This window comes from Notamacropus eugenii, chromosome 3 (assembly GCF_028372415.1).
Source record: "Notamacropus eugenii isolate mMacEug1 chromosome 3, mMacEug1.pri_v2, whole genome shotgun sequence".
Lineage (NCBI taxonomy): Eukaryota > Metazoa > Chordata > Mammalia > Diprotodontia > Macropodidae > Notamacropus > Notamacropus eugenii.
Window position 1 is genome coordinate 208,821,281 of NC_092874.1, and position 72,089 is coordinate 208,893,369.

The following is a 72,089-nucleotide window of genomic DNA, read 5'->3' on the forward strand; positions in this document are numbered from 1 at the left end:
TACTATCAGATTAGATGTGCTGACAAGTACTATCAAGATGAACAGGCCTTGTATACAAGCCTAGGAATAGCTATCTTCTGTCTTTTCAAAACCCAGATATCTCCTAAAACTTGTCTAATCCAATTCTCTTAAATTATGCAGATATAAATAACACTGTCAGAAAGAATATAGAGGGAACTAGGTCATAGGATCATAACTTCATAAATTGGGAGGGACCTCAGAGATAACAATGCCCTACATCCTCATTTAACAGGTGCCAAACAAATTAAGGAGATTAAGTTACTTGCTTTGATCTTATAGAAAGTAAACGGCAGAGACAGATAAAGATTATGAGGTATTAGACAAGAAAATGAAAGCTCTTAAGTCAATAAATGTTGCTTTAATCACTGCTACTGGGGGAAGATGAAGGCTGTACAAGAGAGACATGGGAACTGAACAGCCAAAGAGAAGATTTGTGCCTGAAAATAGGATTTGGATTTTTCACTCAAAATACAGGAATGATGGGCTGTTGGCCAGGGATAGTGATCACCTAATAAAGACTAGGAAGAATTCATCGGCTTGGAGTCTTACAAGCTTAATCAAAGAGACTTTCAATAGAAAGGAAGAATAAAACCATTTACATATCGATCTGCCAAGCACAGAATTAGCTAGAATTCAGGAATAAGAGTAAGAGAGGATCCCAGAAATTCACAGGAAGAAAGTCAAGGCATGAGTCAGCAATGAAACCTCTGACCTCCAACATTCATATAGAAAATTATGTTGCTACTTATACCTTACCAAACCCAATTTTGCTTTACTTTCATCCTCCTCCTCCTCTGCTCCACTTACTGCTGAACAGATCCAAAGGAAGTAACACAACAGAAGTGAGCTGACTGGTTCATTGCAAACTTATATTTTCTGAGCTTAACCTCTTTGGTGAGGTTTCTCATCTGTGAAATGGACTAGAGAAGAAAATGTCAAAACCACTCCAATATCTTTACCAAGAATACCCCAAATGGGTTTATGAAGAGTCAGATATGACTAAAAACCTTCAGTATGTGACAGTTTTTTCTCTCCTCCCTGATTTATGCTTTTTCCCACTTCCCAATAAGGTTCTTCCAGATCTTTTCTTCTCTCCTCTAACTAGTTGCTTTTCCCTCTTCCTACATGATCTCAGTTGAGGACCTTGCCTCATACCCCTTGACATCATATCTTGTTCTTTCCTCCTTTACTGCACTCTCTGAATATGAGGTGAATTTTCTCCTCAATAAAGCCATCTGTTCTACAGTTTCCCTTGATTCCAAACTTGCCTTCCCTTGTTTTCTCAGCATAGTTCATTCTCAAGCATTTCTTACCACTCTCACCTTTAATCCCTCTCCACTTACTGGTTTCTTCCTTGTTGCCTGCAAACATGTCCAGGTCTCACCATCTTTAAAAAAGCCTTGACTAGACCCTACCATCACCTCTGACTTTTGCCTGATATTCTACTCCCCTTCACGACCAAATTATCTTTCTTTGCTGGTTTTCACGATACAGGATTCTTCTTGTTTGCTTTCTACCTTTCTGACTACTTCTCAGTCTCCTTTGATACATCATCATCTATATACATTGAGGCTCTATGTTGAGGCCTAATTTTTTCTCTCTATAGTCTTCTCATTTGGTGATCTCATCATCTTGTTCTATTGGCTCTACAGGCCAACTGGAAGAAATGTATGGAAGCTGTGGAAAGAAACACTTTGGACTGATATGAGGAAAAACTTCCTAACAATTGGAAATATGCAAAAGAAGGATGTTTGTCTAAGGAGATAAAAGTGTTTCTCTTCATTGGAGGTCTTCGAGTAAAGGGTAGATGATTACTTCTTGGGAATATTAAGAAGTTTCTTGTTCAGAAGGAAGTCAGGGAAAAAATGAACACTGAGGTTCTTTCCAACGCTGATATTTTGTGCTTGTGGAGTTTGAATACCAAACTAAGGAATTAGGTCTTTTAGCTTGGTAGGAAATAAAGTGTCTGAACAAAGTAAGTTATATAAACATTAATAACTTAAAGATGTATAAAATTTTCAGTGAGTTTGACCCTCCACAGACATAGATCACCTTCTTGCAGAGGTATCATAACAAAAAAGAAATTCCTCACTCTAGAGCCAATCTGATGATAAGCCTCTTTGCATATGAAAAATTAGTTTTCCAGTGGATTGACTGGAACATCTTGGCTGTACAGGAATGATACATTCTTCCTAACTTTGGACCACAAACAAAGAATGTTGTTTATATTATCTGATGCAACTTTTGTGATACTTTATTCTATGTGGCTGATGTTTTTTTTCTTCTAAGAGAAGATTTTATTGGAGGAGTTATTCAGAAGTTATATTGATATATAAAACAAAATATCAACGATTTTTTCAAACAGTCGATTGGTAAAGCAAGGGAGTGTAGGAAAAGAAACTGGCTAAGAGTCATGTAGTAACAAAGTTAAAACAAGAAATTTTAAGACCGGCTTCCTTGTGTATATTTTGAAAATCCATTAATGTTTGACTTAATAGAAAGTAGTTGAATGCTCATATCTACTCCTGCATTCATCTGTTTTGTTATGTTGTTTTGACTAGATATATATGAAGAAAATCCAGCCTAACAAAGATATGTATTTGGAAATGTGAGGAATACTTTAATTGGTAAGTAACATCTTAGTGTTTTTATGAAAATAGTTTTGACCTCTTGGATCTCCTAATAAAGGTTTGTGTACCACAAGTGGACAATGGCTGCTTTACACAAAGAACTAAGTCTTTTCTATAGACTTACCGAACATTTATATCTCCAAGTATAAATTAAGCTCTTTATTTACAGATGGGTAAATTGGAGCCTAGAAAGATAAAGTGATTTATGATGCCACATAATGGAAGATCTAGATTTTGAACTCTGAAGGGAGTAGAAATGGGAAGAAAAGTACGGCCCTGCAGCAGGATAGATGGTAGGATATCCAGGGTGAATAGATGTGAACCATGAGTAGGGGTCATGATATGGAGTAGGTTAAAGAGCTCTGCTCCATAGCAAAACTGTCCAGAATGGAGAGCATTGACTGCTCCTTGTCTCCCCAGGAAAACATGGATTTTAGATGTCTGTTCTGGTAAGTACTATTCCTAAGAGGGAGAATGGTGCACATAAGATTACATATTTAGTATCTACCTCCTGGATGTGATATGTGGAGTCAAATGAGATCACATTGATAAAGTGGTTGGCATATAGTAAGCACTTAATGAATCCTCCATCCCTCCCTCCCTTTTCTTCTTCTTTGCTTCTCCTCCCTCCTTCCTTCTTCACTCTCTTCCTCCCTCCCTCCCTCCCTCCCTCCTTCCTTCCTTCCTTCCTTCCTTCCTTCTTTCCTTCCTTCCTTCCTTCCTTCCTTCCTTCCTTCCTTCCTTCCTTCCTTCCTTCCTTCCTTTCTTTCTTCTTCCTTCTGTATGCTAAATCAATTCTGTGTTTTCTCGTAGGTCATGGAGGATCTGTTGAGTGAGAGGCTAGTGAAAGTTATGTGGGTTTCAATTTTCAACCACAAACAAACTGAGATACTTTTGAACAAGCCTGATTTATGATGGCAGCCAACAAACAACTAGGTGAGTTTGTAAAAGAGTTACAAAATTTGTCAATAGATGAAAATGTCTCTGCAGTTTTAATCCTCCACCAGAATTAACCTTCTCTAGTTGTGCATGACTAACTGTTGGTTACATTAACAGGCAAAAAGACAAGACCTTATTTCCAAGCTTAGCTTACTTGAAGACAGCTGAGACTTCCTCTTGCTATATATCTCCTGTGACATACAGTCTATATTTCAAAAAAGTTACCACTTATGATTATCAATCATTAGCAAGTATTTATTAAGCTTCTCCCATGTGCCATGAGTGTGCTGGAGATACAAATACAGTGAATGAGAAAACCCTTACTGGCTAGGAATTGTATCTCTGCATGGGGAAGAACCAGTGCAAAAAGATGGAAGTGGGGACTGCAGTATCCTCTGTGAGGATCAGCAGCCAGGCCAGTATGACTGGAGAGAATGCATGGGAAGAAGTATTATGTGAAAAAACTAGAAAGATAGGAAGAAGCCAGGTTGTGATGAGCCTTAAATGCCAGAAAGAGATTTGATCCTAGAGGTGATAGGGATCTATAGGAATTTAGACAGGTGTGATGTAGTGATGTAGTCACACCTGTGCTTTCTCTTTGACAGCAGTGTGGATGATAGATTGCAATGGGGAGATGTGAGCTACTGTAACAGTCAAACAAAGAGTAGTGAAGGCCTGAATTTGGATGGTGACTGTGTGAGTACAAATGGAGAGAAGACAACACACATGAGAGATGTTGAGACAGAAATGAGAAAGTTTGACAACAGACTGGATGCAGAATAACCAGAGGAATCTATGACCCCCAGTTTCCCAGGCCTGGTACCTGTTGCATAATGCCAATATGCTTAAGACTTTCATTGTATGCAGTTCTAATTAGAAGTGGTTGCTGAAAGACTCCCTGTAACTTGCTAATGAGTCACAATTATAATTCCACCTCTCTCATTTTTAATAGACATTTTTTGTTAATTTTTAGAGGTCCCTTTCCACTACTGGTCCATGTTCCCTAACTCCATTGCCCCACTGGTGATATGACAGCTACTAATTTTTGTCTCAAAATCTATGTAAACTAGGGACATCAACAACTCTGTGTCTTCAATTGTCAATCCATATCTTATTGTGGATCCAGACCACCACTTTGTCTGTTGTCACATGGCATAGTGCGTAAAAGAGGCTGCGTACAAATCCATCCCTGTCAAAATTGCTATTCTTCTCTTCATACACTACTATGGTGGGCTTGGCCTTGAATATCAATAAATCTAGTGGTTATCAATCCTAGTGTTGCCACATGCCAGCCACCCAAGCTCTGCCCTAATTTTACATGACATATATATTTAGAATGAGGGAAAATGAGAGTCGAGGATGATACTGAAGTTGCTAACATGGGTGACTAGAAGAATTGAAAAGCTAAGAGGGATGACTTTAGGAGGGTGTTTTGTTTTAGATGCATTGAGTTTCAGAAGTCTCTGGGATATTCCATTCAGAAATCCAGTAGAGAGCAGGGGACGTGGGATTACAGTTCAGGAGAGACTAAGGCTGAATAAATATATCTAGAAAACCTCTGCATAGTGATAATAATTTAATCCATGGAAGCTGGTAAAGTCACCAAGTGAAAAAAATATAGAAAGAACAGGACCTGGGGTAGGGGGTGTGAGGGTGGGCACCAATAGTGGGTGTGGAATGGATGAAAATCCAGCAGAAGGGACTAAAGCATAATCAGACTGGCGCATAGGAGGAGAATCAGGAGAGAGTAACATCCTGAATAAACTGAATGGAAAATGGAATCCAGGAGAAGAGTGTAATCCATAGTGGCAAAGATTGCAAAAGGGTCAAGAAGAATGAGGAGGGAGAAGACACCAATGCATTTGGCAATTAAGAGATCACTGGTAAATTGGGAGAAAGCTGTTTCAGTTGAATGATGAGGTCAAGAGCTAGACTGCAGAGGATTTACGAATTAAACAGTGTGGAAGCATTGATTGTCAATGGCATTTTCAAGGTTTTGCTGAGAAAAGACGTACTTATAAGACAATAGGGAACAGGCATCGCAAGATCTAAAGAGGTTTTTTTGTTTGTTTGTTTTTTGTTTTTAGTGAATAGGGAGGCATTAGGAAAGGCACCAGCAAATATGGAAAATCTGACAATTAGAGTGTGGAGGAATGAGGGAGTAATCCAGGGAAGACAGCAAGAGATGGAATAAAGGATATATGTCAAGGGATTGGTCATGTACCTCATTAGATACTAGATGAGATTAAACTAGTCAAATCATTAGAGACTAGAGTGATAAGAAGGATAAGGAATCAACTGAAGAAGAGGAATGGGATGGTCTTGCTGCAGTGAAGTCCCAGTAGAGATTAACTAGCACAAATTTGTTGTGCATCCAGTCTATGCAATTGATTTCTTTCAGTTTCTTTCAGTAGCATGTGAGAAAAACTGAAGGAGGTAGAAGATGAGAGTATACAGGTGGGAGTTTTATAAGACATGATTGGAAATAGGACAAGGTGGCAAGGGATTCAACAAGGTGTCAAGCTTGGGAAGGAGAGAGTGTGTAGCTAGAGCAAGAATGATGCCTTAGAATGGTACTGAGGGATGGGAGTTTTAAAGATTATTGTCAGGATGAATAGTTTTAGGAATAAGACATAGAGAAGACAGAAAGAGAAAAAATTATCACGTGATAAAGGAATTTCAGAATTCTTTAACATGGAAGTGGGAGACTTCTGCTGTGTGTGTGTAACTGAGGCAGAGTTCAGGATTAGGTCATGGCAGTTGAGTAGATTGAAGACCTGGAAAGTTAGGGTATTTAAAGGAACATCAATATTTCCTTGAAGTCCCCTGGAATGAAGGTAGGAATTGAGGTAGCAAGGAAGACTGTGAGACAGGCATGAGCTCATTGAGAAAGGAGGGACATTGTTCTGGTTGTTGGTAGATACCAGGTCATAATTGGTCATAAATCTGAGCTGCACAAACTTCAAAGTAGTGATTGCTGAGGGAGGGTTATAGAGGGAGAGTGGGAGTGACTATGGGAACAAAGAGTATTCTGACTCCTACCATGACCATGATGGAATTTGAAATAAAACACAACCAAGTACTGGAAAGGTTGGTCAGAGATGTAATTTCATCAGCAAAGAGCTGATGTCTCAGTAAATGCCATAAGACAGAAGTAGAAAGGAACTGATATGAGATTAGAAGTTGTTAATTCTGCAGCAGGCATTTTGGAGGCTTCATTGGAAGGGCATAGTGAATCTAGAGTAGGTGACAGGATTATGATGAATGGCAAAGAGGGAGAGGACAGCTAGAGTTGGGAAGGACTATATATTTTTTGGTAGCCAAAGTTTCAGTATGAGTCATTTGGGAATGAGTCCAGGCAGAATAAACCTTGCCAAGAAAACTCTAAATGGGGTCATAAAGAGTCAGACATGACTGAAATCAACTGAACAACAAGGCAGAGAAATAAGTGAGGTATACTGATAAAGACAGGTGCTAAGAAGATTCAAGTCTACTCCTCTAAGGTTGTGGTGCAGTCCTCTACTGCCAGACCTGCTGTCTCTCCTTCCACAGGGATGTCTAAAAGCCCACTTTGAAGCAGCCATAAGAAGGAAGTAGTGTGTTTTCATCCAGAAAGTGCGCTTTGTAGTAATTGTGGTGTCATTGTGACCCTCAGGTTGTAAGAAAGCAAGTAAGAAGGGGGCCGGTGATATATACTATTCGGAAGTTTATTTGAGGAGGCTATAAGTGGTTTGTCCTGTCTAGTCTCATGATACCAAAAGAAGAACGTGGCCCTTTGGGCCAATCTGGAAACTTGGTTAGGAGTCATAAGATTGTTTGTGCTGGTCCTACATTGTCAGCCTCCAGAAAGCATGTCTGACTGGTTGTATCCTTAAGTAGGTACAGAATCCTAGCTAACTTAGCAACCAACAGAAGATAAAAATAGGCAATGCTGGAGAAAACCTCAGAAAGAAAGGCAAATATACTGTTAGTGGAGTTGTGAATTGTTCCAATATTTCTAATAAGGAATTTGGAATTATGCTAAAAAAAAAAAAAGAAGTAATGTAAACATCCACATACTTTGACTCAGAGATCCCCCCCCATTAGGCATCTACATCAAGGAGATCACTTGCAACATGGATCCAATATAGACCAAAGTATTTATAATAGCACTTTATATGTTAGCAAAAAAGGGAAGAACAAAGCAGATGAACATTATTGGGAGGAATGACTAAACAAATCTAATGCATGAATGTAATGGAATATTCTCTGTAAGAAATGATGAGTATAATAAATTGAGAGATGTTTGTAATACTTTATGTACTGATACAGCATGAAGTAAGGAGAACCAAGAAAATAATATATACAATTGTAACAATGTAAAAGAAAAGAAAAAAATTAAACTAGATGCTCTTGAACTGTAATGATAAAACCTAGTCTCAAAGAAGAAGTGAGAAGATGTACCTGTCTTGGTCTGAAATATTGTATCTTCTGTTAGACACAGTCAGTGTTTTGGTCAGTTATTTTGAACCATTTTCCCCTGCCTCCCACTTTTTTAAAGGGATTCGGGGGATGTATATATTCAGAAATAAATATTTTAAAAACAAAAGGCATGAATAAAAATAAGATATAATTCTTTAAAATAATCAAGCCCACACAAAAATATTATTTTTCTGACTTCTCTTTTAATATAAGTTGTGATCTGATTCTGAGAGAGCCACCCATTCCTCACTCAGGAGAAGCTGATGAACTGTTACCATTCAAAAGGTATCTCTGTGACGGCCTATCTCCCACCACAAGGAAAGTCGGCTCTGTTCGTTCATTTCTGCCATCAGGGAGCAGTCAGTCTGTTGAGAGAAATAACATGTATACACCTGAGAAATTACAAATTATATACGAAATAACTTCTACAGGGGTGGGGCACCAGAAATCAGGGTGATCAGGAGTGCTCTGGTGTGGCAGGTGACACAGGAGCCGAGCTTTGAAGGGAACTAGGAATTGTGCAGGCATTAGGAAAGAAAGGAAGATAAAATTTTGAAAAACCATTCATACAAATTTCATCTGTTGTGTAACAGACTTAAAGTCATAGTGATGATATTATTTTCCAAAGAAACACACAAAATGAAAGTTATAACCAATTCATGGTCAAGTTCACCTACAGGTCAAAAAAGCAAGTGAATGAGTTGTGCATTGTTTGGAAGTCAAGCATGCATAGGCTTCATTATATGTGTGTAATGACTTGTTTACAATATGATACTGTACAATTATATGATGCAATAATGAGTCATCAAAATTTCAACTCAGAACCAGAACCCACAAATTTACAATAAGTTATTAAGTTTAAGATGCATCTTTTAAATAAATGTTAAACCGTTAAAGAGGTTTAGATTTCATGGGGCCATGGAATAATTCTTTTTTTGGAAAAAGGGATGGTAGACCAAATAAGTTTGGGAACCCTCTGCACTACACCATGCTTCCTCTCCATAGATGATGTCTAAGGTCTTTTCTCAGCAATAAATTTTATGATATCGTATGGTTCTAAGTGTTTAATTTTGAACTCACAAAGGAACTCACAAACTCCTCAGTCTGAATAGGAATCTTTGATGGGCTAAATTTAGGAATTAGTAAATTTAGCTTGCCTTTCTTCCGCTTTAAACAATGCATGTTCTGTTAATGATAATCATTGGACATGATTGCCTTTCTTCAAAGATGAGAGCTCTTACCCTAGATCCTAAATGACTTGGCAGGCTACTGCTTACTTCATATTCATTTCCATTTTCAGAGAGTAAAATACTAGGGACTACACATGGGGCATTTCCTGCCCAAGTTTTTCATATTATCACCTAGCTTATCACAGGGTTTGGGTGGGGTTGTTGACAGACCTAGATAATAATAACAACAATAATAATAGCTAACATTTATATAACACATACATTGTAACTTGCAATTATCATCTCATTTGATCCTTACAAGAACCCTGGGAGGTAGGTACTGTTATCTTCTTTGGACAGATGGGGAAACAGGCAATCAGATTATGTGACTTGCCCAGGGTCATAAAGCTAAGTATCTGGGGCCAAATTTGAACTTAGGTCTTCCCAACTCCAGGCTCAGTGCTCTATGCACAGTACCAACTGATAAACTGTCCATGGTATCAGTTTTACCCTCTGTGAGATTAGTGTGGTTTTCAGGGGATAGATCTATAGGAAATTTCCCCACCTAGTTTGGGGAATGTCAAAGGTTTTCCACAAGCTGCCACTTTATGTTTATTGTGGATGAATACGTCTTAATACTCCTCTCTGAGTTCATGTGGCAGGTTGCTTTTTTTAAGGTGATTAGTCATGTCCCAGACTGACCCTATTTGGGGTTTTCTTAGTGAAAGAACTGGAATGGTTTGCCATTTTCTTCTCTAGCTCATTTTACAGAAGAGGAAACCAAGGCAAACCGAGTTAAATGGAAGTGTCTGAGGCTAGATTTGAACTCAAGTCCCTCTAATTCCAAGGTCAGTGCTCAATGCACTGCGCCACTGCGTTATGTGGTAGGCAACTACTGTCAAATATATATTTACCATCACATAGGAATTACAGAGTAAAAACCTGTATTTGGGGACGAAGTGACACAGTGGATAGAATCAGGCCCTGGAATCAGGAGGACCTGATTATAAATCTGACCTTAAACAGTTACTAGCTGCGTGACACTAAGAAAGTCCTTAACCCCAATTGCCTCCAAAAAAAACCCCAGAGTCCTAGGTTTTATCATTATGCTGATGCGTGGAATATACCTGAACAATTGTTAAGATTCTAAGTACACTTCTTATAGGCAAATTTAGATCTGAGTAAGAGAGAAATAATTATTTTACAAATTTCAATCAAGCAGTGCTTTGAGGAAGCCCATGTTTCCTTCAAAGTCATAAAAGTTGAACAAACTTAAACAGAGTCTTGATTTCATACATCCCCTAAGGAAAAAAATCTCAGCAAACCAACTCTATAGGTACACTAAACCAGTTTACAGATTAGAGTATTCACAAGCTGAGTGAGGAGGAGAATTTACATGTCACCACAAAGGGTATTGTTGCCTCAGGGAGGCAGTGAGGGAGGACAATATAAAGTCAGTAGCTTCACTTTCTCCTCTGGAGCCATCTGAATCAAGTGGTAATATATAGATCAGGTTGACTGGAGATGACCTTGGAAGCAGTGGCCTTTTCAAACTAAGATCTTTAACATATCTCAGTTTGACTGAGGCAACACTCATTCAGTGACTAAGGCTAGGTTAGAAGGTTTGTTTTTTTCTTTAACAAATCTCAGTTTGCCTCAGACAACACTCATTCAGTGATTAAAACTAACTTGGAAGGTGTTTAACAAATCTTAGTTTGACTGAAGAAACACCCATTCAGTGATTAAGGCTAACTTAAGTCTTTAACAGATTTCATTTTGGACTAGGTAATGCCCAGTCAATGATTAAGACCAGGTAAGAAATTAAAGGCCTCTTTACTAGTAAAAAAAAAAAAAAAATCAGTCTGGGAGAAACCTCTCAGGTTTTCTGGCCAAAATGAAAACCATTGCCATTTACACTCACTTAGCCTATCAGGACCAAACAATCACCAAGTGGGATATGGCCTGAGACCTTTTGTTAGCCAATCAATTTAAGCACAGTTAGATCAGGCCTTCACAACATATTGGACCTGCCAAACGATTTCAGGCAGCCCATTAAAAAAGTAGAGAACATAAAAGAAAGCAAAGATATTTTGTGGGTGTCCCACTTAACTCGCCTTCCACTAGTCTCTATTGTGGCCACCAAATGATTGGGCAGGTGGATTGCCACTGTGTACGCTTTCCTGTTTGTCACGTGACCTGCAGCAACCAACCGTGGTCAGTCTATCTGTATTCTGGGAGGAGCGATTTCATGATAAATAAAAATCCTAACTAATAAATGCAATCTATTGATATTAATTAAAATTTCCCTTTTCTAAAAAATGTTTTATTTATAAAATAGTTTTATATTTAATTATATCTTTACTTGGAGAGTGAGATGCTAAACACTCATCTACATCCCAAAGGAGTTTAACCTATTTTAATTTTGGTACCATAATAATATTTTAGATTTGTTCACTAAATGTATACAATAATGGTAATTTTTCCCTCCTAAACCTACAAAATAAAACTAACAGCTTATATTTATAATATCAAAATTTAACATTTTATTTTTTTAATGTTACCTCTATTTTTAAAGTGATATTATTAAAAATGCTATTTACCTTTTTGGTTTTTAATGTTTATTTATTTTTAATTCTGAACTTTCATTTCCACAAAATTTTGAATTGCAAATTTTCTCCCCATCTCTCTCCTCCCCCCACCCCATAACGCCTTGCATTCTGATTACCCATTCCCTCAATATGCCCTCCCTTCTCTCACACCCCTCCCTTCCCTTATCTCCATCTTCTCTCTTTTCTTGTAGGACAAGATAGATTTCTATACCATATTACATGTATTTATTATTTCCTAATTGCATGTAAAAACAACTCTCAACATTTGTTCCTAATACTTTGAAGTCCAGCTTCTCTCCCTTTCTCCCTCCCCACCCATCCCCATTGAGAAGGTAAGCAATTCAATATAGACTATATACATGTAGTTTTGCAAAAGATTTCCATAATAGTCTTGTTGTGTAAGACTAACTAATTATATTTCCCTCCATCCTATCCTGCCCCACATTTATTCTATTCTCTCTTTTGACTTTGTCCCTCCCCAAAAGTGTTTACTTCTAATTGCTCCCTCCTCCTATGTGCCCTCCTTTCTATCCCTCAGCCCTACTTGTCCCCTTCTCTCCTTCTTTCCTATAGTGTAAGATAGATTTTCATACTACATTTAGTGAGCATGTTATTCCCTCCTTAAGCCAAATGTGAAGCCAGTGAGCTTCACTTTTTCCCTCTCACCTCCTCCCTTTTCTCCTCCATTGAAAAGTCTTTTCTTGCCTCTTTTATGAGAGATAATTTGCCCCATTCCATTTCTTCCTTTCTCCTTTCAATACATTCCTCTCTCAACCCTTATATTTGCTTTTTAGATATCATCCCTTCTTATTCAACTCACCCTGAGCTCTCTGTCTATATGTGTGTGTGTGTGTGTGTGTGTGTGTGTGTGTGTGTGTGTGTGTGTGTATAATCCTTCCAACTACCCAAATTCTGAGAAAAGTCTCAAGAGTTACAAATATTATATTTCCATATAGGAATGTAAACAGTTCAACTTTGGAAAGTCCTTTAAGATTTTTCTTTTCTGTTTGCCTTTTCTTGCTTCCCTTGATTCTTGTGTTTGAAAGTCAGAGTTTCTATTCAGTTCTGGTCTTTTCATCAAGAATGCTTCAAAGTCCTCTATTTCATTGAATGACCATTTTTTCCCCTGAAGTATTATACTCAGTTTTGCTGGGTAAGTAATTCTTGGTTTTAATCCCAGTTTCTTTGACTTCTGGAATATAATATTCCACACCCTTTGATCCCTTAATGTAGAAGCTGCTAGATCTTGTGTTATCTTGATTGTATTTCCATAATACTTGAATTGTTTCTTTCTAACTGCTTGCAATATTTTCTGCTTGACCAGGGAACTCTGGAATTTGGCTACAATATTCCTAGAAGTTTCTCTTTTCAGATCTCTTTCAGGAAGTGATCAATGGATTCTTTCAATATTTGTTTTGCCCTCTGGTTCGAGAATATCAGGGCAATTTTCCTTGAGAATTTCATGAAATTATTCATGATGTCTAGGGTCTTTTTTTGATCATGGCTTTCAGGTAGTCCCATAATTTTTGTTTGTTCAGTGAGATTTTTCACATTATCTTCTATTTTTACATTCTTTTGGTTTTGTTTTGTGACTTCTTGGTTTCTCATAAAATCATTAGCTTCCGTCTGCTCCATTCTAATTTTTAAAGTACTATTTTCTTCACTGAGCTTTTTGAACTTCTTTTTCCATTTGGTTAATTCTTCTTTTAAAAGCATTCTTCTCCTCATTGGCTCTTTGGACCTCTTTTGCCAATTGAGTTAGTCTTTTTTTTAAAGGAGTCATTTTCTTCAGCATCTTTTGGGTCTCCTTTAGCAAGCTGTTGACTCACTTTTCGTTATTTTCTTTAATCATTCTCATTTCTTTTCCCAATTTTGGTTATTTAATCAATGATGTTTAATATGATAATAATCCTTTAATAATCATAATTGGGAAATAATTTCCCAGTTCTTTTAATGGCTTTGCCAAACCTTTTCATCCCTTCTTAAATCTCCTTTGACTCTCACCCACCCTCTCAGTTTAGAACATTGTCTCCTGTTTTGCTGAAAAAATTGAGTTCTATTCCCAAGAGCAGCCTCTGAGATCTTCTGCCACTATTTTTTCCTTTACCCCTACCTCACAAGGAGAGGTTGCTTTTCTCCTTACCAAAGCAAACCCCTTTTTGATTCCATTGCATCTTTCTCTCACTTATCTTCAGTGTCTCCTTGTCTACTAGGTGTTTCCTTACTACCTGTAAACATACTTTAAAAAAAGTCTCACTTGATCTTTTCATCCCTGTTAATTATTCTCTTCTTTCCATCCATAACAGATGTCTATACTTTTTTTCTCAATCTCTTTTTAGTCTTCTACAACTTGGCTTTCTGCTCCATCTTTGAACTGAAACCCTTCTCTCCTAACTTACTATTGTCCTCTTAATTGTCAAATGTAATTGTCTTTTCTCAGTTCTCATTCTTCTTGACATCTCCAGTCTTTGACACTGTCAACCACACTTTTCTCAATGATACTTTCTGCTCTCTAGGTTTCCATGACTCTACTGTCTCCTGGTTTTCTTCCTACCTGTCTGACCTTTCCTCAGTCTCCTTTACTGATCTTCATCTAGGTCATGACACCTACTAACTATGGTTGTCCCCCACATTTCTATCCTGGGTCCTCTTCTCTTCTCCCTCTATATTCTTTCACTTGGTGATCCTATCAGTTACCATGGTTTCAATGATTATATCTATGCTGATGATTCTCAAATCTCCTTATCCAGCCAAATCTCTCAGTTGACCTTCAGTTAGACCTAACTGCATATTAGGCATCTCAAACTGTTCTATATACATCTTAAACTCAACTTCTCCAAAAACTGAACACATTGTCCTTTTCCCTAAAACCTCTCCCCTCCTAACCCTTTCTGTTACTGTTGAGGGTACCACCATCCTCCCTGTCACTCAGACTCATAACCCAGGTGTCATCCTTGACTCTTTACTATGTCTCACTCACCATATGCAATCTGTTGCCAAGGCCTGTTGATTTTACCTTCATAATATCTTTCATATGGCCTAATCTCTTCTCCCACACTGTCACCACCCTGTTAAAGACCTTCATCACTTCATGTCTGGACTGTTGTTTGGACTACTATCTGCTGATTGATCTCCTGGCCTCAACTATCTTTTTACCCTAGTCTATCTTTTACTCAGCAGTCAAATTAATCTTCCCGGAGTATCTGTCTATGTCACACCACTATTTAATCCACTGTGGTGGTTCCATATTACCTTCAGGATCAAATATAAAATCCTCTGAATGCTTTGAAAGCACCTTATAATCTATCCCCCTCCTATATAAAGTATACTTCTTCTACTTTATTTCCTCCCTATTCACCATGGAGGAAACCAGTGGGCTCTTTCCACTGCAATATAACTCTTCAAAGTATTTCTGGTGACACTCTAGATTCCCATGTAGGCTATCTCAAGTTGTTTCACCTTCTTCAGATTCTTGGTCCATGTGACTCCTACATCATTTCTCCTCAGGGGAAAGCTCTCTGACTGGAACATATGAATGGAACCTTCTCTTGTCCTTTTATTTTCCTATGCTCCTATTCCTTTGGGAGTTTGATCACTTCTTACTGTCTTCTTTACCCCTTCTGGCTTTCAGCCTAATTACTCTAGTGATGCTACTCTGTCTAAAGTTATCAACGATCTCTTATTTGCTAAATCCCATGGCTTTTTCTCAATTTTCCTTTTCCTTTTCTTTTGAGACTGTGGTTCACCTTCTTGATACTCTCTTCTCTCCAGGTTTTCAAGACATCACCCTCTCCTGGTTATCCTAAATCTCTGACTGCTCTTTCTCAGTCTCCTTTGCTAGAACCTTAACTAGATCTTGCTCTCTAACCATAGGTATCCCTTAATGTTTTGTCCTGGGTCTTCTTTTCTCCCTCTACACTACTTCATTTAGTAATCTCTTCAGTTATCATGTATTTAAGTATCTCTATACTGATGATTCTCAAATCTTACTTATCCCCAAATTCTCTGTAGCCCTCCAATCTCTTATCTCCAACAGCCTTTCAGGCATCTCAAACTGAATTTCTAGTAGAAACCTTAAACTAAACATTCAAAACAACTCACTATCTTTCCCCTCAAACCATTCCCCTACCCTATCTTCCTTATTACATTGAGGGCAGTGATCATCCCAACTCTGCAAGTTCACACATAACTCTACTTGTCACTACCTCTCACCCCTCCACGTCTTTTCCCAAGACATGTTGATTTTACCTTTACAGTATCTCTCATATGTGGCTCCTTCTCTCCTCTAATTCTGCCATTACTCTAATGAAGGCTCTCACCTCTCATCTGGACTATCATAATGACCTTCTGATGGATCTGTGGGCCACATGTGTTTATTCATTGCAATTCATTCATTTAACCAGTAAAGTCATTTTCCTAAGCTCTGGTCAAACTCCATCACCCCCCTGCTCTATAAACCCTAACAGCTCCTTAATTGCCTCCAGTATCAAATACAAAGTGCTCTGTTTGGCATTCAAAATTCTTCATAATCTAGGTCCCTTGTATCTTTACAATCTTCCAACACCTTACATTGCTCATCTACATGTAACTTTTGATTCCATGATCCTGTCATCTAGACTGTTTCAGGAACCAAATACTCTTCCTTTCAGCTGTGGACTCATTTTCTGATTATCCCCATGCCTGGAATGCTTGCCCTCTTTAACTCTGTATATTTACCTGTCAACTAAAATTCCAACTTTTGTGGGAAGCTTTCCCTAACCCCTTTTAATTCCAGTGCCTTTCCCTCTCTTTAATTATGCCTGTATATTTCTTGTTTGGCATAATGTGTATACATATTATCTCTTTCTTTAGATGCTAGGCTCTTTGAGGGCAGGGACTGTCTTTTGCCTCTTTTGGTACAGGCATATAGTAGGTCCTTAATAAATGTTTATTGACTGATAATGCCCAGGTGTCTTGTTCTGAAGTGTATATATAGCTGGTGGTGTAAGCTTTGATTTGAAATCTGGCTCTGCTAGTCCCCCTGACCTTTAATTCACATTTCTTTTTATTATTTCTCTTTATGTTTTTGACTTATTTCCCTCAATATAAATTTTGTCACTTTTTAAGAATACTTTTATAGAGTAATTCTTCGGTAGTTTAAAAAGTATGACCCTGAATATGTAAAACAATTTTGGTAGTATTGTCATTTCTATTATATTGCTTCATCCTATCCATTAGCAATGGATGTTTTTCCAATTATTTAGGTCAGCCTTTATTCCATTAAACAGTATTTTGATGTTTATTTAGATTATTCTTGTGAAAGTAGAGCCCAAAATATGTTATTTCCATTTTGGCAGTAATTTTGGGTGCATTTTTCCCCCATCACTACCTGCTGGATTTTATTAGTATTATATAATGACAATATGATAGCTAATGATTTCTGTGGATATATTTTATATCCTACAGGTTTGATGAAGTTACCATTTCAATTAATTGAGGTTGTCCTTTAGGGTTAAGTACACTTTTAATATCATCTATAAAAAGTTTTAATTTTGCTTCTTCTCACGTTTATTCCTTAATTTCTTTTTCTTGTCTTAATGCTTTTATAGCCAGCATTTCTAGCACTATGTAAAGTACAATTGGTCCCAACGAATATACTTTTTCCACCTTTGAATTTACAGAATAGAATTCTAGTTTATATCCTTTACAAATAGTGCTATGTCTTAATTTTAGATAGAAAATATTTTTCATTTTATAATATGTAACAGGCCAACTCCCATTTTGTCGTTCTTTGAACCTCGATCAGCTTAGAGTGAATATAAATAACAATTGTTTCTGTTTTGGCCAGAAACCCCGAATGTCTTTCCTTTTTAGACTGATTTTTTTAAACTAAGTAAAGTGGTCATTCTCTGCCTCATTTCTTACCTGGCCTGAAATCACTGAGTGGACATTGCCTCAGTCAAGCTGAAGTCTGTTAAAGACCTTAGCTTAAAAAGGCTATTGTCTCTCACTCATTCTGGGCCATCTCTAGTCATCCTATTCTGTATCTAGCCACTGGACTCAGATGGCACTGGAGTAGAAAGTGAGCCTGGTGACTTTGTATAGCCCTCCCTCACTGAATTCTAATTCACTTACATGTCATGGCATCATCTCCCTGATGTCATGGTCCTCTTGAAGAAGGAAGGACCAACAACAACAACAAACATTTATCATTTTTGTGATAGGTCTGTTTGTTCCTATGTTTTCTAGTGTGTTGTTGTTGTTTAACAGAAATGGATATTCTATTTCATCAAAAAAAAATTTTCTCTTTTTTGGAGCATCCCACAGTGGGAGAATGCCTTTCTCCCCTGCCCCACCTTAACTCCCTGGGAATGGACCTTCCACCACACTTCCAACCAAGACCTCCAGTGACAGAAATCTTTAAGGGACATAGCAAACCTGGTGACCTCAGTGGGAGATACACGAAATGGAGGCTTCTTTCAGTGAGGAGTCTTCAAGGAGATTATTTAGGGTGAGGGCTCAGCAGTGATTGACATGGAAAACATGTCAGGATCTGGCTTTAAAGATGGGCAGAACTTCACAAGCAGTTCCATGAAAATGTGGATGCTGATGCAGCTGCTGCTGAGGAGGAGGATGGAGAATTCTTGGGAATGAAGGGCTTCAGGGGACACCTGAGTCAACAGGTGACTGGTCAAATGTGGCGGCTGGGGAAGACACAGACCTCCAAGGTCTTCAGACTCTATCCAAATATTGAGGTTACAGGTAGATTCTCTGTAACAGTAGTTCTAAACTCTCTGTCTTGCCCTTTTAGGCGATTCCAGAATTTTAGTATAAATGTGTGGTCATGGAAAGTAGATATCAGTTTAATTTTTTATGAATCCATGATTGGTACTAATTTTCTGAAGTTTATCTTTTTTCATTCCACTCCACCCCTAATTCACTAAAAGTCTTCTAAACTTTTCATTGTTGAAAGCTTTTCTCCTTGTTCTTTAAAATGGCTTTGAAACGGGAATTAGTATTGCTCAGTTTTGTGCTATCTTGTACTCTGTCTAGCACTATGTTGTCTTGAAGTAGCTTACAACTCAATTACAACTCAATATACTTAAAACAAACATTTAACTAAACTATGACTGTGGGAGGAGGAAAGGCATGGAATATAACATCAGATCCTAAAACCAAAACCTACAGTCTAAGCCAAAGAACTCAGCTAACCTGGGCAGATGTCTATCTGGAAAAATGTCTAATAATCTCTGTTCCCCAGTAGCCTCATACTTCTTAGAATAACTGAATGGAAAAATAAAGAAACGTCAGAATCTAAAGAAAACAAATGACAAAAGGCAACTGCGTATGGAAGAACTTAAGTAGTACTTGACAAACAAGGAAAAACAGTGTTTTTTGTCCTTTCAGACAAAGTGTCCATTGGGTAATGTGTCTTTATCCAGGTCTTTATCTCTCCCTTTGAATCCATAGACTCCTAAAAGTGAAAGTGAGATGGCCATAAAGATGGCTATTGAAGTGGGCTTCCTCCATATTGATGGGGCTTCTGTATATGAAAATGAAAAAGAAGTTGGACAGGCAATCCAAGCAAAGATTGCAGATGGAACAGTGATGAAAGAGGATATATTTTGCATGAGGAAGGTATGCAAAAAAGTGATTGAATTTTGTGTGAATTTTTTCATGTTAAAAAAATATGATGAACCAAAACCAATATCTTAGGTGAAACAAAGAGGAATCCTTCCAACCAAGGAAATTCAAACAACAAAAATGAATTTTTCTGCATAAAGGAAAAGAGGAAGGCAAGCTAAGGTTGATAATAAAGAATGGAACTTAACTTCCAGTCATTTAATTTAAAAAGTAGAGTGGCCATTCAGTTAAAAAAGAAGTTGTATATTTTTGCAGAGATACTCATTAAAGAACACATGCTGTCTTTGTTCTTCAGAAACTTACACTCTGTAAGGTGGTATAAAATAGTTAAATATTTAATTTTCCCAAATAAATAATTAATAAATCATCTCAGGGACAATAAGAGAAAAAACATGTTCAGGAAAAACTATCAAGGATGTATAGTGACCATATTTTCTGAATGAACAGCTATGAGATGGTTCCTCTTATTATGGCATATCAAATGTAAGTTTTTTGGTATTAAGTAGACTCATTCTGAACTGACAATTTCATAATTGTGCTAGCAGTTTATATTTAGTCTTGAAGACTCTAAATTATTCCTACTTTTAGTTAGGATGTAAGTTGCCTGGCTAAACTGTGAGAAGAAAATAAAATGATCAGTTAGTGGATTTTATTTTAGAGTTAGATTAAAAAGAGTTAATATCTAGGAAAATAACATTCTTACTGTGGAATTTAATGGTTGATAAACTTGCATTTTTTTCTAAATTAGAAATAGCTTGTCTGACAGGAAGTTCAATTTCAGATTTAATGCAAAGGATACAAATCACAAATATATAGTCTATTATTGTTCATTCTTCAAAATCTCTTTATAATTGAGAAAACAGAGAATAATGCCTTAAAAACATGACTAATAAAGTAGACTGTAACTTCCTTTTAAGGAAGGTGGCATGAGTTTAATTGCTTCTTAACAGTTGTAATGTGCGCTCAAATTTAATAGAAATTCAGCAACATGCTACCTAATTTAAAAGTCTCCTGAGCTTAATTTAAAGGTTTTCTCATAGTCTTCTCTTGATATCTGTATTTAACTGGATTTAGACGAGAAAGAGAATAAAATACACTTTATCATTTTTTTTCTAGCTAATTTTTTTCTTTTCCTTTGGTCTCCAATGGAGTCTCGTTTCTATCCATGAAATTTGCAGAAGATGTTAGGCATTACATTAATTTGTTAGGGTCAAGGGTTTGAATTAGAATAATCCAAAACTCTTGTTCCGATTAATTAAATTGTATTAAAAATTTCTAAAGTGAAGTAGAGAAGTAACTAGGAAGGCATTAAAATAATAGCGATATTGATTGCCATTTCCTAAAAGCTCCTCCCAAACTATAGGAATGGAAAGTTGCAGGTGTAGCCCGTTGTCTATTGTGTGCTGCTACATCATCTTTGTGTTCAATCTTAGGAAACAATGTAGGGAAAAATAGGCACTTATGCAACAGATAAGATGAAGATGAAAGTGAAGGAGTTGCCTTGAATAGCCTACTTCACTATCACCTCTTTTGATGTTTGATTCTGTAGCTACTGCTTCGTTGCACAGGTGGAAGAAAATCTAAATAGGTTTCCAAAATACAGTTTCATGAATATCCAGATTTCTGCCATTAACTTGAGTTGGGACTCCATTGCGTCCAGTAGGTTTGGCCAGGGAAAGCACCTCACTGTAAGACTACTTCTCCTAACCTTTGTTGCTCCAGGCTTCTCAATACTTCCTTTCAAGCCTCTTTGTTCAGAGATGTCTCCATACTGGGTATTCATTCACTCAGAACCTCCTTCAACAGGAAGTTCGGGACCCTTGCTCTAATGAGTAAATTTCTCTAATTCATAAGAGGTCCCTTTTCCAGTTGGCAAAACATGTGACATCTCTTTTGAACTTAAGAAGAACACTTGTATGTAGGTAGAATTTATTATCCATCATTTTACAAAGAAACAAGTGCAGAGAGATTAAGTGACAAGGATGAACTTCAACTCCTTTCACTTTTTTTCTGTAAATTGGCCATTCTGGGAACTTTGTCTGCTGTCTTGGTATGGCCCCAATTTATCCCACCTCTTTGAATTACTTTGATGGAGAATGCTCATTGTTCCTGTGAATATTCCTTCAATTCCTTTAGCTTCAGAGTACATGCCACCGCCCAGAATTGGTCAGGTCTGCCCTGGAAGAGACCCTGAAGAACCTCCAGCTTGATTACCTTGATCTTTATATTACCCATTTTCCTGTCTCTTTTAAAATAAGTGCTAGGACCCCCTCTAGATAAACAAAGACTTTGTGAACACATTTCTCTCTTTTCTCCCTTAACATTTTCCATCTTTGCTTCTCTAAGAAGTGAAGGAATGTTTTGTTCTTATTTTTGCCTTGTCTAGAGGAGCACAGATTAATCTTTTGATGGGAAAAAAACCTATTGTTGATAGGACTGGGTGTCATTTTCCTGATATTTAAAGTAGATGCCTACTAGTAAATATTTCCAAGGATAAACTGATTTAACCTCAAGAGATGAGCCTGGACATGGTGGTGAATGTCTATAGTCCCTGTGTTTGGGAATTGTCTTGACTTCTTAGGAGAGGCATACAGTCATCAGGGTCAATGACTGTGAATCAAAGATAGGAGAAAAAACTTAGAGATTTCTTAGAGTGCTGAGGAATCTGCTCTTGCTGATAACAAATTCATATTCTTTGATTTAGGTTAGATTTGTTTTTTATGACCTTCAGGATGCTTAGAGTACAAAGCAAATCAGTAGCATTGTGTAGCAACTTATTAGAGAACAAAAAAGCATTTCACAGGATAGGCTTGGGGATTGGTAAAAGGAGAAAAAAGGAGTATTTGGAATGCAAGAGATAGGATTTACTATAAGAATACAAAGAAAGAAGTTCAAGAGTAGGGAATAAGGGGAAGAGAACAAAATTATACAATGTCTGTGATAACTGTGAAAGCTTTCCTTTTAGAAAAAATTTCAGTATCTCTTATTCAAGGACAACAGGATGCTACAACAGTGGGATAAGTCCATTATCAAGCTCATACTCTTCTTGTATGGGGATGAGGGACTTTTTAATGTTAGACCACCAGGAAGTTTGGGATTTCTACGGTTTTAGTCCATCAAGATGTCACATAATATTTGTGTTGCCTATTTTTTTCTCCACACCTGCTCCTGAGGAGGCTAAGGCTGGTGGATTACTTGAGTTAGAAAGTTCTGAGCTATAGAAGTGCTACTGCTTATCCATTGTTCCTGTCAAGATCAGCACAGATCTGATGAGTCCCCCAAGTCACCTCAGGAGGAGCAAACCTGCCTAGGTTATAAACAGAGCAAGATTGTCTAATTCATTTATGATGCAGTCTTTTACATATGGGTCAAGTACATATCTGGAGCTTATGTTTGCATAAATTATGAGGTGTTGATCTAAATCTAATTTCTTCCATACCTCTATTCTACTTTTCTACCAGTTTTTGCTAAATAGTGAGTACCTATTGGGATCTTCTTTTTGTTAAATAGTAGGTATTAAACATATTTTTTAGTATGCTGTATATTTAATCTGTTACACTGCTAAATCTATTTTTGTAGTTCAATTTGCAATAACTTTTTTAAAATTCTTATTTTGGGTGTTTGATTTGCTCATCTCTGGATTCAATTTCTTAAATGGGCTTTGTTCCAATGTTCCCCAAGGGCCCTTGCTGGGCCTTTGGGTGAAGTGGTGTGCTGTGTTTGGTCTTGACCTGGTTTCCTTGGATTCTTGCACTGGTCTCCCTCTCCTAGAGTTTGGCTGCCAATGTTCTTTGGTGTTCAGAGTGGGGTTTTCAGGGCCATCTATGGCATCTCAGAACAATGTGTCCGGATCCCCTTGGCTTTGTCCTTGGCTATTCTGATCTCAGAACTTCAGTAGCAGGTCAGTAGTTCTTCTACCTGACCCTCCCAGGTTTTCAAAGTCTGTACCATAGGGCTTTATCAGGTCTGTCCTTCATTCTTGCAGAATCTAGACACAGAGCATTGTAGAGTACAAATGCCATGTCTCTCTGGGAAGCTTTGCTTGGGAGGAGGAAAAGGGTGTGCTTTTCTTGTCTGAACTACTGAATGAAGTTTTGCGCATTTCTGAAGTAGAAGATTTCACTTACTATAATTTCTAATAAAGTTCTTGATGATTATTTAATGTGACATGAAATTCAGTTCTGCTTGAGTAGGTATATGGGAGCTGGGCTGCCTGCCTTGACTTCTGGAGGCTGTCTTCTTTAATAGTCTTTGAAATGCAAGGAACAAGAGCAGCTAGGTGGCACCATGGAGAGAGCACCAGTCCTGGAGTAAGAAAGACATTAGTTTAAATATGGCCTCAAATATTTACTAGATGTATGACCCTGGGCAAGTCATTTAACTGCAATTGCCTCCACAAAAATGGAAGGGACAAACGAAATTTGAGATATGTCAATAGGTCTAAATATCCTTAAGAATCTGTGTGCTGGTCTAGTTCTTACACGCTAGAAGTAGGAACCCAACTTTTGTCTATTGGTCAGTGAGGAGGAAAGAGAAACTGTGAATATGAATGTTTATAAGAAATACCCTACAGGAAGAGAGAGTTGGGGGATGAAGGGATACATGGACCATTGTACTATCCATACTGGAAAAGGGAAGAATAAGAAAAAGAAGCTAAAATGAACAGGGCATTTGATTTGACTCAGGAGGGACAAGAGGGGAGTGAGAGAGGAAAGAGGAATGAATGTATTAGGAGAGGCGAGAATTTATTCAAGTAAAACAAGGTACAACAACACAAATTGATTACTCATCAAATAAAAAAAATGAATCATAGTTTTAGCAGTTTGATTCCAGGCCATGGATAACAAAACAGTAATTACTAACACTATCTAATACTGAATTATTTCCTTTTGGGAAACCAAGAGCTCAAGTCACAGGTGCTTAAGAGAGGCTTTTTGAGTGAGTGACTGAATGTCATATACATGACTACAATTTTATAAAAACTTCTAGACTATTCAAGTTAAAGGACACTTCTTTTCTTTTTAAAGATCAGGAGGCTACCAAGTTATAAAGTGGTACATTTTATCAATCAGAAGAATGTAGTTAAGTTTGGTGGTTTTGCTTAATTTTTCAGGAAATATATGGGATTTAATTCAATATTTGTTGAGAATCATTTTTTGTCACAAATTATCAATAAAGTTTTAAATATACAATTAACAGAGAGGGTTTGATTAGATGATTTGTAAAATTTTTTCCAGGTCTACATCTCTTGTCCTGTGGACTTTCATTACAATTATCAATATTCTTGTTCCATACAAGTAGAAGGTAAATTTCTACAAGGAAAGAAGTATATTACCATTTCATGTTTTATCTATGGCATCTGACACAGTGCCTTATGCAACATAAACAGTAGGTTGAATTGAATAGGATCATTCACTTACATGAGTGTCTCAAAAAGACAAGTTTCCCTTTTCTAATTGCAGCCTGAAAAGAGAAGATGCCAATGGATGAAAATAACAAATTTATTGGTGACTGTGGATTTGTGTGATACTTGGGAGGTAAGTGATTGTGAAAACAGAGGACAAAACACATACTGTGTCTTTGAGGTAAAGTTAGCCCTGTCTAAATGTGATTGTGACTGGACAGGAAGATCCTCAGGTAGTTGGGAGTGAATTTTATCAAATGAAAAGATGCAAGACAGCTTCTTAAATGGAATATGTTCACGGATAGGAACCTAGACCTCTAATTTCAGCTCTGACACTGATTTGAATATGTTGTGTGAGTCATCTCACCTATCTTTGAAGAAAAAGGGCAACTGGACTAAAAGATAGTGAAGTCTCCTGACCCTAATGATTTACTCTATTATTCTATATTAATATAAAAAGCGTATAAATGGGAAGTGAATGAGTATTGACAGACTAACCAGGAAATCCAGGGAATTGTGCACTTTAAGATACTGTTGAAGCAGCTTCTGTTGGTGACAATAGGATCTTGGTACCTCTGAGCTGGATTATAGAATGAGAAGTTAAGGAGAAGAGTTATGTTTCCAGAGTTTCCTTCTAAACTCCAAGAAATTTAGACATTTGTCAGATTCAGATCAAGGGGAAAGAACCCAGAGCAGATTGAATAGGAATGGCAGGAGAGCAAATAATTGGTATGTAAGAAAATAACAAAATGTAAAGATAAGAAAAAATAGTAGAAACTGGGTGTGGAGTATTTTTCTGGTGGTTGTTACTTTTTCTGTTTCTTGGCAGTGTAAATTGTGATACCCATTTCAAAGAATGAAAGCATAATTTAATTTTTAAGTATCTTGGCTTGACTCCTATGATTTTAAGTTTCACATCCTGAAATAAGCCCTTAAGTTCCACTTAACTTTTCATGCTTTGATTGAAAATGTGTATGGGAGTCAGTGTCATGTAGATGGAATTCAGTTAATATGTTTCTTTTAAAACTGGTAATATATCTGATGAAGAGCCATCCTCTAAACCAGCATAGTCAAAAACATTAGAAGATCTGAACTCACATTGTGGTTTGGTTGCTTACTACCTGGCATTTATCAATAACTTCTCTAGAGGCTGATTTCCTTGACCAAAAAAGAAAAAAATAAATAGGTTGGACTAAATTGTATCTAAAGACCCTTCCAGGTTTTAATTCTGTGACATTCCCTCTCCTTGGGTTTTTTTTTTCAAATCAGAGGAAAGGAAGCAAAAAGACCAAGAATAGCTGATGAATGGGAGATTCTACTCCACATGTTCTACAAGGTTTCATAGTGGTTCACAATCCCTCTCTACTCAGGCCATGGAGAAATGTAAGGATGCAGGCCTCGTGAAGTCCATTGGAGTGTCCAACTTCAACCGCAGGCAATTGGAGATGATCCTGAATAAAACTGAGCTAAAATATAAGCCTGTCTGCAGCCAGGTAAAATAATTCTTTTTCTAGTGCAGTTTGTTTCCCATCCTTCCTCTTCCTGACAAATGAATGGAGAAATCATAGCTCCCTGCATTTCTAATCTTAATCACGGTCCTATATCTCATTTATTGTTCTTGAAATGATTTTTCCTACTCACATTTTCCTAGTTTTTAAAAAATAAAATTTATTTCTTTGATCCTTTAAAACATAAAACTTTTCACAGAAATTCATCATTTCATCCTACATAATCCACAAGGTGATTTGAGTCTATTTTTATTACACCGTTTATTTTCTATTCAAAACTGCTCACATAATTAATACCTGAAACTATGTTTTCTCAAACACATTTAAACAATTTTTATTAAACCAAAGTCCTTTTACTACTTCTATCAGGCAGCAAAGTATTAATCAATGACAGTATCTGAATCTTATTTATTAATTGATTTCAAGATTTTCCTTAGCTCAAAAATACTCTTTCTGTCCCTTTCACCCCTAATGACTTTATTTGAAAAGGGCCTGAAATAGACATATATTCTGCTAGCTTTCTGTGTTTTCAGGTGTAATTAGATAATTTTCAAGTCCTTTAATTATGAAAATGCTAACTATTGTCCTTTCTGTCCTCATAAATCTTATTTTTATAAGCTAAAACTTTGGTTTTTGTTGTACTGCAGGTGGAATGCCATCCTTACTGAACAAGAGAAAATTGTTGGAGTTCTGCAAGTCAAAGGACATCACCTTGGTAGCATACAGTGCTTTAGGATCCCACAGAGAGCCTGGATGGTAAGAAATGATCTGGAATGGATTCCTTAATCACTAATAAAGTTGACTACCAAATTTTTTTGAACTCACAAATTATGCAACATTGAGAAGTGGATGCAGCACTGAGTGTGGGGTTATATTTAACTGGATTTGACTTCCAGCTCTGGCATTTTATTAGTTGAATGATATTGAAGAATTAATTTAACAGCCTTTCATTATATGTAAAGAAAAGATAATAACATTTACTCTTCCCACTTCATGATATTCTTATGAGTTTCAAATGAGATACTTATGGAAATACTTTGAAAAATGTAAAAAGGTACCAAAATTATTTTATAAAGATAGAAAAAATAATACCAAAATTCATCTGTAAGAACAAAAGATCCATAGTGTTAAGGAAATTAGTGAAAAGAAAGGTAGGGAAGGTGGCCTAGTCATATGAAATCTTCAATTTTATTACAAAGCAGCACTCATCAAAACCAATTGGTACTGGCTAAGAAATAGAGGGGTAGATCAGTGGAGTAGGTTAGGTACATAAGATTTGGTACTCTATGATTATATCAGTCTGCTGTTTGATAAAGCCAAGGACACCACTTTTGGGGATAAGAACTCACTGTCTGACATAAACTCCTGGGAAAATTAGAAAATAATGTAGCAGAATCTGTGCATAGATCAATGCCTGACACCATAAACCAGAATAATGTCAAAATGAGTATATGATCTAGATATAAAAGCTGATAACATAAACAAATTAGTGGAGCAAGGGATATTTTATCTGTCAGATTTGTGGAGAAAGGAAGAATTTATGACCAAACAAGAGGTAGAGAACAGTATGAATGGCAAAATGGATGAGTTTTATTACATTAAATTGAAAAGTATTTACACAAACAAAACCAATGCAACCAAGATTAGGAGGGAAGCAGAAAACTGGGAAAGAATTTTTACAATGAATGTCTGTGACAAAGTCTTCATTTTTAAAATTAATAGAGATCATAGTCAAATTTATAAGAATACAAGGCATTCTCCTATTGATAAACGGTCAAAGGATATGAACAGTCAGTTCTCACAGGAAGAAATTAAAACTTTTTCTAGTCATATGAAAAAATGCTCTAAATCACTATTGATTAGAGAGATGCAAATCAAAAAAACTCTGAGGTACCATATGACACCTATCAGGTTAGCTAATATGACAAAACAGAAAATATATAAGTATTGGGGAAAAGGTGGGAGAGTTGGAACACTAATTCATTGTTGGTGGAGCTGTGAGCTGACTCAACCATCCTGGAGAACAGTTCAGAACCATGCCCAAAGGGCTACTAAAATGTACATATCCTTTGGTTCAGCAATACTGCTTCCAAAGAGACCATAAAAATGGGAAAAGGACCCACATGTACAAAAATATTTATAGTAGTTCTTTTTGTGGTGGCCCAGAACTGGAAATCAAGGGGATGTCCATCAATTAGAGAATGGCTGAACAAGTTGTGGTATATAAATGTAATGGAATGCTATTGTGCTGTAAGAAATGATGAAAAGGCAGACCTCAGAAAAACCTCAAAAAGTTTATATGAACTGATGTTAAGTGAAGTGAGCATTACCAGGAGAACATTATACAAAGCAATAGCCACAGTGTATTAGGACTGATTTTGATTAACTTAGACCTTCTCACCAATACCTAAAACATTTCTAAAGGATTCATGATGCAAAATGACGTTCATATCCAGAGAAACAGCTATGGAGTTAGAACCCAGAATGAAGCAGAATATTTTCTTTTATGTTGTATCTTGATTCATTTTTCTCATAGTTTCCCCCATTCCTTAGAATTCTTCTCTGCAACATGAATAAGGTGAAAATGTGTTTAATAGGAATGTATGTTTAGAGTCCATATAAGATTGTATGCCATCTTAGGCAGAGAGAAGAGAAGAAAGGAGAGAAAATTTAAAATTTATGGACGTGAATGTTGAAAACTGAAAACAAATGAATTATTATATTTGGGGGAAAAGGCATGGAGTAGGGAGATCACATATTGTGGACAAAATAAAATATGAAGGTCAGTGTCAAAAAAAATTAAAATGTAAAATTCTAGAGTAACATAAAGGATGATTACTATGTAAATGACCATTTTCCTGAATACAGATCTCAAAATGCTCGTTTTTCCTTGCAGGGTAGATGAGAAGTCTCCCTTTCTCCTAGAAGATCCAGTCCTGGGAGCTATTGCCAAGAAGCACAATCAAACCCCAGGCCCAGTTGCTCTCCAATTCCAGATTCAGCAAGGAGTGGTCATCTTGGCGAAGAGCTTCAATGAAAACCGACTCAAAGAGAACTTTGAGGTAAAGAGGCATGGGCAGAGTTGGTTTAAGTAGCTGTACAAACACTGGTGTTGGTGAATGGAATATTGAAGACAATGATGAAAAATGGAGAAGACTGAAAGCTGGACATTAGGGAGCTGATTCCTGAAGAGTCGAGTGGACTTCAAGGATTAAATCTGGTGGATAGAAGTGTGACTTCATGCACATTCTCTGCCCTTCTCAAAAGAAATCCAAGAAACTACTTGTTCAGTTCAATATGTCACACACTTTGAAATAACTGCTTTGTATTTATTCACATTATATCATGCACATATGTAATATAGAAATGAATACATATAAAGTAGTTAAATAAATAGTAGTTTGAGAGCCACCGCATTAGGAATTAAGGGGATTAGGAAGGACTCATATAGAAATTGGTACTTCAGGTACACCAAAGGAAAAAGGGGATTTTGTGAGGTAGAGGTGAAGAGAGAATCTATTTCAGGCAAAGAGCATGGCCAGTAAAAAGGGAAGAAGATAAAAGATGCAGTGTTGTGTGTGAGGAACCAAGAGAAAGATATTTGGGACCAGATTGTAGAGGAGTCTATATAATATCCTCAAGGCAATAAGGATTTTATTCAATAAGGGAATGACACAGTGAGATCTGTACTTAAGGTTAATGACTTTGTCAGCAATGAGGAGAATAGACTAAACTGAGGAGTAATTTAAAGGAAAGTGACCAATAATGCAATTAAGAAGTCATGATGACAGCTGTCTGAGCAGAGAAAGGGAATGAGATATTAGAGATATTGAGGTAGAAATAGTAATATTTGACAACTAATTGTATTTGTGGGGTGAGGGAAAATGAGGAATTGAAAATAACATGAAGATTATGAACCTGAGATACTGGAAAAGTAGTAGTTCCTTATACTGAACTTTAGGAAGTTTGAAATCATTGTTGCTTCAGGGGAAATGATAATGACTTCTGCTTTGGACACATTAAATGTAAGATTTTTCAGGCCTTTAGTTTGCAATGTCTCCTTGGGAGAGCTGATAAAAGTAATCTCTGCCTCTCATTCCCATCACCCCTATCATTCTCCACACCCTTCTGGCTGTCTGAGAGGGTGTAACACCAATTCAATACCCATAGTAGATGCTATAAATATGCATACATATTACCAGGTTTGATTAGCAAAATATAATAAATTCTCTTCCTCAAAGGCAAAACCAAAACATTTATTTATAATATCATTATTGGAATACCAGGAGGTAAGATTTACACTCATCACCAATCCAGAGAGTGCCAACATCTTAAGCATTTTTTCTGTTATGTATCCCCACAGAGAAGTTCTCCTAGGCAGAATTCCTCCCTCAGTCCCCTCATGCAGGCTTCTCTCTCACCAACTTTCTATTTCAGTTAAAATTCCACTGAGAAAGTTCCTCCCACAATGGATTCCATGTGACTCAGGCTGTATCACAGTTGAGAGCTGGGTCATACTTCAAAGCAGGTCACATAGGTCTGTGAATAGACAAGTAAGTTCTTCTTATATCCTGTTATTAACATAACAAAGGGCAAACATTAAATGCAAAACTATTTTGTTCTTTAAAATTGTAAACTTTTCTGTTTTAATTAGTATTTCAGCTAAAGCATAATAGATTCTGCTTCAACCCCTTACTTTCACTATGTGTGTGTGTGTGTGTGTGTGTGTGTGTGTGTGTGTGTGTGTTTCAGATGTGCTTCTTGTAAACAGCATATCGTAGGAATCTGGTTTTCAATTCCCTCTGCTGTCTGCTTTCTTTTTATCGGTGGTTATAGCCCATTCACATTCACAGTTATAATTACTGTATATTTCCTTCCATGGTATTTCCCCCCTATTCATGCTTTTCCTTCTTTTCACCCTGTCTCTCCTCACCAGCATTTTGCCTCTGACCACCATTTCCCTCATTCTGTTCTCCCTTCTACCAGTCCCCCTGCCTCTCTTATTCTCCTCCCCTTCTAATCGCTATATGGTAAGACAGATTTCTATATCCAACTGAACGTGTAAGTTATACCCTCTTTAAGCCTTTTTTTCATGTGAGATGTTAACCTCATTCTATTTCTCTTCATTCTTCTTCCAGTGCAATCCTCTTTTCCAATCCTTCAATTTGTTTTTGTTTTTTGGTGGTCTTTTTTAATCAACTTATGCCCACATCCCTCTATATGTACTCCATATGATTGCACCAGTAGTTGCAGAGTTCTTAAGAATTACAAGTATCATCTTCCCATGTAAGGATGAACCCAGTTTAACCTTATTGAATCCCTCACACTTTTTCCTCTTTCTTGTTTGCCTTTTTATGTTTCTCTTCAGTTTTGTATTTGAAAATCACGTTTTCTGTTCAGCTCTCATCTTTTTATCAGGAATGCTTGGAAGCTCTTTATTTAATTAAATATCTATTTTTGCCTTTGAGGGTTATATATTCAGTTTTGCCAGACAGGTGATTCTTTGTTGTGATGCTAGCTCCTTTGCCTTCTGGAATATTGTATTCCAAGCCCTCCAATACTTTGATGTAGAAAATGCTAAATGATTTATTATTATGACTACAGTTCCACAATATTTCACTTGTCTCTTTCTGGCTGTTTGAAGTATTATTTCCTTGACCTGAGAATTCTGGAATGTAGCTATAATATTCCTGTGAGTTTCATTTGGGGATCTCTTTCACGAGGTAACTGGTGGATTCTTTCAATTTCTGTTTTAAATTCTGGTTCTAGGATGTAAGTACAGTTTTATTCAATAATTTCTTGAAATATAATGTCCAGTCTCTGTTTTGAAATTGTAGTTTCAGTTGTCTTCAATTTTCTGTCTTGGATCTATTTTCCAGGTCAGGTGTTTTTCCAAGGATATGTTTCACTTTTTCTTCTATTTTTTTCATTCTTTTTGTTTGATAGACTACTGATGCTTCATGCTTCATTAGCTTTCACTTTTCCAATTCTGATTTCTATGGAATAGTCTTCTTCAGTTAGCTTTTCCATTAGACCAATTCTTTTTAAGGAGTTGTTTCCTTCAGTGAATTTTTTTTATATCTTTTTCTATTTTCTGTGCTTCCTCTACCAAATCGTCGACTTTTTTTATGATTCTTTTGCCTCACTTTTCATTATTTTCAAGTTTTTTATTCTACCTGTCTCAGTTAACTTCTAAAATCCTTTCAAACTTCTACCAGGAGTTCTTTTTGGACATGCAGGAATTCTTTTTTGGGCTTGAGACTAATTTCAGATTTTTCTTTGAGTCTATGTATGTAGGTGTTTTCACATTAATGTCTTTTTCTGAGTTTGTATTTTCATCTTCCCTATCACCATAGTAAGTTTTTGTGATCAGGTTCTTTTTTTTCTGGTTTTTGTCATTTCCCAGTATATTTGGTGACTCTTCTGAGATTATTTTGTGACTATTTTGTTGGACTCTGTTCCTATGGTGGAGGGAGCACTATCCCAAGGTTTTTGTGCTAGGAGAGAGGGACCTCACCAAGGGTCTGTTACTCTGGAGGTATGAGGTGTCTGATCTGCTGCTCAGGGACAGTTTGTCATGTCTTTGGACACTTGCACACTGACTTGTACTTGGGCTCTGCATCTTACTGCTGGCTTGACTGGCCTTTGCTCCCCCTTCATCTGTGAGACAGACCTTCCTGCTGATTTTCTAAGTCCTTTGGACTGGAGAATTTTTTCACCCTACCCTTTTGTTGATTCTGATGCTTTAGAATTCATTTGGGGTTTTACTTTATTCTTGTTTAGAGGTGAATTTTGGAGAATTGCAGCATTGCTCTGCCATCTTCTGTTTTAATTAGTGGTAAGTCTAATTTAGACAAAATGATAGATCCTAAATGTTGTTGATTCTTTGCTAAATGATTTGTCTTTAGGGAGTGCAAAGAGGAACAGGGCTTTGGTGCTGTTATATGATGAAGAAGAAAAGAACTGGGTAGAGGGCATAGAGCCTTTCAGCTTGAATTTTAATAGAAGGAGCTGTTTGGGGGAGCATGGTAGCTATATGAGACAGAATCATGATGATTTTTAAAATATTCTATAAGTGTATGGTAACAGAAAGGAATGAAGGAGTTCTCTTATGTGTATAGAATGCAAATGAGAGTATGCTCCTGCATCTGATCACCTATTGGGAATCTATTTACCCTCAGAGTTTTCACTCCTGTGGCCAGGACTATTTGGAAACAATTTGATGAGAGACCTGAAGGTTGAGAAATTTGAAGAATAAGTTGCACTAAGTCAGAAGCGACCAGTTTGCTGTAACAGCCACACAGGCACAGAAATTGTTGTGTGCATTAAGGTTTTGAATTTTTCAGAAGCAAATCTCTATTACTTTAAACATTCATATGCTTATGGTCACAAGGCAAAGCACATTTTAAGGAAATTTGGGGTTACATAAAGCAGGACAAAAAGATTTTTTAAAAGATGAGCCTGTTGAACCAATATCCTGAATCCCAAAGGGATTCATGAAGGGAAACTTCTAGATTAAGTTGGAAAGGCTACAACTCCAAAAGGTGGAGTTAGGAAAGAGTGACTCCACCCACAAGAGTCTGGGGGCTATCAAGTGGAATCCACTAGTTTTTTGTTACTTAATCACCTTCAATACCAGAACAAGAGTCTTATTGGAGAGTGTGACTGATTCAATTTAATTTACCTGTTCTATTCTAAGGTGCTATAAGCAGATCCTACTTATTATAATATCTTTTCTTCCCCTGCAGATGTTAGATTTCCAGTTGACTCCAGAAGACATGAATATCATTGATGGCCTTAATAGAAACTTTTGCTACCTGAACTTTGATGGGTGAGTATTTATTCATAGCATTTAACTTTCTATCTTAGAGGTCTGTGACTGAGTGGACATGGGGCAGCACTTTACAGGAAGAAGTTCTTTTTCAAGTCCTCCACAGAGAAGTTATAAATCTAACAAGTATGTTTCATAATGCTCATCAGATGCCCTCTTCCTTTTATCTGAAGCATCACTCTGGACCTCTCCTATGTGCTTATTCTGGGCCAAGTTTAAAAAGAATCATTTTCAGTAATTGAGGCTCCAGGGTAAAATTGCAATAAGGTATTTTCAACTTCACTCATTTGTCTGCCCACTAATATGGCTTTTCAGTTCTCTATGTAGTTCTATCTCTGTCTTTATAGTTTAATAGAAAATATATATTTTTCACACATGGATTTTATTATGATGTTGGTGTACAACAGGTCATTTTCTTCCACATTTGGTAACCAAACTTTTCCCACACAAACAGAGCTGTACTGTATATCAGAAATGTAGGTTCTAATTATGTTTCTGATGCTTACTAGCTATGAGACAACAAAAAAGTCCCTTATCCTCTATGAATCTCAGTTCCTTAGAAAATCTGGAAAATGAAGGGTTTGGATTAGATGATTCTTAAGGAGTTCAAATTAGGCCTGACTTGTACCCTACATAGGGTCTAGATTCTATGAAAATGGGCACTAGAGCATCACTCTTTAATGTTACTGTGGAAGCACATAGTCACATGCATTCAAGAATAGATGAAGAAAACTGAGTTTGGTTCCTCCAAACTCATTTCCTATAAGGATTCTTGTACTTCTTTATCATTCCTCAGGAAGTGAGATTCAAAGAAGCCTCACAACTCCTCCAATGAGTACCTTTATTCTCAATAGGTGGCTGTTCCCATGTTAGCCTAGGGATATTGGGAAATTATGTAAACATGATCATTAAAGTAAGCATGATACGTATCTTAGGATTTTCTGTCTTCCAACTTTGAAACCTTGCTTTTCATGTCTAAAATTGAAGTCATTAGCTATCTTTCCTCCATACACTGCCCACTCCCATACTTCCTCTAGTACTCTCAAGGGTACCACTCTCCTCTCAGCCACAAGGCTTAGACTCTAGGTGTCATCCTTGACTTCTCACTGTCACTCACTCCACCCCTTCTCCTATTCAATCTGTTATCAGGGCCTGTTGATTTCACCTTTGCAATATCTTTTAACTCAATGGGGATGGACCCTTCTCCTCTCTTCCAAGCATGAATTCCAGTGACAGGAATCTTTGAGGGACATGGCAAGTCTGGTGGCTCCAGTGGGAGATACACAGAATGGGGCTTCCCCTGAGTGGGGGGATTTCTAGGAGAATATTTATGGTGGAGTCTCAGCAGTGATTGACATGGAAACCATGGACAATACCTCAGAATCTGGCTTGGAAGATGAGGGGAACTTCACCAGTGATTGCATGAAAATGTGGATGCTGATGCAGCTGCTGCTGAGGAGGAATGAGGAGGAACTCCTGGGAATGAATGTTTTCGAGGGACAGCAGAGTCAAGAGATAGCTGATCAAATGGGGCAGCTGGGGAAGAAACAGACCTCCAAGGCCTTCAGACTCTATGCTAATATTGACATTCTGGAACGTTGCTTTGATGTGGAGCCTGCCCAAGCTTAAAGCCAGCTCCTGGAGTCCATGATCTTTGTCAAGATGGTCAACTTTCCCCAGAAAATTGCTGGCAAACTTGGTTGTTCTTTTCTCTCACAATCTTTTTTTTTCTTTTTATTCCTATTATCCCTTAAAAATATAGTAACAATACCTATAGTCTGCGGGAAAAGCTGGTGCAATATTCCCTGTAACACAAAATTTTATTTCCTGGAAATTATTTTGGGATATATAACTTTCACCCCAATGATACATACGATGTTGTTTGCTGTTCAGTTGTGTCTGACTCAGTGACCCCATAGCACAATAGACCCTTTACTGTCTCTCAGTCTGTCCAAGTTCATGTTCATTGTTTCCATGCCACTATCTATTCATTTAATTCTTTGCTGTCCCCCTTTCTTTTACCTTTAATCTTTCCCAACATCAGGTCTTTCCCACTGCGTCTCAGTTTCAGTATTTGACCTTTCAGTTAAAAGTCTGAATTGATTTCTTTAACTGTCTGATTTGATCTTTCTCTTTTCCATCTAAGGGACTCTCAAAAGTCTTCTCCAGCACCACAGTTTGAAAGCATCAATTCTGTGATGCTCAGCTTTTCTTATAGTACAACTCTCACAGTCATATATAAGAATAATATACATAAAATAGACATATTACACTTTAAAGCACTTACAAGCTAATTCAAATCAGGCAAACTCTAGAAATGATAGAAAAAAACATTGATAATAATTACATACACACAATATTGCATGTACATGTCAAAAAAGTACAAAACACTGTTACATCTAATTCAAAAATAATTTACAATGAGCTGAGTAAGTAGCTTACTTTTTGGTTGGATGATTCTAATTCCCTTATGATTAGTTGATCTTGAATATCTGTACCTAAAGTGGTTGTTGGCAAAATCTCACTATTTCTTCCCCAATATTTCTGAACTCTATGCTTTTGCCCTCTTGTCCTTATCAATATGATAGCTGAGGTTACAGTAATTCTAAACCCTTTGTCTTGCTGATTTAGGTAATTCAAGAATTTTTGTTTAAATGTTGGTCATGCATAGCAGATATCAAGTTAATTTTTTTGTGAATCCATGATTGGTAATTTTCTTAATTTTATCTTTTTTCATTCCACCCCACCCACAATGTGCTATTCTCCCAAACTTTTCATTCTTGAAAGCTTTCCTCCTTCTCCTTTAAACTGACTTTGTAATGTGAATTAGTGTTGCTCAGTTTTTTGATGTCTTGTACTCTGTCTATTACTGTGCTGTCTTAAAGTTGTCTGTAACTCACTGTGCTTAAAACAAAACATTTAATTAAACTATGACTGTGGGAGAGGGAAAGGCATGAAATGTAACATCAGATCCCAAAAGCAAAACCTAAAGACTAAAGTCTAAGCCCAAGAATTCAGCTAACCTGGGAAGATGTCTTTATGGCAAAATGCCTAATTTTCTTTGTTACCTAATAGCCCCATACTTCTTACAATGACTGAATGTAAAAATAAATGAACATCAGGATCTAAAGAAATCAAATGATAAAATGCATCTGTGTGTGGAAGAACTTGAGTAGTACTTGACCAAGAAGGAATAACAGTGGTTTTTGTCCTTTGGAACAAAGTGTCCATTGGGCTAAAGTATCTTTATACAGAATGATATACTCTCCCTTTGAATCCATAGACTCCCAAAAGTGAAAGTGAGATGGCCACAAAGGTGGCTATTGAAGTGGGCTTCCGCCATATTGATGGGGCTTCTGTATATGAAAATGAAAAAGAAGTTGGACAGGCAATCCAAGCGAAGATTGCAGATGGGACAGTAAAGAGAGAAGACATATTCTGCACAGGAAAGGTACGCAAAAAAGTGATTGAATTTTGTGGGAATTTTTTTATGTTAAAAAAATGTGGTGAACTAAGAACAATATCCCATGTGGGACAAAGAGGAATCCTCCCAACCAAGGGAATCTAAACAACAAAAAAAGAATTTTTCTGCATAAATGAAAAGGGAAAGGGTAGCTTGTGTTGAAAAGAAACAATGGAATTTCACTCCCAGTCATTTAATTTCAGAAGTATAGTGGCCACTCAGTTAATAAGCAAGATGCACATTTGTGCAGGGATACTCATTAAAGAGCACGTGCTGCCTTTGTTCTTCAGCTTATACTCCTATAAGGCAGTGTAAAATAGCTAGATATTTAATTTTCCCAAATAAATAATTAGGAAATCACCTCAGGGACTCTGGGAGAAATGAGCACCTCCAGGAAAAACTATCAAGGAGGTATAGTGACCATATTTTCTTAATCAATAGCTATGAGATTGTTTCTCTAATTATGACATGTCAAATGTAAGTTTTTTGGTATTAAGTGGACTCATTCTGAACGGATAATTTCATAATTGTGTTATCAGTTTATATTTAGTCTTGAAGACTCTAAATTATTCCTACTTTTAGTCAGGATGCAAGTTCCTTGACTAAACTTGGAGAAGAAAATGAAATGATCAGTTAGTGGATTTATTTTTTTAGAGTTAGATCAAAAGTAGAGTTAATATGTAGGAAAATAATATTCTTACTGTGGAATTTAATTTTGACAAGCCTGTATTTTTTTTCTAATTAGATATAAATTGTCTGACAGGAAGTTCAATTCCAGATTTATTGCAAAGGATACAAATCATATATATGTAGACTGTTATTGCTCATTCTTTAAAAGCACTTTATCATTGGGAAAACAAAGAACAATGCCTTAAAGAGAAGACAAATAAAATAGACTGTAACTTCTTTTTAAGGAAGTTTACATGGGTTTAACTGCTTCTGAACAGAAGTAATGTGCACTCAAATTTGGTAGAAATTGAGCAACATACTATTTAATTTAAAAGTCTCCTGACCTTTAAAGGTTTTCTCATAGTCTTGTCTTGATATCCATATTTAGCTAGATTTAGACAAGAAAGGGATTAAAATACACTTTATCATTTTTTTCTAGTTAATTTTTATTCTATTCCTTTGTTCTGTTGGTTGGTTTCTGTCCATGAAATTTGCAGAAGATGTTAGTCATTAAATTAATTTGTTGGGGGCAAGGGTTTGAATTAGAATAATCGAAATCTGTTATTTCAACTAATTAAATTGTACTAAAGATTTCTAAAGTGAAATAGAAAGAAAAGTAACTAGTAAGGGATTAAATTAATAGCAATATTGATTGCTATTTCCTAAAAGCTCTTCCCAAATTATAGGAATGGAAAGTTGCAAGTCTAGCCTGCTGTCTATTGTGTGCTACTAAATCATCTTTGTGTTCAATCTTAGGAAACAATGTAGGGAAAAATAGGCACTTACCCAACAGATAAGATGAAAATGAAAGTGAAGGAGTTGCCTTGGAAAACCTACTTCCCTATCATCTCTTTTGACATTTGATTCTGTAGCTACTACTTCCTTGCATATGTGGAAGAAAATCTCAATAGGTTTCCAAAACACAGTTCCATGAATATCCAAAATTCTGGCATTAACTTGAGTTGGGAGGAGACCTCATTGTTCACTGGGTCCAGTAGGTTTGGCCAGGGAAAGCACCTCACTCCATGACTACTTCTCCTAACCTTTGCAGCTGCAGGCTTCTCAATACTTCCTTTAAAACCTCTTTGATATCTCCATACTGGGTGTTCATTCACTCAGAACCTCTTTCAATAGGAAATTGAGGACCTTACTCTAGTGGGTAAATTTCTCTAATTCCCAAAGAGGTCTCTTCCAGTTGACAAAACATATGACATCTCTTTTGAAGTTAAGAAGAACTCTTGGATGTAGAGAGAATTTATTTGTTATCCCTCATTTTACAAAGAAAAAGACACAGAGAATTTAAGTGACAAAGATGAACTTGAGCTCCTTTCACTTTTTTTTTTGTTCTATAAATTGGCCATTATGGGAACTTTGTCTGCTGTCCTGGTATTGTCCCAATTTGTCCCACCTCTTGGAATTGCTTTGGTGAAGAATACTCAATGTTACTTTGAATATTCCTTCAATTCCTTTAGCTTGCAAGTACATGCCACTGCCCAGAATTGGTCAGGCCTGCCTTGGAAGAGACACTGAAGAACCTCCAGCTTGATTACCTTGATCTTTATATTATCCATTTTCCTGTCTCTTTAAAAGTAAGTACTAGAACACTCTCTAGATGTCAAAGACTTTTTGACCACATTTCTCTCTTTTCTGCCTTAGCAGTTTTCATCTTAGCTTCTCTAAGAAGGAAAGGAATGCTTTTTTCTTATTTCTGCTTTGTCTAGAGGACTACAGATTAATGTTTTAATGGAGGAAAAAAGTTATTGTTGATAGGATTGGGTGTCATTTTCCTAATATTTAAAGTAGATGCCTACAAGTAAATATTTCCAAGGATATGTTGATTTAACCTTAAGTGATGAGTCTGGACATAGTGGTGAATGACTATAGTCCTTGTATTGGGGAATTCTCTTGACTTTTTAGGAGAGGCATACAGTCATCAGGGTCAGTGACTATGAGTCAATGATTGGAGAAAAAACTTAGAGATTTATTAGAGTGCTAAGGAATCTGCTCTTGTTGATAGCAAATTCATATTGTTTGATTTAGTCCAGATTTGGTTTTATGACCTTCAGCTGCATTGTGTACCAACTTAGGATAGAAAAAAAAATTTCACAGGATAGACTGGGGGATTGGTAAAAGGAGAAAAAAGGAGTATTAGGAATACAAATGGTAGAATTTACCATCAGAATTTAAAAAAAAAAAGATGTTCAAGAGCAGGGGATAAGAACAAAATTTTGTAATTAGTCTTTGATAATTGTGAGAGGCATACTTTTAGAAAAAAATTCAGTATCTCTTGTTCAAGGACAGGAGAAAGCTACAACAGTGAGATAAGTCCATTATCAAGCTCATACTCTCATTGCATGGGGGTGAGGGACTTTTTAATGTTAGACCACCAGGAGGTGAGGGGATTTCTAACTTTTTAGTCCATTAAAGTGTCACATAATATTTGTGTTACCTATTTTTTTCTCCACATCTGGTCCTGGGGAAGCTAAGGCTAGTGGATTTCTTGAATTACAAAGTTCTGAGCTATAGAAGTGCTACTGCTCCTCCATTGTTCCTCTCAAGGTCAGCACAGATATGATGAGTCCTCCAAGTTGCCTCAGAAGAAGCAAACCCGCCTAGCTTAGAAACAGAGCAAGAATGTCTAATTCATTTATGATGCAGCCTTTTACATATAGGTCACATAAGTATTTGGAGCTTATGCTTGTGTAAGTTATGAAGGGTTGATCTAAATCTAATTTCTTCCATATCTCTATCCAATTTTTCTACCAGTTTTTGTTAAATAGTGGGTACCTATTCCAGTAATTGGGGTGTTCTTTTTGTTGAATAGCAGGGTATTAAATATATTTGCATTAGTATGTTGTATTCTGTTACACTGTTAAATCTATTTTTTAGTTCAATTTGCAACAATTTTTTAAAACTCTTATTTTGAGTGTTTAATTTACTCATCTCTGAATTCAATTTCTTGAATGGAGTTTTGTTCTGGGGCTACCCAGGGGCCCTTCTTGGGGCTTTGGGTGAAGTGGTGTGCTGTGTTTGGTCTTGGGTTGAGTTCCTTGGATTCTTGCACTGGTCTCCATCTCCTAGAGTTTGGCTGTCAATATTCTTTGATGTTCAGAGTGGGGTTCCCAGGGTCATCTATGGCATCTCAGAACAGAGTATCCAGATCCCTCTGGCTTTGTTCTTGGCTCTTCTGACCTCAGAACCTAGTAGCAGATCAGTAGTTCTTCTACCTGACCCTCCCAGGTTCTCAAGATCTGCACTCTAGGGCTTTCCCAGGTCAGTTCTCCATTCTTGCAAAATCTAGACACAGAGCATTGTAGAATACAAATACCATATCTCTCGGAAACTTTGCTTGGGAGGAGGAAAAGGGTTTGCTTTTCTTGTTTCTGAGGTTCTGGATGACTTTTTGTGCAGTTCTGAAGTAGAAAATTTCACTTACTATAGTTTCTCATAAATTTCTTGATCATTATTCAATGTGACATGAAGTTCAATTTTGCTTGAGTAGATACGTGGGAACTGGGCTACCTGCCTTGACTTCTGGAGGCTGTCTTCTTTAATAGTCTTTGAAATGCAAGGGACAGGAGCAGTTAGGTGGCACCATGGGTAAAGCACCAGTCTTGGAGTAAGGAGGACATGAGTTCAAATCTGGCCTCAAATATTTCCTAGATGTATTATCCTAGGCAAGCCATTTAACTCTAATCACCTCCAAAAAAAATGCAAGGGACAAGAGGAATTTGAGACATGTCAGCAAGTCTAAGTATCCTTAAGAATATGGGTGATAGTCTAGTTATAACATGCTAGAAATAGGAACCCGACTTTGTCTATTGGTCAGTGAAAAGGAAAGAGAAACTGTGAATATGGGTGTTTAAAAGAAATACCCTATAGAAAGAGAGGGTTGGGGGATGAAGGGATACGTGGACCATTCTATTATATGTAATGGAAAAGGGAAGAATAAGATAAAAAATAAAATGGACAGGGCATTTGATTAGACTAAGGTGGGACAAGAGGGGAGTAAGAGAGGGAAGAGGAATGAATGCGTTAAGAGAGAGGAGAATTAATTCAAGTAGAACAAGGAACAACTAACAAAGGTTGATTAACCAGCAAATAAATAAAAAATGAATCAAAGTTTTAGCAGTTTGATTCCAGGTCATGGGTAACAAAAGAGAAATTACTAAAACTACCTAGTGGTGAATTGTTTCTTTTTGGGAAACCAAGAGCTTAGATCAGACACCATAGGTGCTTACTAGATGCTTTTTGAATGAGTGTCTAAATGCATGTACATGACTACAATTGTATAAAAAATTCTAGACTATTCAAGTTAAAGAACACATCTTTTCTTTTTAAAGATCAGTAGACCACCAAGTTATAAAGTGGTACATTTTATCAATCAGAATCATGTAATTAGCTTTGGTGGTATCGCTTAATTGTATCAAGAAATATACCTCTATATGCAATTTACTTGAATATTTGTTGAAAATTATTTTGTGTCACAAATTGTCAGTAAAATTTTAAATATATGATAAAAAGAGAGAGTTTGATTAGATGATTTATAAGATTTTTTTCAGTTCTACATCTCTGATCCTGTAGACTTTCATTACGATTATCTATATACTTGATTCCTACTAGTAGAAGGTAAGCTCCTCCCAGAAAAGAAGTATATTACCATTTCACGTTTTTTCTGTGGCATCTGGCAGAGTGCCTTATGCAACACAAACAGTAGGTTGAATCAAATAGGATCATTCACTTGCCTGAGTGTCTCAAAAAGACAAGTTTCCTTTCTCTAATTGCAGCCTGGAAAAGAGAATATGCCAACGGATGAAAATAACAAATTTATCGTTGACTCTGTAGATTTGCGTGATACTTGGGAAGTAGGTGACTTGTGGAAGCAGAGGACAAAACACATACTGTGGCTTTGAGGTAAAGTTAACCCTGCCCAAAAGTGATTGTGACTGGAGAGAAAGATCCTCTGGTAGCAGGGAGTGAATTTTACTAAGTGAAAATATACAAGCATCTTGTGAAATCTTATATGTGCTGGGCTAGAAACCTAGACCTGTAATTTCAGCTCTGACATTGATTTGGAGATGTTGCATGAGTCATCTCAACTATCATTTGAAAAATAATGGCAACTGAAGCAAAAGATAGTGAAGTCACCTGCCCCTAGTGATTTACTCTGTTGATGTATATTAATATTGAAAGCATATAATTAGGGATTGAATAAGTATTGACAGACTAATCAGAAATTCCAGGGAATTATGTACTTTAAGATACTGTTGAAGCAGCCTCTGTTGGTGGCAGAGGGATCTTGGGTGCTCTGTGGTAGGTTATAGAATGGGGAGTTCAGGAGAAGAGTTACATTTCCAGAATTTATTCTAAACTGCAAGAAATTTAGACATCTTAGATTCAGATCAAAGGAAAAGAACCCAGGACAAACTGAATAGGAATGGCAGGAGAGAGAGTAATTAGTGTGCTAGAAAATAACAAAATATAAAGATAAGAAAATATAGCTAGAAGCTGGGTGGGGGATGTTTTTCTGGTGATTGTTACTTTTTCTGTTTCTTGGCAGTGTCAATTTTGTCACCCATTTGAAAAAATCAAAGCCTAATTTGATATTTCTAAGTATTTTAGCTTTGGCTCCCATGATTTTAAATTTCCTTTATTGAAATAAGCCATTAACATCCACTTAACTTTTCATGCTCTGATTGAAAACATATATGGCAGTCAGTGTCATGTAGATGAAATTGAGTTAATATGTTTCTTTTAAAACTAATAATATACCTGATTGAAGAGCCAGCCTCTGAACCAGAACAGCTAAAAATGTCAGAAGATCTGATTTCAAACCATAATTTGGTTTCTTACTACTTGGCATTTGGCAATACCTTCTCTAGAGGCTGATTTCCTTGACCAAAAAAGAAAAAAAATGAGAAAATTGGACTAAATTGTATCTAAAGTCCCTTCCAGGTTTTAATTCTGTGACATGCCCTATACTTGGGTTCTTTGTTCAAATCAGAGGAGAGAAAGCAAAAAGACCAAGGCTAGTTGATGTATGGGGGATACTATTCCACATGTTTTCCAAGGTTCCATGGTGGTTCACAATCCCTCTCTACTCAGGCCATGGAGAAATGTAAGGATGTAGGCCTTGTGAAGTCCATTGGAGTGTCCAACTTCAACCGCAGGCAATTGGAGATGATCCTGAATAAAACTGGGCTTAAATATAAGCCTGTCTGCAACCAGGTAAAACAATTGTTTTTCTAGTGCAGTTTCTTTCCTATCCTTCCTCTTCCTGACAAATGAGTGGAGAAATCATAGTTCCTTGCAATTCTTATCTTCATCATGGTACTACACCTCATTTACTGTTCTTGAAATGATTTCTTCCTACTCACATTTTCCTAGTTTTTAATAAATAAAATTTATTTCTTTGATCCTTTAAAACATAAAACTTTTCACAGAAGTTCAACCTTTACTCCTATATATAAGCCACAGGGTGATTTGAGTCTATTTTTAGTACACAATCTATTTTCTATTCAAAACTGCTCAAATAATTAATACCTGAAAGCTATATTTTGTCAAACACATTTAAGCAATTTTTATTAAACCAAAGTCCTTTTACTACTTTTATCAGGCAGCAAAGTATTAATCAATGGCAGCATCTGAATCTTATTTATTAATTGATTTCAAGCTTTCCCTTGACTCAAAAATACTTTTTCTGTACCTTTCAGCACTAATGGCTCTATATGAAAATGGCTTGAAATAGACTTATATTCTGCAAACATTCTCTGATTTTAGGTGTAACTAGATAATTCCCAAGTCTTTTCATTACTGAAATGCTTAATGTTGTCCTTTCTGTCCTCATACATCTTATTTTTATAAACTAAAGTTTTGAGGTTTTTTGTACTGTAGGTGGAATGCCATCCTTACCTGAACCAGAGCAAATTGTTGGAGTTCTGCAAGTCAAAGGACATCATATTGGTAGCATACAGTGCTTTAGGATCCCACAGAGACCCTGGATGGTAAGAAAACAGATGTGGAATGGATTCCTTAATCACTAATAAAGGTGATGGTGAAATTTTTTTTATACTCATAAATTATGCAACATTGAGTAGTGGAAGCAGCATTGATTGTGGGGTCATAATTAACTGAATTTGATTTCCAGCTCTGGCATTTTACTAGTTGCATGGTATTGAAGAAATAATTTAACCTCATTTCATTATATGTAAGGAGAAGATAATAACATTTGTTCTGCCCACTTCATGGTATTTTTATGAGTTTTAAATGAGATATTTATAGAAATACTTTGAAAAATGTAAAAAGGTGCCAACAATTATTTTATCTATCTTTATAGAAAAAGTAGTATCAAAATTTTCATCTGGAAGAACAAAAGATCCAGAATATTAAGGAAATTAGTGAAAAGAAATGTTTGGGGCAGTGGCCTAGTCATAGGAGATCTTAAATTGTATTATAAAGCAGCACTCATCAAAACCACTTGGTACTAGCTAAGAAATAGAGGGGTAGATCAGTGCAGTAAATTAGATACATAAGATACAGCAGTCTATGATTATATCAGTGTACTGTTTGATAAACCCAAGGACCCCACCTTCTGAGATAAAAACTCACTATTTGACAGAAACTCCTGGTAAAAGTGGAAAACAGTGTGGCAGAACTTGTGCTTAGATCAACCCCATACCAGAATGAATTCCAAATGGGTACATAATCTAGGTATGAAAGCTGATATTATAAAAAATTAGGGGAGCCTGGAATATTTTATCTGTTAGATTTATGGTGAAAGGAGGAATTTATGACCAAAGAAGAGACAGAGAACATTATGAAGTACAAAATAGATAAGTTTGATTGCATTAAATTGAAAAGTATTTGCACAAACAAAGGCAATGTAATGAACATTAAGAGGGAAGCAAAAAACTGGGAAAGAATTTTTACAATTAGTGTCTGTAATAAAATCCTCATTTTTAAAATTAGTATACATATAGTCAAATTTACAAGAATACAAGTCATTCTCGAATTAATAAATGGTCAAAGGATATGAACAGGCAATTTGCACAGGAGGAAATTTAAACTACCTATAGTCATATGAAAAAATGCACTAAATCACTATTGATTAGACAGATGCAAATCAAAACAACTCTGAGGCACCACGTCACATCTGTAGGTTGGCTAACATGACAAAACAGGAAATAGATAAGTATTGGAGAAGAGGTGGGAGAGTTGGAACACTAATTCCTTGTTGGTGGAGCTGTGAGCTGATCCAACCATTCTAGAGAACAGTTTAGAACTATGCACAAAGGGTTACACATCCTTTGGCCCAGCAATACTGCTTCCAAAGAAACCACAAAAATGGGAAAAGTACCCACATGTATACAAATATTTCTAGCAACCCTTTTTGTGGTGACCAAGAACTGGAAATCAAGGGGAGCCCATTAATTAGAGAATGACTGAACAAGTTATGGTACATAAATGTAATGGAATGCTGTAAGAAATGATGAACAGGCAGACTTCAGAAAAACCTAGAAAGGTTTATATGAACTGATGCTAAATGAAGTGAACATTACCAGGAGAGCATTATACATAGTAATAGCCATAGTGTATGAGGACTGATTTTGATAGACTTTTCTCTTCTCAGCAATGCCTAAAACATTTCCAAAGGACTCATGATGCAAAATAACTAAGGAGTTACAACCCAGAATAAAGCAGAATATTTTCTCCTTTGTTGTATCTTGTTTCTTTTTTCTCATGGTTTCTCCCATTCCTCATAATTCTTCTATGCAACATGACTAAGGTGAAAATGTGTATAATAGGAATGTACATTTAGAGTCCATATAAGATTGCATGCTATCTTGAGGAGGGAGAAGAGAGGGAAGGGGAGAAAATTTAAAACTTATGGAAGTGAATGTTGAAAAGTGAAAATAAATAAATTATTAAGTTTGGGGGAAAAAGGCATGGAGTAAGGAGATGGAATATTGTGGGCAAAATGAAATATGAAGGTCAGTGTCAAAAAGAGAAAGAAAAATGTAAAATGCTAGAGTAACAAAGGATTTTTTTCTATGTACATGGCCATTTCCTTGACCACAGATCTCAAAATGTTTGTTTTCCTTGCAGGGTAGATGAAAAGTCTCCCTTTCTCCTAGAAGACCCAGTCCTTGGAGCTATTGCCAAGAAGCACAATCGAACACCAGCCCAGGTTGCTCTCCGATACCAGATTCAGCGAGGGGTGGTCGTCTTGGCAAAGAGCTTCAATGAAAAGCGACTCAAAGAGAACTTTGAGGTAAAGAGGCATGGGAAGAGTTGGTTTAAACAGCGGTACAAACACTGGTGTTGGTGAATGGAATATTGGAGAAAATGATAAAAGAAAGAGATGTCTGAAAGCTGGACATTAGGAAGATGATTCCTGAAGAGTCTAGCAGATTTCAGTGATTCAATCTGGTAGATAAAAGTGTGACTTCATGCACATTCTCTGCTATTCTCAAAAAATCTCCAAGAAACTACTTGTTCACTTCAATTTTCTGAGGAGACACTGTGTGTGATATTGTGTGATATTTATGTAACACACACTTTGGAATAACTGCTTTGTAGTTGTTCACATTATATCATGCACATATGTCATATAAAAGAGAATACATACAAAGTAGTTACATATATAGTAGTTTGGGAGCCAGAGCATTAGCAGTTAAGGGGATCAGGAAGGACTCATATAGAAATTGGTACTTGAGTTACACCAAATGAAGAAAGGGATTTTGTGAGGTAGAGGTGAAGAGAGAGTGTATTTCAGGCATAGAGGATGGCCAGTACAAAAGGAAGAAGACAAGAGATGCAATGCTGTGTGAGGAACCAAGAGAAAGATAACTGGGACCAGATAGTAGAAGAATTTATATTTTATCCTCAAGGCAATAAAGCTTTCATTTAATAAGGGAATGATGCAGCGAGATCTGTAGTTATCGTTAATGACTTCGCCAGCAATGAGGCGAAGGGACTAAACTGGGGAGAGATTTAAAGGAAAGTGACCAATAATGCAATTAAGAATTGATAATAACAGCTGTCTGAACACAGAAAGGGAAAGAGATATAACAGATGTTGAGGTGGAAATAGCAATATTTGGCAATTAATTGTATTTGTAGGGTGAGGGAAAGTGAGGACTTAAGGATACCAGGAAGATTATGAAACTGAGATACTGGAAAACTAGTGGTTGCTTTTACAAAACACTGGATAATTTGAAATCATTGTTGCTTCAGGGGAAGTGATAATGACTCTGCTTTGAACATTTTAAATTTAAGATTTCTCAGACCTTTAGTTTGCAATGTCTCCTTGGGAGAGTTGATAAAAGAAACTCTGTCTCTCATTCCCATCCCCCTTATCATTCTCCGCACCCTTCTGTCTGCCTCACAATGCATAACACCAATGCATTACCCATGGCAGCTGCTATTAATATGATTAGAAAAATATAATAAACTCTCTTCCTGAAAGACAAAGTCAAAATATTTATTTAGAACATGAATGTTAGGATACCAGGAGGTAAGATTTAGCAAGGTACTCATCACCAATCGAGAGAGTGACAATATCTTAAACATTTTTTCTGTTAGGACTCCCCACAGAGAAGTTTCCCAAGGCAGAATTCCTGCCTCAGCTCCCTTATACAGGTTTCTCTCTCCCCAACTTTCCATTTCAGTTAAAATTCCATTGGAAAAGTTCCTCCCACAATGGACTCATGTGACTCAGGCTCCGTGTGACTCAGGCTGTATCACAACTACGAGCAGAATCAGACTTCAAAGTAGGTCACATAGGTCTATTAATAGACAGGAAAGTTCTTCCTATTCCATTAACATTACAGAGGGCAAACATTAAATCCAAAACTATTTTGTTCTTTAAAATTGTAAACTTTTCTGTTTGAATTAGTACTTCAGCTAAAGCATAATGGATTCTGCTTCATCCCCTTACCTTCACTGTGTGTGTGTGTGTGTGTGTGTGTGTGTGTGTGTGTGTGTTTCAAATGCGTTTCTTGTAAAGAACATATTGTAGGAATCTGGTTTTTAAATCACTCTGCTGTCTGCTTCTATTTTATAGGTGAGTACAGCCTATTTACATTCATAGTTATAATTATTGTGTATTTCTTTCCACTGTATTTTCCCCCTATTCATCCTTTTCCTTCTTTTCAACCTGTCCCTCCTCACCAATGTTTTGCTTCTGACCACCATTTACCTCTGTCTGTTCTCCCTTCTACAAGTCCCCCTGCCTCTCTTATTCTTCTCCCCGTCTAATCACTGTATAGTAAGATAGATTTCTACATCCAACTGAGTATGTGTGTTATTCCCTCTTTAAGCCTTTTTTTCATGTGAGATAATAACCTCCTTCTATCTCTCTTCATTCTTCTTTCAGTGCAATCCTATTTTTCCATCTCTTCAATTTGTTTGTGGTTTTTGGTGTTATTTTAAAACTATTATCTTATCAAAATCAACTTATGCCCACACCCTCTATGTGTACTCCTTTTAACTGCACCAATAGTGGCATAGTTCGTAAGAATTACAAGTATCATCTTCCCATTTAGGAATGGAACCTGTTTAATCTTATTGAATCCCTTACAGTTTTTCCTCTTTCTTGTTTACCATTTTATGCATCTCTTGAGTTTTGTGTTAGAAAATCACATTTTGTGTTCAGCTCTCATCTTTTTATCAGGAATGTTTGGAAGCCCTTTGTTTCACTAAATATCCATTTTTTTTCCTTTGTGGGTTATATATTCAGTTTTGCTAGATAGGTGATTCTTGGTTGTGATCCTAACTCCTTTGCCTTCTGGAAAATCATATTCCAAGCCCTCTAATCCTTTGATGTAGAAGCTGCTAAATCCTTTATAATTCTGACTATGGCTCCACAGTATTTCAGTTGTTTCTTTCTGGCTGTTTGAAGTATTATTTCCTCTACCTGAGAGTTCTGAAATGTGGCTATAATATTTCTAGGTGTTTCCTTTGGGGATCTCTTTGAGGAGGTGACTGGTGGGTTCTTTTAATTTCTGTTTTTACTTCTAGTTCTAGGATATCATGACAGTTTTACTCAATAGTTTCTTGAAATAGAATATCTAGACTCTTTTGTTAAATCGTAGTTTTAGTTGTTTTCAATTTTTGGTCTTGGATCTATTTTCCAGGTCTGATGTTTTTCCAATGATACCCTTCACATTTTCTTCTATTTTTTCTTTTTTTGATTTCGTTTCATAGACTCTTGGTGTTTCATGGAGTCATTAGCTTCCACATTCCCAATTCTGATTTTTAAGCAATTATCTTCTTCAGTTTTATTTTGTACCTCATTTTCCATTTGATCAGTTCTTTTTAAGGAGTTGTTTCGTTCAGAGAATTTTTGTACATTTTTTTCTATTTTCTGTTCTTCCTCTATGAAGTTGTTGACTTTTTTCATGATTCTTTTCCATCACTCTCCATTATTTTCCAAGTTTTTCTTCTACCTCTTTTAAGTTATCTTTTAAAATACTTTTAAAGTCCTTCCAGGAATTCTTTTTGGGTGTGCCAGGAGTTCTTTCCATTTTCAGATTTTTTTTTTTTGAGTCTTTGCATGTAGGTGTTTTAACACTGTTGTCTTTTTCTGAGTTTGTATTTTCATCTTCCCTGTCACCATAGTAACTTTCTATGATGAGGGTTTTTTTGTTTTTTGTTCATTTCTCAGTATATTTGGTGGCTCTTCTGAGATTATTTTGTAATTGTTTTGTTGAACTCTCTTCCTAGTGTGGAAGGGCACTATCCTAAGATTCTTGTGCTTGGAAAGAGGGATCTCACCACTGGTCTGCTATTCTGGAGGTTTGAGGTCTCTGAAGTGTTGCTCAGGGACTGTTTTTTCTGGCCTTGGGCACTTGTACACTGACCTGTGCCTGAGTTCTGGGTCTTACTGCTGGCTTGACTGGCCTTTGTTCCCCCTTTACCTGTGAGACTAATCTTTCCTGCTGGCTTTCCAGGTTATCTTAGACTGAAGAATTTTTTTTCACCCTTCCCATTTGTTGATTCTGATGATTTAGAATTCATTTCTGATATTATTTTATTATTGTTTAGAGGTGAATTTGGGAGAGTTCCAATGAGTTCCTGCCTTGCTCTGCCATCTTCTGTTTTAATTAATACTAAGGCTAACTTAGACAAAATGATAGATCCTAAATGTTGCTGATTCATTGCTAAATTATTTGTCTTTAGGGAGTACAAAGAGGAATAAGGCTTTGATGTTATTGCATGATGAAGAAGAAGAGAACTGGGTAGAGGGCATAGAGCCTTTCAGCTCGAATTTTACTAGGGGGAACTGTTTGGGGTGCATGGTAGTTATATGAGAGGGAATCATGATGATTTTTAAAATATTCTATAAATTTCTCATGTTGGATAACAACTCACATGGATAAAGATGTCATGTTCCATTGTCCTAATACCCTTAAAACAAGAGCAAAGTTAAAGCAATAGCATTTGGAAAAAGAGAATTAATAAGTACAAGGATACTTCAGGAACACTTACTTCTCACATTGTGGAAGTGTTGAGTATGGCAGTGGTTTCCAACTTTTTGTTTCCCAAACTCCTTGCAACAACAATATACAATGTATTGTGAGCCACCAGGGTAATTGAATATCCTGTTCATAATATTGTTTTAGATGGTTTTTATTGAATGCTTAAAATAACAGTGATAAGTTTTACACAAAAAAACTCCACAGTGAAATTTACATTATGTAATTATAAAACATAAATTTTACTCTATCCATAATTATGAAAACTCTAAATACAAAATAAACTCTAAGTAAATTATTAATTTCATGTGGAATATTTGCTAATATTTTAAGACCTCATCTTCTATAACTATCTACAAGACTTCTTATTAAATTTCTTTTACCAACTTTTTTGAATATGAATAGCATATGAAATTTGGTACAACTTGGAATGTGCTTAAATTAACATAATTATCATATGTGAACTTAATTTTATTTGAACTGAGCTTTATAATATTTGACTCCACAAAAGATAAACACAGTCTTTAAAGCTGTTTCCACATCGTTTATTTCTGTATTTTAAGTTAAAATAAGAATAAAGTTAAAATGCTTCCTCCCACTAATACTGTGGCAAAAAATGGTAGAAGAATTTTACAACATATCTTGCTTGTAAGATTGAAGTTCATATAAAATTTTTAGCCACCTAACTAATTGACAAAATTAAATACCTAGCTATTGTATAAAAGACTGTTCCATTGCCTAATAGCAAGCACTATATTAAATGAATGCTTGGGATAGTCCATGATAACTTCAAGATGACTTGATCACGGATTTCAAACAGCCTGACATTTATTTGTGCTGCAGGAATGCAAATGCAAAAAGAATACATCTTGATGTTGTGATTATACTACTGATGAGATAGAATTATATGGTGACAGAGGAGAAAAAAAAAGAGCTCTCTTTTGTATAAAATGCAAAAGAAAGTATGCCCATGTATATGATCACCTATTAGAAATCTGTTTTCACTTAAACTTTTCATTCTTGTGGCCATGGCTATTTGGAAACAATTTGATTGCAAGTTGAGAAACCTCAAGAACATGTTGCACTAAGTCAGAAGTGGTCAGTTTGCTATAGTATTCTGCCAGAAGTCACTGTGTGTTTGATTGTTTTGACTTTTTTTCAGAAACAAACCTCTATGGCTTCAAACATACATATGATTGTTATTTCAGAGGAAAATATGTTTGCAACAAATTTTGTGCAATTCTTTGCTATATAAAGCAGAATAAAAATTTTTTAAACATGAGACTTTTGAATGAATAGGATGAATATGCTGAATCCTTAAGGTGTTCATGAGTAGCTAAATGGAAACTTCTAGATTAAGAGAATTCCACAACTCTAAAAGGGTGATTCCACCCACAACAAGACAGGAGCTATCAAGTGGGATTAGCTAGTTTTCACCTAGTCTAAACACTTCCAACTCCAGAACAGAGTTGAAGAGTGTAATCATTCTGCTTGCCTATTCCATTCTGAGGTGCTATAAAAACAGGTCCTACTTAAAATCATCTCTCTTCTCTGTTAGGTGTTTGAGTTCCAGTTGACTCCAGAAGACATGAAAGTCATTGATTGCCTTAACAAAAACCTGCGCTACCTGACCCATTATCAGTGAGTTTTTGCTCTTAGCATCTTACTTTCTATCTCAGAGTTCTGTGACTGCAGAGATGTGGGGCAGCACTTTAGAGGAAGGAGTCCTTTTTTAAGTCCTTCACAGAGAAGTTATAAATTTACAAAGTATTATATTTTACAATGGTCGTCAGATGTCCTCTTCCTTTTATCTGAAGCAGCACTCTGGACCTCTCCTATGTACTTATTCTGGGTCAGGTCTAAAAATAGCCATTTCAGTAAGGGAGACTCAAGTGTAAAATTGCCATAAGATGTTTGCAGTTTAAGTCATTTGTCTTTCCTCAAACATGGCTGTTCTATGTAGTCCTCCTATCTGTATTTTGATATTTTAATAGAAAAAATGTATTTTTCACACATGAATTTTATATGGTTTTGGTCCACAACAGGTTGTTTTCTTCCATTTTCAGTAATCAAACTTCTCCCATACAAACAGAGCAGAAGCTTATGTGAGAAAGTAAGGTTCTTATTATGTCTCTGATGCTTACTAGCTACGAGACAAAAAGAAAAAGTCCCTTATCCCCTCTGAATATCAATTTCTTAGAAAAATCTGGAAAAAGAAGGGTTTGGATTAGATGACCTTTAAGCATTCCAAATTGGGCCTAAGAGATGCCCTAGGGCTTAGATTCTGTGAAAATAAGCACTACAGCATCACTCATTAATGTTACTGTGGAAGTGTATAGTCACAGGCATTCAGGAATAGATGAAGAAAACTGAGTGTGGCTTCTTCTAAAATCATTTCCTCTAAGGATGCTTGTACTCCCCTATTATTCCTCAGGAAATGAGGTTCAGAGAAGCCTCACCCTATTCCCATGACTGCTTTAATTCTCATTAAGTAACTGATCCGATGTTAGCCTAGGGAAATTGGGAAATTGTATAAACTTGGTCATTAAAGTAAGCATGGTACATATCTTTCTCTATTTTAACTTTGAACCCTTGTTTTTTGTGTCTAAGACTGAACTCATTATCTTTCCTCAATATACTGCCCACATACAAACTTCCCCTATTACTCTGAAAGGCACTGTTCTCCTCCAGCCCCAAGGCTTAGGCCCTAGATGTTATCCTTGACTCCTCACTATCTCTCACCCCACACCTTCTCATATTCACTATGTTGTCAAAGCCTGTTGATTTCACCTTTGCAACATTTTTTGAGTATGCTGCCTTCTCTACTCTGATACTGTTACCTCTGGTCCAGGCCTTATTCACATCATACCTGAACCATTGCAATAGGTTTTGGATGAATCTATCTGCCTCAAGCCTTCCCCCAGTCCTGTCCATTCTCCATTAAGCCACCTAACAAAAGCCACTTAACAAACCTTCACGGCTCCCTATTGTCTCCAGAAGAAAATACTCAATTCTCTGCCGTTTAGAGGTCCTCATAACCCACACCTCCTCCACCTTTCCAGTCTTTTCTCATTTTACTCCTTGCCATGTACTCTTCAATCTGGTGACACCACCCTCCTTGCTTTTTTATGAACAAGGTACATTCCTCCCCCTCACCTCTGCCACCTAGCTTCATGGCTTTATTCAAGTGTCAACTAGAATTCTACCTTCTATAGGAAACCTTTCCCCATCCCTTTTAATTCTAAAACCTTCCATGTTTTGATTATTTCCTCTGTATAATTTTTTACACATTTGTTTAATTGCATTCTCCCCCATCAGGTTGTGTGCTCTTCATGGACAGAGACTGTCCTTTGCTTTTCTTTGTATACCCGTTGCTTAGCATAGTGCCTTACATATGGTAGGCATAGAAAATGCATGTTGACTGACTGACTTGCTGCAGAGGGGAAAATATTTACTATGCTATTGATTGCCCTTGGGATATCTCCTCTTTCTGGTAGAAAAAATAATCAGAATTTAATGGGGTTCATAGAAGAGCCTGGTCAAAGTCCACCACAATAATTTTTCTGCTCTAAATTCCCTTCATGCTATGGGAGCAAAGTCTCCTTCATTGTTGGATGTGGATAAAGGTATGCTGTGGTGTAGGGAGGGAGAGTGATGATTATCGTGGGCAAAGCACTGAATTTCAAGGCTTAAGTTTTAGTGCTGATTCCCCTCTCTGCCACTTCCTACCATTTTGACTCAGTGGGAATTCACTTCCCCTGTCTTGGCTTCAGTTTCCTAAATCAGACCGTTCCAAATACCCCTTGTTACATGGCTCTTCTTAGTGATACTAGTTGACATTTCCATAGTGATTTTTGGTTGCAAAGTCCTTTGTATCCATAGTCTCAAGTGAACCTTGCAATAACCCTGTAAAACACGTAGATCAAAAAATATTATTCTCCATTTTAAAGATGAGGAAATTGAGCTTCTGAGACATTATAGTAATTTGGCCACAGTCATATTGCTCAGTATTTAAGAGTCAAAACCCAAGGTCCAGCTTTTCTGATTCCAGAGCCAGGATCTTATGTTTATTGTTCAGGTGATTCAGTCACATCTGACTCTTTATGACCATATTTGGGGTTTTCTTGACAAAGATACTCAAGTAGTTTACCATTTCTTTCTCCTGGTGTATTATACCACCCATTTATTTGCCTTGTGTCTCAGAAATATTTTCTTGTTTAGGGAAACTGAGCAAAGCCTGCTTGAACCCAAGGCAGGAAGGATCAATAGTTAAGTCCTCACTGAATGTTTAGATGCATGGGCGAATGAAAACAAACCACCACACAGACTGTATTTCTTAATCTGGGTATTTGAGGAGATTGGTTGTGGGAGAAGATAGGTTGTTGGAGTTGTGTTGGAGAGATACCTTTAATGTATAACACTTGTACATGTCTGTTTCTCCCTTTTTAGATTCCAGGAATATCCCAATTATCCTTATAATGATGAATATTAATGAAGTTCTGACTCAGAAGATTTGTGGCCCTGAGGCATTGCAGTTCTCTTAAAGAAATAGCTTTACATTCTGTTGATTTTTATGGAAATTAAATAGTATTATGTTTAAGCCATGCAATATAGCAAAGCCTACATACACCAAGGCATAGGTTAAAGGTAGTTGTTCTATTATAAGCTTTGCCTTTCCTGCCCCCAGTAAGACAGACATAATGGTACACATTTATGTAGCATTTCAAAGTTTACCAGGTCCTTTCCATGCAGAAGTGCAAGTATTATTCACTTTTCCCAACAAAGGTAGCCTTTACTCAGAAAGGTTGTATCAGAAGTAGTATCTGGCTCACAGTCTTCCTCTTTTCTCACTTCTCCAACATTCTAAGTGCTTTAACATATATGTTGATATCCCACCCAAAATCCTAACTACTCAGTTCCTTAATTTCAATTCTCATGGATAACTTCACTTCACTGTCTCTTTAGTAGTACATCAGCTGTCCTAGCAATGGTAATACCCTTCAGTTCTCTATGATTTAATCCCAGCTACTTTCATATCCAGCATGAACACAGTTATTTCTGTAACTTTGGTGTGCAGAAGAAAGTCAATCGTATAAATATATGTAATATCTATATATTATATATATACATATACATTTATATGATCAGAAATCAATCATTAGAAATTAAGAAAACAATCACATTCTGTGGCTACATACACAATTAATATATCATAGTTCGCTCAAAACCTGGAAGAATACTGACCCATGTAAACCGTGAGGCTGACAAATATCCATATGTGAGGTAACCCATAAGGCAAAAATAAATTGTTGAATCTGGAATCCGTCTATAGGAAAGAAGATGTAACTTCAATATTTATTATTCCAGCTGCAATTTAATGTTAATAATCAATACTCAAACTATCTGCCAAAATTCTGTTGTATCAAAAATCTGTTGTTTTAAATCTGTCAAATAAAAAGCATTTTGTATAAAATAAACTTGTAAACCTAACAATAAGATATCTAGTGTTATGGATTTTTAAACTCTTTCCGGGTCAAATGTCATCAATTTGGTCTAATACATTTATGAATCATCTTACATATAAAAGCACTTCATCCTCTATCAATTTGACATTTTATACCAAAGAGCGGTATAGAATAATTACCCTTTTAATTCTTAGTCATGCAGTTTCTAAGTATATCACCATAATGCCAAATGTCAAATGTTTCTTTCATTAAGGTATGATCTATGTGTGGAGGGTAAAACATTATGATTATCTCCCTTTAAATGGATCACATAATAATTTAGTTTGAATTTGCAATCATAAGTTTTCTCATTCAAAATGTCAATTTCCCAAAGACTATTAGCTGCCAGCATCTCAAATTTAGAGGCCATTGTTTTAAATTAGTTCCATTCTAAATATTTACAGTGGAAGTTTTACATGCTCATCTCCTCAAGATATTTCAGCATTTACAAAAATCTTTAAACTCTAATTTGAAATTTTGCAGTAATGATATTATATCTCAGTTACACATTTGTGCTCTAATTAGTTTATAATGCCATACATTTCTACAAAACAGGAAAAATATTTCCTTTCTTTACTTGTCTAACTTTATCTCTGCAACCCCCATCTGAGACTAAAGGACAGTGAAAAATTATCTTGAAGCTTTTTTCTTTTTCTTTTCAAATTCCTAAAACATTATTTTGAGTTAAAAGTCTGAAGTAAGAGTAAATCTGTCATAATTGAGAAGGAGAGTTTAGCATCAGATGATAGAAAGCTGGGAGAACAGTTTCAAGCATGAAACCTCATTCATCTTCCCCACCTACCATTTTAAACTCCTTTTCTGCATTTTTTTTCCCAGCAGACTTTATTGTTCAGTTGCATTTTCCCCTTAGAAATCTTTCAATGTATCAGAATCTACTAATAACACTAGACATGACACAGCACATTTTCCTGAGAACTTCATAGGGTGGGAGAAAAAGGTGTTTCCTACTGTTGGGGTGCTAGTGTTTGGCCCATAAATGCCCAGCCCTGGTCAATAGTTTATCTAATATAGATTGGAGTTTCCCTCATTAACACTGGGTTATTCAAAGTGAATAGGTGTAGAACTGACATTAGGTGAGCTGTTCACCAATGTCACTCAGTCACCTAAAGGGATATTAGAATATGGGAAAACACAATACAAATATCTGATCAAAGATTGCATCAGGGGATGGCCGAGTAGAAAGAGGCACATACACTAGCTCTTCCTCCACAGTCCATAAAATACCTGTAAAGAAAGACTCTCAATAAATTTTAGAGCAGCAGAAGCCACAGAACAACACAGTGGAGGAGATTTCCAGCCCAGGGTGACCTGAAAGGCCAACAGGAAAGGTCTGTCATACTAGATGCAGAGTAGAGCCCAATCCAGCCTTGGCAGAGTGACATGGCCCCAGGGGGTGGACCCAAGCAGGCCTCAGGGGTAGAATACCCAGCAGCAGTAGCAGCAGTTTGCACATCCCTCAACCCACAGGTGCCAAAGGTCAGTGAGAGGGTTTTTTCAGCTGGCCTAGAAAAGAACAGAGGTCTTCCCATAGTTTTGGCCTCAGGTGGTGGCAGCAGAAGGTGCATCAGGCAGCAGTAGCTCCCACAGCAGCCCCCATCCATTGTTGGATTGTAAAACCCCTGGTGGCACTAACCTCAGCCCTGTGTGGTGGCCCTGCCCCCACCTAATGCTTCTGGGGGATTTGAGCAACTGATCTTTATCTCACACTGAATGGCAGCTCTGCCCCTGCAGCTTATCTGAATCTCAGCCCCCAGTGCTGGCTTGGTGGAACTGGAGACCAGGTGCCTGTGGAGAGGAAACTCTACTAACAGATTCTAGGCACAAAAGTTTCTGGGTTGCACCCAGACCAGTGTACACACTTGATTGTACCACCTTGGAGGAACTGAGAACTTACAGATCCCCAGAGTATACTCTACTCTTGACAAAGGACTGAAAACTCAAGTAACTAGTTGGGAAAATGTCCCAAAAAGGGGAAAAAAATAAGACTATAGAAGGTTACTTTCTTGGTGAACAGATATCTTCTCTCATCCTTTCAGATGAGGAAGAACAATGCTTACCAACAGAGAAAGTCATAAAAGTCAAGGCTGCTTGACAAACATACAAAATAAATATTCAATGGTCTCAGGCCATGGAAGAGCTCAAAAAAGATTTTGAAAATCAAGTCAGATAGGTGGAGGAAAAACTGGGAAGGGAAATGAGAGAGATTCAAGAAAATCATAAAAAGTGAGTCAACAACTTGCTAAAGAAGACTCAAAAAACGCTTAAGAAAATAACACCTTTAAAAATAGGCCAACTCAATTGGCAAAAGAGGTTCAAAAAGCCAATGAGAAGAAGAATGCTTTAAAAAGAAGAATTGGCTAAATGGAAAAGGAGGTTCAAAAGCTCACTGAAGAAAATAGTTCTTTCAAAATTAGAATGGAACAGATGGAGGCTAACGACTTTATGAAAAACCAAGAAATCACAAAACAAAATGAAAAGAATGAAAAAATGGAAGATAATGTGAAATATCTCACTGGAAAAACAACTGACCTGGAAAATAGATCCAGGAGAGACAATTTAAAAATTATGGGACTACCTGAAAGCCATGATCAAAAAAAGACCCTAGACATCATCTTTCATAAAATTATCAAGGAAAACTGCCCTGATATTCTAGAACCGGAGGGCAAAATAAACATTGAAAGAATAGGTCCAAAAAGAGAAACTCCTAGGAACGTTGTAGTGAAAATCCAGAGTTACCAAGTCAAGGAGTAAATATTGCAAGCAGCTAGAAATAAAAAATTCAAGTACTGTGGAAATACAATCAGGATAACACAAGATCTAGCAGCTTCTACAGTAAGGGATTGAAGGGCATGGAATATGATATTCCAGAAGTCAAAGGAACTAGGACTAAAACCAGGAATCACCTACCCAGCAAAACTGAGTATAATACTTCAGGGGAAAAATGGTCTTTCAATGAAATAGAGGACTTTCAAGCATTCTTGATGAAAAGACCAGAGCTGAAAAGAAAATTTGACCTTCAAACCCAAGAATCAAGAGAAGTATGAAAAGGTAAACAGCAAAGAGACTTACTAAAGTTGAACTATTTACATTCTGACATGGAAAAACAATATTTGTAACTCTTGAAACTTTTTTCAGTATCTGGGTAGTTGGTGGGATTACACACACACATACACACACACACACACACACACACAGAGACAGACAGACAGACAGAGACAGAGAGAGACAGAGAGACAGAGAGCACAGGGTGAATTGAATAGGATGGGATCATATTTTAAAAAATGAAACTAAGTGGTGAGAGAGAAATATATTGGGAGAAGAAAGGGAGAAATGGAATGGGGCAAATTATCTCTCATAAAAGAGGCAAGTAAAAGACTTTTCAGTGGAGGGAAAAAGAGGGGAGGTGAGAGAAAAAACATGAAGCTTACTCTCATTACATTCAACTCAAGGAAGGAATAAAATGCACACTCATTTTGGTATGAAAACCTATCTTACAATACAGGAAAGTGGGGGGAAAGGGGATAAGTAGGGTGGGGGGGATGATGGAAGTGAGAACAGTGGGAGGAGGGAGCAATTTGAAGTCAACACTCTTGGGGAGGGACAGGATCAAAAGAGAGAACGGAAGCAATGGGGGGTAGGATAGGATGGAGGGAAATATAGTTAGTCTTACACAACACAACTAATATGGAAGTCATTTGCAAAACTACACAAATATGGCCTATATTGAGTTGCTTGCCTTCCCAAAGGGAATGGGTGGGGAGGGAGGGATGAAGAGAAGTTGGAAGTCAAAGTTTTAGGAACAACTGTTGAGTATTGTTTTTGCTACTAAGAAATAAGAAATACAGGTAATGGGGTATAGAAAGTTATCTGGCCCTACAGGACAAAAGAGAAGATGGGGACAAGGGAAGGGATAGATATTAGAAGAGAGGGCAGATTGATGATAGGGGCAATTAGAATGCTAGGCATTTTGGAGTGGGGGAGGGGACAAATTAGGAGAAAATTTGGAACCCAAAATTTTGTGAAAATGAATGTTAAAAGTTAAATAAATTAATTTTAAAAAATCAGAATAATCCAAGAAAAACAAGATTATGAAAAGAAAATCAACCAATTAGAAAAGGAGATCCAGAATATTAAGGAAGAAAACAAATTCCTGAAAATCAGAATTGGGCAAGGGGAACTCAGTGAAGAAGAGATCAAGAAATAATAAAACAAAATATAAAGAGTGAAAAGAGAAGAGAATGTGAAACTTTTCATAAGAAAAACAACTGATCTCGAGAGCAGAACAAGAAGAGAAAACATAAGAATAATTGGACTACCTGAAGGCTATGACGAAAAAAGAATCTTGACACAATAATACAAGAAATAATTAAAGAAAATTGTCTTGAAGCATTGGAACAAGAAGGGAAAACAGAAATAGAAAGAGCCCACCAATCACCACTTGAAAGAGATCCTGCAAAGAAAACCCACAAGAACATCACAGTCAAATTCTGAAACACTAAGCTCAAAGATAAAACATTATGAACAACAAGAAAAAAAAACAATTTAAGTATGGCAGTTCCACAATTAGAATCACACAAGATGTAGTAGTGGTGACACTAAAAAACCACAGGTCTTGCAACACTATATATTAAAGAGCAAAAGAACTGGGATTCCGGCTGAAAATAGCATGCTTCACCAAAGCTGAATTGGAGGTGCGGGAGAAAGGTCATTTAATGAAATGTCAGATGTTCAGGAATTTTTTAAAAATGAACAAACCTGATGTGACATACCAAATTTGAAGTACCAGAGCCAAGAGAAATTTAAGGTACATACCAAAAAATAACAACAAGGGCCTCAATAAGGACAGATTGTTTACCTTTCATGTATGTAAAATGTAAAACACATGTCTAAGATTGTTATTAGTAATGGGTAGTTCATAAGAAAAATTGGGGTAAATCTGATTATGATATAATTTTAAAAAGTAAAACCATTTAAGAACAGCTAAAAAGAATAATTATTTTATACAAATGAGGTGTGAGAAGAAGAACTGATACAAAGGAATTAGATGGTGGAGGAAGGTTTGTAATTCTGGAAACCTACTTTCACTGGGAATGAGTTCAAGAAGGAACAATACACATATATCTAGAAGGTTATAAAAGTTTTCTAAATGCATAAAAACAAAACTCTAAGGGGTTAGGGAACAGGGAGAGGATAAAGGAGGAATCTTTAGAAAGGAGTGTGAGGGAATAAGTTAATGGGGGTTATAGAAGGGTGTTTAGATTAATAGGAATGGGATGATAAGAGGGGGATCCTGGGAGGGTTACATGATAGGTTAAGTAATAGGAGGGCAAGGTAGAGGATAGAAGTAAACTACAGGAGTCAGGAGGGTTAGGAAATAAGAGATATGTAAAAATATAAAATAAAGATCAGGAGTAGAATCTGTTAGGAGAAAAAGTGTAGGGGTGGTAATCATGATTTTGGACAAAATTAAAGCTAAAATAGATTTAATCATAAAAGAAACATAAGGAAGCTATACTATGTGTCAGCCGTATTTATCAATGTTGTTTTGTATTATGTAAAACAAGAAGAGTATAAAGTGGGAATATCGCTGAGTTGTAGGAAATGACAAGTTGGTGGACTTGGAAAAATACGGAAAGACTTGGACTTATGAAGGAAGAGGTTATCTGACTGCAGACAAATAGAGGATAAATAAATATAGTCTTACATAGAAGTATATGAATGTGTATGTCTTTATTTGACCAGAATTATCAATATTTAAATATATGTATGTGAAAAGAAGTATGTATGTATATATATATGCAAAAGGATATGAGTATATATGTACATTTTTGCATATATATGTCTATATATGTATGTATGTGTATATATGCATGTATATATCTATATATAAATATATCCATGCTTAATGGTAGCCAACTATAGGGGTGAGGAAGAAGGGGAGGGAAAGAAAAAAGAAAAAATGCACAGTAGAGAATAAAATTTACAAGAGAGCAAGGAAAAATGGGCAGCTCTCAACACAATGTGTAGTATTTATTATATAGGCCTTCTTGAAACTGAAATTTATTATCGTGTATTTGAAATCCTCTCTCATATTCTGCTGGGGAACATGACAATGATTTTTTTCCCCTTACTTTGTATTATTTTAGTTTTAGTATATAAGTTTGATCTTTATTCTTTTCTTACTTTTCTTATTTATCAGAAGAACTCAACCACAGGCTCTGGGTAAACAACCATAGTGTTCTCATCTCTCTTTTTCTCCTTCCTTCTTTTTTTTTAATGTGTGTTTATTTGCTTTCACCTTTCCACATTCATTTCCACAAAATTTTGAGTTGCAAAATTTCTCTCCATCTCTCTCCTCCTTCCACCCCATAACACCGTGCCTTCTGATTACCCCTTCCCCCAATCTGCCCTCCATTCTATCGCACCCTTCCCTTCCTTTATCCCCATCTTCTTTCTTTTCTTGTAGGGGGAAGATAGATTTCTCTACCCCTTCACCTGTATTTCTTATTTCTCAGTAGTCTGTAAAAACAATTTTCAACATTTGTTCCTGAAACTTTGAGTTCCAACTCCTCTCCCTTCCTCCCTCCCCACCCATCCACACTGAGAAGGCAAGCAATTCAATATAGGCTATATATGTGTGGTTTTGCAAAAGACTTCCATAATAGTCATGTTGTGTAAGACTAACTATATTTCCCTCCATCCTATCCTACCCCCATTTATTCTATACTCTCTTTTGACCTTGTCCCTCCCCAAAAGTGCTTACTTCTAATTACTCCCTCCTCCCATTTGCCCTCCCTTCTATCATCCTCCCACCCCACTTCTCCCCTTCTCCCCAACTTTCCTTTAGTGCAATGTAGATTTTCATACCAAATTGAGTGTGCGTGTTATTCCCTCCTTAAGCCAAATGTGATGAGAGCGAGCTTCACTTTTTCTCTCTCACCTCTCCCCTTTGCCCCTCCACTTAAAAAGCTTTTTCTTGCCTCTTTTATAAGAGATAATTTGCTCCATTCTGTTTTTCCATTTCTCCTCCCAATATATTCCTCTCTCATCCCTTAATTTTATCTTTTTAGATATGATTTCTTCCTATTCAACTTACCTTGTGCTCTCTGTTTCTGTCTCTCTCTCTCTGTCTCTGTCTCTGTCTCTCTCTCTCTCTCTATATATATATATGTGTGTGGGGGTGGGTGGGTGGGTGTGGGTGTGTGTATAATACCTGCAACTACTCAAATACTGAGAAAAGTTTCAAGAACTACAAATATTATCTTTCCATGTAGGAATGTAAACAGTTCAACTTTACTAAGTCCCTTATGATTTCTCTTTCCCGTTTATCTTTTTTTTTATTATTATTATTTTTTAATGTTTAACAATCAGTGCCATACAATTGAGATTTTATCCCCCCCCCGCACCTACCCCCTACTACCCCCCTCCCTCATCGCGACTGCATACAATTCTGTATAGATTCTACATATACTTTCCTATTGAGTATATTTTCACTATAGTCATGCTATGTAGTCAGACTAAAATAAAGGAAAGAAATCGTATAATAAATCAGAACATGATACACAAACACATACACATATACAAACATGATCTGCTACATTTTGTGAGTGACTTCCATATTTCTTTCTCTGAGTGTGGAAGGCATTTTGCCTTGAGAACCACCTTTGGGATTGTTTTTTTTTTTTTTATAAGAAGTTTTTGCGTTATTACAAAATTCCAAGTCTACCAGAAAAAACTCTCGCACACTGTGGTTGTTGCTGTGCACAAAGTTCTCCTGGTTCTGCTCCTTTCACTCAGCATCAGGTCATATAAGTCCTTCCAGGCCTCTCTGAAGTCTTCTTGTTCATCATTTCTTATGGCACAGTAGTACTCCATTACATTCATATACCATAATTTATTCAGCCATTCCCCATTTGATGGACATCCCCTTGACTTCCAGTTTTGGGCAACTACATAGAGTGCTGCTATAAATATTTTTGTACATGTGGGACCCTTTCCCATTTTTATGATCTCTTGGGGATATAGTCCTAGTAGCGATATTGCTGGGTCAAAGGGTATGCACATTTTTGTAGCCCTTTGGGCATAGTTCCAAATTGCTCTCCGAATGGTTGGATGTGCTCGCAGCTCCACCAACAATGAATTAGTGTTCCAACTCTCCCACACCCTCTCCAGCATTTATCATTTTCTTGTTCTGTCATGTTTGCCAATCTTATAGGTGTGATGTGGTACCTCAGTTGTTTTCATTTGCATCTCTCTAATCAATAGTGATTTAGAGCATTTTTTCATATGATTATAGATATCTTTAATTTCTTCCTCTGAAAATTGCCCGTTCATATCCTTTGACCATTTATCAATTGGGGAATGACTTGTATGATTATACATTTGAGAAAGTTCTCTATATATTCTAGAAATGAGGCCTTTATCCCCGAGCTTAGCTGTAAAAATTCTTTCCCAATTTACTACATCCCTCTGGATTTTGGTTGCATTGGGTTTGGTTGTGCAAAAACTTCTCAGTTTAATGTAATCAAAGTTATTCATTTTGCATTTCATAATGCTTTCTATCTCTCCTTTAGTAAAGAATTCTTTCCTTCTCCATAGATCTGATAAATACACTATTCCTTGCTTCTCCAGTTTATTCATGGTATCAATCTTTATACCTAAATCATGTACCCATTTGGACTTTATTCTTGTGTACGGTGTCAGGTATGGGTCTATGCCTAATTTCTGCCACACTGTTATCCAGTTTTCCCAGCAATTTTTGTCAAACAATGAGTTCTTATCCCAGAAGCTGGGGTTTTGGGTTTATCAAACAGAAGGTTGCTATATTCCTTGCCTACTGCATCTTGAGTGCCAAGTCTATTCCACTTGTCTACCTCTCTGTTTCTTAGCCAATACCAAGTGGTTTTGATAATTGCTGCTTTATAGTACAGTTTGAGGTCTGGTAGCGCTAGGCCACCTTCCCAAGCATTTCTTTTCATTAGTCCCTTTGATATTCTGGACCTTTTGTTTTTCCAAATGAATTTTGATATTATTTTCTCCAGCTCTAGAAAGTAATTGTCTGATAGTTTAATTGGTATGGCACTAAATAAGTATATTAATTTAGGTAGAATTGTCATTTTTATTATATTAGCACGGCCTATCCATGAGCAACTAATGTTTTTCCACTTACTTAAATCTGACTTTATTTGTGCAAAAAGTGTCTTGTAATTGTGTTCATATAATCCCTGGGTTTGTTTTGGCAGGTAGACTCCTAAGTATTTTGTACTGTCTACCCTAGCTTTAAATGGGATTTCTCTTTCTATCTCTTGCTGTTGGACTTTGTTGCTAATATATAGGAACGCAGAAGATTTGTGTGGGTTTATTTTGTAACCTGCAACTTTGCCAAAGTTGTTTATTAATTCAAGTAATTTTTTACTTGAATCTCTGGGATTCTCTAGGTAGATCATCATATCATCTGCAAAAAGTGATAACTTAGTTTTTTCTTTAGCTATTCTTATTCCTTGAATATCTTTATCTTGTCTAATTACTACAGCTAACATTTCTAGTACCATATTGAATAATAGTGGTGATAATGGACAACCTTGTTTCACTCCTGATCTTATTGGGAATGCATCTAGCTTATCTCCATTGCATATAATGCTTGCTGAAGGTTTTAGATAGATACTGCTTATTATTTTATGGAAAGTTCCCTTTATTCCTACGTTCTCCAGTGTTTTTAGTAGGAATGGGTGTTGTATTTTGTCAAAAGCTTTTTCTGCATCTATTGAGAAAATCATGTGGTTTTTGTTAGCTTTGTTGTTGATGTGATCGATAATGCTAATAGTTTTCCTAATATTGAACCAGCCCTGTAATCCTGGTATGAATCCTACCTGATCATAATGAATTAATCTCGTGATAAGATGCTGTATTCGTTTTGCTAAAATCTTATTTAAAATTTTTGCATCTATATTCATTAGGGAAATTGGTCTATAATTTTCTTTCTCTGTTTTGTCTCTTCCTGGTTTGGGTATCAAAATCATATTTGTATCATAGAAAGAATTTGGGGGGACTCCTTCTTCCCCAATTTTCAATAATAGTCTATGTAGTATTGGAATTAACTGTTCTTTAAATGTTTGATAGAATTCACTTGTGAATCCATCTGGCCCTGGAGATTTTTTCCTAGGGAGTTCATTGATGGCTTGTTCAATTTCTTTTTCTGAGATGGGTTTGTTTAAGTATTCAACTTCCTCTTCTGTTAATCTGGGCAATTTGTATTTTTTAAAATATTCATCCATCTCGTTTAGATTATCAAATTTGTGGGCATAGAGTTGGGCAAAGTAGTTTCTAATTATTGTTTTAATTTCCTCCTCATTGGAGGTGAGTTCACCCCTTTCATTTTTAATATGAGTAATTTGGTTTTCTTCTTTCTTTTTTTTAATCAGATTGACCAAAGGTTTATCAATTTTATTAGTTTTTTCATAAAACCAACTATTGGTTTTATTTATTAATTCAATAGTTTTCTTAATTTCAATTTTATTAATCTCTCCTTTGGTTTTCAGTATTTCTAATTTGGTATTTACTTGGGGATTTTCAATTTGTTCTTTTTCTAGCTTTTTCAACTGCAAGCCTAAGTCATTGATCTCCTCTTTCTCTATTTTATTTATGTAAGCATTCAAAGATATAAAACTTCCCCTAATAACTGCTTTTGCAGTATCCCATAAGTTTTGGTATGTTGTCTCACTATTGTCATTCTCTTGAATGAAATTGTTGATTGTTTCTATGATTTCTTCTTTAACCCAACCCTTCTTTAGAATTAGATTATTTAGTTTCCAATTGATTTTTGGTTTCTCTTTCCATGGCCTTTTATTACATGTAATTTTTAATGCATTATGATCTGAAAAGGATGCATTGATTATCTCTACCTTTCTGCACTGGATTGTGAGATTTTTATGTCCTAGTACATGGTCAATTTTTGTAAATGTTCCATGTACCTCTGAGAAAAAGGTATATTCCTTTCTATTCCCATTTAATTTTCTCCAAAGATCTATCATATCTACCTTATCCAGAGTTTTATTTACCTCCTTAACCTCTTTCTTGTTTATTTTGAGGTTGGATTTATCGAGTTCAGAGAGGGGGAGGTTGAGGTCCCCCACTAGTATAGTTTTGCTATCAATTTCTTCCTTCAACTCCCCCAACCTCTCCTCTAAGAGTTTGGATGCTATACCACTTGGAGCATACATGTTTAGTAATGATATTGCTTCATTGCCTATGGTGCATTTTAGCAGGATATAGTTTCCATCCTTATCCCTTTTGATTAGATCTATTTCTGCTTTTTCTTTGTCTGAGATTAGGATTGCTACTCCTGCCTTTCTTACATGAGCTGAAGCACAATATATTCTGCTCCATCCTTTGACCTTTATCCTATGTGTATCCCCCCGTTTCAAATGTGTTTCTTGTAAGCAGCATATTGTTGGATTATGGCTTTTAATCCATTCTGCTATCCATCTCTGTTTTATGGGAGAGTTCATTCCATTCACATTCACAGTTATGATTACAATCTGTGTATTTCCCTCCAACCTCTTTCCCACCATTTGTGCTTTTAGCTCTCCCGTCTCCCTTCCCCTCCTCAATAGTATTCACTTTTCTCCCCCTCCTCCTGCAGCCTTCCCCTCCTTCTTTTAGCCCCCCTCCCTTTTACTCCCCTTTACTCTTATTGCTTCTTTCCTCCCTTTTAGCCACCCTCCCCTTTCTTCCCCCTTCCCCTCCTACTACCTATATAACTAGTTAGGATTATCTACTTAAGATTATTGTTCCCTCCTTTGAACAAATCAGATGAGAGTACCTCTCAAACAATGCTCATCTCCCTCCCCTCCTTCCCTCTACTATAGTTTTGTACTTCTTCCTGTGATATAATTTGCCATTTTCTGCTTCCCCCTTTTCACACCTCCTATTACAATCCCTCCTCATACTTAAATCATATTTTTGACATGACATCATTTACTTTATGCCCGTTCCCTCTACATATATCCCTTTTATCATAATAGCTGCACAGTTCTCAAGATTAACAGGTATCATCTTCCCTTATAGGGAGATAAACAGTTTGCCCTAATTGAGTAGCAAGTTTTTGTTTTTGTTTTTTCCCCTCTGTTTACCTCTTTATGATTCTCTGGAGACTTGCATTTGAAGATCAAATTGTCTATTGAGTTCTGGTGTTTTGGTCAGGAAGCTCTGGAAATCCCTTATTTCGTTGGATGACTTTCTCCTTGCCTGAAATGTTATGCTGAACTTTGCTGGGTAGTTGATCCTTGGTTGAAGTCCCAACTCCTTTGCCTTACAGAATATTGGGTTCCAATTCTTTCAGTCTTTTAATGTAGAAGCTGCAAGGTCCTGTGTGATCCTGACTGTGTGTCCTTGATATTTGAATTGTTTCTTTCTGGCTGCTTGTAGTATTTTCTCCTTCACTTGATAGCTCTGGAATTTGGCAACTATATTTCTTGGGGTTTTGAGTTTGGGGTCCCTTTCGGAAAGGGAACGGTGGATTCTTTCGATGACTATTTTGTCCTCTGACTCTAGTACTTCTGGGCAGTTTTCCTTGATGATTTCCTGGAAGATATTGTCCAGACTCTTTTCTTCATAATGGGTTTCTGGCAGGCCAATAATTCTTAAATTTTCTCTCCTGGATCTGTTTTCCAGGTCAGTTGTTTTTCCAATTAAATATTTTACATTTTCTTCTATCTTTTCATTCTTTAGATTTTGTTTGACTGATTCTTGTTGCCTCATTGAGTCATTGGTTTCTACTTGCCCAATTCTAATCTTCATCGTATTACTTTCTTCAGTCAGCTTTTGCATCTCTTTTTCCATCTGACCAATTTTTCCCTTTAAGGAGCTATTTTCTGCATTTAATTTTTGTACTTCTTTTTCCATTTGACCAATTTTCCCAGTTAGGTTTTGGGTTTCCTTTTCCATCTGATCAATTTTCCCAATTAGGTTTTGGGTTTCCTTTTCCGTTTGATTAACTCTTCCTTTCAGGGAATTATTCTCTCCAGTTAATTTTTGAACTTCCTTTTCCATTTGTTCAATTTTCCTTTTCAGAGTGATGTTCTCATCAGTGAATTCTTTTTTTATAATTTTAAAATCATTGGCCAGTTTTTCTTTTATTTCCTTCTTCAGCTTTTCCAGGTAATCTAGTTGTGCTTGCGAGAAATTCATAATCCCTTCTGAGGTTTCAGATGGAAGTACAGTCTCAGCTCTGACCTCTTTGGTGTTTGTGTTTTGGTCCTTATCCCCATAGAAAGATTCTATGGTTTTTTCACTTTTCGTCTGCTTTTTCCGATTCATGATGTTGGCTGAGTGTTGTAGCTTCTGGTTCTTTCAGTCAGAAGGTACAGATCTTTAAGTTGAGCTGATGTGTGTCTAGGCTAAAAGCAGGCTTTTGTTTTTTGTTTCCCAGATCAACCCTGGGGTTAGCTTGTTAGGTGTGTGGGAGGGGTAGTCTGGCCTCAGGAGATCTCCTCAGCTGACCTGAGGCAAAGGCAAGGTCAGGGGATGGTGATCCCAGCTTCCCTATTGTCTTCCCTTTTCCCCTGGAGGGCTGGGGCACGCATAGAAGCTAATGCGTGTTCCCACCCCTCCTGGGGCTCGTCTCCCGGTGCTGAGGCTTGCCTGGGTCTCAGTGCGAATTTTCTCTGCCCTGGGTCATCTGTCCTTCAAGATCGCCTCCGCCACAGTAGGAAGAATCCCCCTTTGCTATTTTTCTAGCCTCTGGTGTTATGAGACTATTTGCCCCCTTCTGCTATTCCCGCTGATCCAGGATTTATCTGGGGAAGTATTTTATGGTTCTATCACAGTCATCAGGGGGGAGGAGAGAGCATTTATTGATCACTCTGCCATCCTGGCTCCCGGAAGTTCAAGTAGGTGACTTACCGAAGTTTAGTCTTCAGGCTGAAGGTTTCAAGGGCTGCTGCGCTGATATCTGGCGCTCAGCGTCTCTCACCGGCTCGGTTTGGCTTGTCTCCTGCTCCGCTGGTTTCGCCCGCCACTCTCGGGCTTCTCAGGTCCCTTCTGCCCTGCTGCGCTGACCACACTGCGTTGTGCGCTGGGGGCTTACCCCCGCGGAACAGATCCTTGCCGTGGACCTTCCAGTCCAACCTGGGCTCCGAATCTGTCAAAGTCTGTCACCCACTGGATTCTACACCTCCAAAGTCTGGTCAGATTCTCCTTTCAGAGATATCCAGAGGAGTTTGTCCAGGAGCTTAGGTGAGTCGTTGCTTTCACTCCGCCCTCTTGGCTCCGCCTCCCATTTATCTTTGCTTTTGGGGTTTGAAAGTCAAATTTTCAATTCTGCTCTGGTCTTTTCATCAAGAATGCTTGAAAGTCTTCTATTTCATTGAATGACTATTTTTTCCCATAAGTATTATACTCAGTTTTGCTGGGTAGGATATTCCTGGTTTTAATCCTAGTTACTTTGACTTCTGGAATATCATGTTCCAAGTCCTGCAATCTCTTAATAAAGAAGCTGCTAGATCTTGTGTTATCCTGATTGTATTCCCACCATACTCGAATTGTTGCTTTCTATCTTCTTGAAATATTTTCTCCTTGACTTGAAAACTCTGGAATTTGGATGTAATATTCCTAGGAGTTTCTCTTTTTGGAACTCTTTCAGGAGGTGATTGATGGATTCTTCCAATATTTATTTTACCTTCTGATTCTAGAATATCAGGGAAGTTTTCCTTGATAATTTCTTGAAAAATGATGTCAAGGCTCTTTTTATTTGATCATGGC

At 36.7% G+C, this 72,089-nt stretch overlaps 1 protein-coding gene and 1 pseudogene across 1 annotated transcript; both read left to right on the forward strand.

Annotated features, from left to right (window-relative positions):
* The first annotated feature begins 6,633 nt into the window (after positions 1-6,633).
* LOC140531953 (aldo-keto reductase family 1 member C1-like) lies at positions 6,634-34,199 on the forward strand (annotated as a pseudogene).
* A 3,287-nt stretch (positions 34,200-37,486) lies between these two features.
* LOC140533875 (prostaglandin-E(2) 9-reductase-like) lies at positions 37,487-57,215 on the forward strand. Its single transcript, XM_072654214.1, has 8 exons — positions 37,487-37,646; positions 39,800-39,916; positions 43,115-43,192; positions 44,433-44,555; positions 45,222-45,331; positions 47,433-47,598; positions 53,363-53,445; positions 56,254-57,215. Exons 1-8 carry the CDS (start codon positions 37,500-37,502, stop codon positions 56,294-56,296), a joined length of 867 nt encoding a protein of 288 aa, XP_072510315.1. The 5' UTR covers positions 37,487-37,499; the 3' UTR covers positions 56,297-57,215.
* Positions 57,216-72,089: the final 14,874 nt, after the last annotated feature.

Bases quoted from the DNA above. Each gene is read 5' to 3' on its own strand.
- LOC140533875 (XM_072654214.1), top strand. From the start codon at position 37,500: ATGGCCACAAAGGTGGCTATTGAAGTGGGCTTCCGCCATATTGATGGG. The intron at 37,647-39,799 runs GTACGCAAAAAA...CAATTCCTTTAG, and splicing joins ACATATTCTGCACAGGAAAG to CTTGCAAGTACATGCCACTG. The intron at 47,599-53,362 runs GTAAAGAGGCAT...CTTCTCTGTTAG, and splicing joins GACTCAAAGAGAACTTTGAG to GTGTTTGAGTTCCAGTTGAC.